Genomic DNA, 71243 nt, shown 5'->3' with positions numbered 1-71243 from the left:
TTCGTGTCTTAATACAACACTTGCCCAACATGCATCAGGAACAACAGATTAATTGATAAGACATGATTATCAAAGTGTCTCCGTGGAGAAAAGCTTTGAGCGGAAGATGAGGTGTTGGAGAGAGAGGCTGTCCTTTAACTGTATGCAATGAAAACACATCACTTGTTTATTAGTTTGCGCTCATCTCAAACTTTGATCTTTGTTAACAGATCTGTCAAGTGTGACACATAAATTAATGGGAATTGGGAGTACCTTAATGCACAAGGTGTATGTTCTTTTTTTAAGGATTTTTAATTCTAACATTAAATCTTTCCCGATCAGCAAAATACACACCATTTTTGTGATTTAAGAGGATTAATAGGCACTTAGTGATTTAAAGCAGACCTCATTTTTCTCAGATGGACCATGTTTATAATGTAGCTGAAAGCTTCCTGGATTGGTGTCGGTGCTTAGTATTTTTTAACATCTCATGGAAATGTGTCTGTTGCACTGAGTATTAAAAACTGTGAGATACCAGAAGCTGGTATCAAATGTCTGGTCAGATTCATAATCCTGTTAATTTCTTCTGTGATCAGATTTACATCAGCCATTGGCCAGAGTTAGTTAGTTAGTTATTTAATTTGAACAAAGTTCTAGAATGGATGCATATGTTTCAACAAAATTTAACATTGGAGAAGTTTTATTTTGGTTAAATGAGAAATAAAATGTAGAAACCCTCAAAGTAAGGTTTAAAAAAGTATTGTATATGTATTGAAACTCAGGTGTAGTATCAGCACTACTATTGAAAAAAAACAGCACCAAACTGAATTCTAGCACTTTCAGAGTTCATGTTCATATTTTGAGTGTCATCCTTTCTTAGCATTCAAAGCTACTTCTGTAATATTTCCAATTCACTTATACCTATGTTATAACATATGTTAGTAGCCTTTCTATGAAAGTAGTCTTTCCTCAAATCACAATTCACCATTTTAAACTTTACCTGCTTGATACCTAACAAGTTTGAAGTTGTGGCTGAAAATCCACACATTTTAATGTTCTCCTGGCTATTGTGTATCGGTTATCTTTTTGTACATCTAATTGTGCTTACAATGTTCCAGTGCATCTACACCCCTGCTGCTTTTAAGACTTGACTGTTCCATTACATTTTATTAGACATAAATTAGTGGGAGACCTAAGAAATCCTCTAGGGAGCTGTGAATATCATGAACATGGTCCATTGTGAGATTTTTTCAGTTGAGTGCAATGGTGACTTGCAGGGATGTATTTTTTATTATTTTCAATTCTTCCCATCTATTATTAATCACTGCACAATATTAAATGGTAAAAAGAGGGCATGCACCTTTTATAATTTGCAATACTGGGTGTTATACTGTACATGAAAATGCACCCAACATTGTATTGGTGCTACGCTGGTGCAAACAACCTGCTCAACTTCCCATTACACACAGAGCCTTCTATCACCTATGTTGTTTGAAAAAAAAAAAATCTGTTATCTTTGTTTTTTTTTCCTGTTTTACTCCTCGACTTGCTGTTTTTCCTCATCCTTCCTGTACCCTGAACCTCCTTCGCAGATTAATTAAGTAAATTGATAATAGTTGAAAGGAAATGTATGTTTTCAGTTACATTTTCAATTCAAACAATGGATTTCTATTCGTCTTTGAATGTAATTTTGAAAGAGTGATCCAATACACATTTGTAACTGTCTTAATACATCCTCATGTTTGTGTCTTGATTCTTTTCATCCCTCCACTGTAAGGGAACTGAAGCTTGTTTCTACACTTGGTTTTAGTAGTAATACAGGTACCAACCACTTGTGAGTATAAAGCATAGGCTGGTAGTTAAACTCTATACCTAGAGACAGGAAGTGTATAGTTATTCCTGCATTCCTCACCCTCAGTTAGGCAGGTTTAATGCTTTGTAACGTTTAGCTCCTATTTGTTGTAACGTGTTACCAGCAGCCAATCTGAGATCACTAAAAGCTGAGCTGATAAACTGGGTGTTGCCTGGCACACATTTAGCCTTGCTGATGCTTTTCTCTGCTGTAACTGTAACTGCAGGCTCAACCACAGCAGAGTGACTACACACAATAGCAGTCCAGATGACTCTCCAAAGCTACTTTGAGGCTAACAGCTGTTACATTCTGAACACAGACTGTTCATGCACACAAAGGAAGAACTTGCTTTTCAGTTTTTGCTTTACCTGATTTGATGCATCGCTGCCAACTATATGCTCAGACTGTAAATGCAGTGATCACAACTTCAAATGCATTAACTTTTACTGAGTTTGGTTCATTTCACGCAGTTCTCATTACTTTTGGCAGAAAATATAGTGTACAGAACATTTCACCCCAGAGTCTTCTGCTGACAATATTCTCAATCTAGTTCCTAATGAGGAGAAATATTTTCTGGTTGTGTGAGCTCATTCACTGTGTGAGAATATGTAGAGGTACAGTACAACACTATTGCCTCAGCTGATCTGCAGACAAATGTAAATCAGGTTGGTTAAATGAAAATGTAAAGGAAAAGCAGCTGTGTTGGAGGGGTGTGTGAACAAAAGGTGGAGGTGAGGAGAGGTGTTTCTGTGACCTATTTTCAAAAAAGATTTTGTTTCCAAAACAGGTCTTCAAAACAAAGAACACTGATGATAAATAAATCAAGTTAAATATCAAGTTTTACAATTAGGAGGGGTAGTAACGTTAAGCATATAGCTAGCTTGATGTCATTAAGTTGATGTTTTAGTGTGTCTTTAAGTTGGTGAATGTTTTCTAAATTCTGCACGTGTTGCCAAGTTGGTGAAGATGTTTCTACACTTGTATGTTTTCTTAATTTGCAGCATGTTTGCCCTCGTCAGCCATGGTAAAAAGACGCAACACGTTTTACAACACAAACTGTGTGTGCTCCACCTTACTGATGGGACGTCAGGTGTGTTTTTGTCGGTGAACTCTGGCTATATCGATCGTGCCTGAGTTTCCGACTTGGTATTCCGTCTTAAATGAACTTTCATTGCACTTTTCCTGTGTCGTTTGTTCCACGTGCAATGCTGGATGCAGCATAATGCCAGGTGTGAACTGATGTGTACACTGTTGTGAAAAAAACAGATCTCAGTCACATATGAGCAGATTTGGGCCCCTTTTGCTTGCAGTCTAATCCTAGCCTTTGTCTCTGTTTATTGGAGACGGTGGAGCTGCTGTGTGCTTCTGCCGAGACACCGCAGCCTCACGGTGCTTTTCAACACTCCCCCAGCAGGGAACATGTGCTGCCCGGGAGCAACCACGCCTCCACCCGCCTGCCTCACACCCACTGTCTCCTACTCTCATGTCCTATAGGAATACAAGGTATTGATCAGCTGTTCACTGCAATAGTGGTGATCACAAAATTGACATTGGTAAAACTACTGATTGTGTTTTTTTGGTAGGACATTTCATCATTAACAGCTGGGCCGTTCCCTTAAATATAGCAGGCTCATTTAGGAATCTTAGGAAGTTGAGATGTATTACCATATCGCTACTGGTGCTGTGGGTGATATCTGGCCTAGTCAGTTTGTTGTGACATGTGAAACCTGCCATAGACTTTGGCACAGGCTATATCAGAATTAGCTTTTGAAGGTCAAGTATGTTTCTTTTATTTCAATTTCTGGCATTTTTTTCAAGATTAATTTTAGTCTGGTTTATTTGCAGAGGTAAATTAATGATTACAATTCATAAATTCCTTGTATGTTATTAATATTATAATATTCGATGAATTGTAATATAATTGCAGTGGCATTATCCATGTTTTGCACAGTGGACCCTGGTGTCCCTGGCCTGGACCCAAACCCTTTGCGGTATTTCATGTAAAATATTTAATATATTTGACTCACCTGAACATCCTCCATGCCATGCAGCAGTCTGTCGCCCATACCGGGATCCAGTGGGTGCGCTATCCCAGCCCATCCAGCCTGGAGTCCCGGTGTTGTCTGCCAAAAAGTGATTGCCATCTGCAGGTGTGCCTTGTGCCCTAGATTATAACCAATTCATCCTTTTTTCCACTTGCCAAAAAGGGATTGCAGCTTCTACCTTGTCACTAAAATGTTGATTATGTCTAAAATGATTTAATTTGAGGCTTATATCTGACAAATTATAGCCCACCCAGTATTTTTACCTGTTGAAATACCTTTTTAAAGGGCAATATAACCCATAAAATGCACTCTTGCACTTGCCAAAAAGGGATTGCAGGTCCCACCTTGTGTTTGGATTACTTGATTTCATTCACAAGGCTTATATTTGATGGATTATAGCCTACCCAGTACTACCTGTTGAAATACCTTTAAAGGGCCAATGCAACCAGTAACACACTTCAAGTGAGCTGCGGACATAAACTGGGCTGTGAGCTTTAACAGGTTGTGCACGCTTCCCATGATGTATTAATGCTCCCAGGCCATGGATGGCAATCAGTTTTCTAGGATTGCATGACCCGCCCTTCTCTGCCACTGATTGGCTAGTACTCTTTGTTTTTATTGGTTGGATTGGTTATTTAGGCACGAGGAGTGAGATTGGTTAGGGTTAGAATACAGGTAAGCCAATCAGAAGCAGAGTAAGACAGTGTAGAGCAAGACATGCCTTCACCATCCTAGGAAACGCCATGCTATATACATGGATGTATTATAAGACCTAAGGCTATATAGGTAATCATTTAATTTGTATGTTTAAGGTCTTTATTAACACAATATTCTATGTTGTAAGATTTTATGCATTTTTTCTTTAATCACAATTTAAAAAAAATTACATTTTTGGCTTTTTATGTACAAAGTATTTGTCTCTGTTGTGGTGTAACAGTGCAACCCAATGTCTAGCTTTACAACAGCAGTTGAACGCACCATAGGCTACTTGAAGGCTACTGAATGCACGCTTCACGTGGACTGTCCGACATCACCACCTAAACACGTGTCTCGGCACGGGATTGGCCCGGATGGGCCAAACAGCTGCTGTTACGTCACCACCGAACTGTTCAGCGCACTGACATTTAAATGGTGGAGGTGGCTACGCAACAAGCAGCATGGATGATTTCAGTAGCTACATACTAATCATCAGACCGACCGTGTCTGAGAACAGGGACAATATTCCGGTAGGCAACAGCTTCACCATGTATGAATTTAACAATTTCTTAGTTTTTTTTTTTCTTTGGTAAAAAATATTGTTCCAGTGGAGAATAATATGTCTATTTATTTATTAGATAGATAGATAGATAAGAGAAAGTAAGGACTGGACGGAGGTATTACCTCTCCGGTTATGGAAATGTTTTCCTGCTGCCACAAGTGATCGTGTTTCTCTGATTCTACTGACAGGTGAGTACCTCAAATTTAAAGTGTCTAACATTTTTGTCTTGTGACCTAATGTCCAGCATGAGTCTATTCTGCATTCACTTAAATAATATGTATGGTCATGGTCAGCTGCTCTGTTGTTCTGGTATTACAGGCTTTAACATATTTATAATGTATTGTTAAAGTCGATGTGATTGATGGAAAAGTGTGTCTTTGGATTAACAGCAAGTTTTTTTTTGTTTTTTTTTTCACTGAGCTGCAGCAGCAGTGTATTACATAAGCTTGTTGGGGGCGGGACTATAGTCTGCCAAGGACCATCTTATCAAACTCAATTCAGCCTAACCCGCATGTACATGCTGTTATGTTTACACAGGAGGCTAGGCGAACACATGACAAACACTATCACTCTCATGAATGGCCAGGCTATCATTACCTACAGCCTTTTGTTGATCTTTTCCATCATAGAGCACATTCAAATACAATGTGTTTCTTATTGAAATGATGTTAAAACACTTGACAGTTTACAAAATATATACGTTCATATTGCTATTACTACAGGGACATATACATGCTACTAAGTAGAGTTCATAGTGATAATACCTTAATGAAAGTTGTATCTGCCAAATATCACTAGAATAAAAATAAACGTAAACAATGTTCACATTATCTTATTGTTTAAGGATTTTTTTAGTTAATTTTCATCAGGATATAAAGTACGCTTGCCAAACGTCAGATGTGTTTGATGTTATTTAAAATAAACTATAACTGATTTGTTATAGCCTTCTTCTTTGGCTAAACTCACATCCAGTTTTTCCAATTACATCCGGCCTTTGTGAGATAGGCTAACGTTTAAAAGAGAGCATCAAAAGAAAGAGCATCAAAGAGCACAGTTCTGTCAGATACACAGGCACTTCTTACATATCTTTTCATATTTACATGATGGGTAATTTTTTCAGTAGCTGTGCTAGAAGGAGCCCTGACATCATTTTGATTATAAATCACATAATAATCCTATTCAGGAAACCCCAAACCCTTTCCCCCTCTGAAGACTTTGCAGTTTCTCACTGCAATCCTCACTGCTAGTACTACTAGTACTAGTTTAATTACTTTTCAAACAATTGCTGTTTCTGAATCAAATAGCTTTTCAGTAGTTCAGCTCTTTTATTGATCAAGTAATGTGGTAGCATCCACACAAGCTAACTTAACGTTACATTTCTTCGAGCATTCTGATACACAGTGGAGCTTTCTGCTGCGGTCTGAAATAAAACTGAAAATGCTGATTATTACTGACGCCACCGCCAAACACGGACGTGCTTCGTTACATGGATGTATAAAAAATTGCTCCGATGTAGTAAAGTACTATTGCCATGTTGATGTAGCTTCGCTTGATTCATTTCTTTGGGGGCTAACATTAGCTTCAGTCTATTGAAGGTTAATTTATTGTAGAATACCGGTAACATTAGCTTAGCTCACTAAACTTTCCAATAGCTTGCCCAACACTGATAATAAGCAATATAATGTGATTAACATAATGTTTGTATATATAAAAGAACAAACTAACAGTGTCTGATGGCAATTTACTGCTGAGCAGTGCTGTGAAGGAGATCACATTTCAGTATCAGTGGGAGAGGCACCGACCAAATGATGCAAAGTTCATGTGTTTTTTTTGGGTGACGAGATGATATATGCCAGTTAGTCTTAAAGAAAACTAAAACTGCTGTATTTGACTTGACTCTAAACCTCACTGCAGGTAAAAAGTAATGGCTTAGCGGCAAATTACCGCCATCATGTAGGTTATCGCGCACGGAGGGAATTAAAATTCAGCTCATCAGACTTTCCTAGAAATAAAGATTGTTGTGGCCGGGTTGGCTCGGTGGTAGAGCAGGCGCACATATACTGAGTTTATGCCTCGATGCAGAGGTCCAGGGTTCGAATCCGACCTGCATGTCTTCCCCTCTCTCTCCCCTTTCTCACCTAGGTGTCCTGTCAAAAATGAAGTCTTTAAAAAAATAAAAATAAAGATTGTTCACGAGTCCCACATCTCGAGTCTGAAGTCACTGTGTTTGCGACTTAAGTGCAACTTGAGTCTAAGTCTCAAAGTCGAGTCCCCATCTCTACCATGAGGTCACGGTCATTTCAGCGGGACTAAAGGTAAACTGCGGCCACTATAGGGCGCCGCCACTATAAACGGAAATATAGGTCGTAATTGCTTGTTTTTCGGGTGAGGACAGTCTCATGGCCACACCTCAAAATGGGCCTTTGCTCACTTGAGTATCCTGAGTCTTTTTCGGAGTCCTTCTCAGAGTCATAGCGCAGTGCAGTTCTGTTGTTTTAATTGTGTTATGATAACGATTCTGATGTTTTGTGCTTGTACAAAAATCCTTAGCCTCAACCTGGTAAACCCAGCAGTTTATAAATAAAACAAAAAAGCTAACAATCTACATGTCTTTGACATCCAATGCTGTAAACAGTTGTTTCTTTACTTTCATTTTTAGAGGTCTGGAATGCCAAAAAAACAGGGTCACTTTGGGGAGCGGGCTGCCCGGAGCACCTCAAAGACTGCCAAGGATAAGAGTAACAGTGCCACCCTGCGGGCATCCCAGGGTGACATGAGCAACCGCATGCTGCGCTATGACTCAAAGGACTCCGAAAAAGACTCAGGATACTCAGGTGAGCAAAGGCCCATTTTGATGTGTGGCCATGAGACTGTCCTCACCCATGTTTTTTGTTTAAGCAGCAATTATGACCTATATTTCCGTTTATAGTGGGGGTGCCCTATAGTGGCCGCAGTAGTTATGACGGGAGCAAAGCAGGAAGAAAGGTGAAGAAGTATTGCTAAGCTTGCATACACCACACCAAAATTGGAAAAATTAGCTAAGTCATTGAAACTGACAAGAAAGCCCTTAAATTAATTTATTTACTTGAGACACTTAAGTTAATTTGAGATTGCCCTTTTTATTTCTTTTATCAATTTTTATTTACAATTTTAATGTATATGCTGAAGCATATACATTAAAATTGTATATGTCCTTGACCTAAGGCAAAAGCTCTGTTTTTGAAGTGAATTTGTTAATGTGCCTTGTTTGTTTTTATATCTGTATTCTCAATTAAGAAGTGAAAAAAACAACAATTCGCTTCTAGTTCATGTGTTAATCTTATTTCCTTCTTCCAAAACAGCCAGGAGTTGAGTTTTCATTCAAACTAAAGATAAGATAAGATAGACTTTATTAAGCCCACAAAAAAATATGGCAAAAAGAAAAAAATATCCAAAAAGTATTACAAGAAATAAAGGAAAAAAAAATAGAATTAGTTATAATAATAATGTTGTGTCTGTGTGGTCTGGACCCAAAAGCGGACACCGACTAGAGGTTGAAGGAGTAACAAGCCACCAAGAATTGGAAACCCCGACCTGACGGCGAACATCCATGACCGACTGAACCAGTGAATGCCGGATGGCCATCCACGAGCCGGGGGGGGGGGGGGGGGGGGCGGCCGGAGGGCTCAGAGGGCATGCAGAAACTGGCTTGAGAAGGGACACATGAAACACAGGGTGCACATTCATGGACGCCGGCAACCAAATTTTCATCACAAAGGGATTGATTACTTTATCAACAACAAAAGGGCCCACATACGGTGCAAGTATGTTTCTGAAACTCCACCTGCAGCAGGAGATCACGAGACGACAACCATACCTCTTGACCCGGTGCATAGGTGGGTGCAGGGACGCGACGACGGGCCGCCAGACGCTGATTATGAGCAGCTGTCCGCACCAAGGCAGCCCGAACCTCCCTCCACACGTGCCGGCACCGACGGATGTTCTCCTGCACAGATGGGACAGCCACCTCCCGCTCCTGCTCAGGGAAAAGGGGAGGTTGGCAACCCAGCATCGCCATGAATGGCGATATACCTGTAGCAGCGCTGGACAGAGAGTTGTGCGCATATTCCACCCAGGCTAGTTGCGCCGACCAGGATGCTGGATTACGTGCTGTAACACATTGAAGAGCCGACTCCAAATCTTGATTAGCTCGCTCTGTCTGGCCGTTGGTCTGAGGATGATATCCAGAAGAGAGGCTAGCAGAGGCACCCAAAGCTGTACAGAAAGCCCTCCAAACCTGGGTTGGGAACTGTGGGCCCCGATCCGAAACAATGTCCTGAGGAATGCCATGCAATCTGAAAACATGTTGAACTAACAGTTCAGCAGTCTCTAGGGCAGAAGGTAGCTTAGCCAGGGGGATGAAGTGTACAGCCTTAGAAAATCTGTCCACAACAGTCAAAATGACAGTGTTACCTTCTGAAGGTGGTAGGCCGGTGACAAAATCCAACACGATGTGGGACCATGGTCTACTGCGAACAGGTAGGGGTCGCAACAGGCCCGCCGGAGGCCGGTGAGAGGCTTTTCTACGGGAACAGATATGCCATCACCAAGGCTCAGATGTCTGCAGACATCGTGGGCCATCTGAAACGCCGACGCAGGAAGGAGAGGGTGCGGTGGAAACCAGGATGACAGGTGAGTCTAGATGAATGACCCCATTGGAGGACCTGGGACCTGACGGGATTGGGCACAAACAACAACTTAGGTGGAGCAGTTACTGGGGCAGGGTGAGTCCACTGGGACTCCCTCACCATTGCCTCAATGTCCCAGGAAGCTGCGGCCACCACACAGGCGTGGGGCAAGATGGTCTCTGGCTCGATGATATGTCAGAGTGAAATTAAATCTTCCAATGAACAGGGCCCACCAAGCCTGGCGGGAATTCAGTCGTTTAACTGAACAGAGATAAGCCAAGTTCCGGTGATCAGTCCATACCAGGAATGGCTGCTCCACTCCATCCATCTTCATCCGCTTATTAATGTGGCTTTCCCGAGCCACATTAACCAGCTCCGACTGGGGGATCCCGAGGCATTCCCAGGCCAGGTTGAAGATATAATCCCTCCACCTAGTCCTGGGTCTTCCCCGAGGCCTCCTCCCAGCTGGACGTGCCTGGAACACCTCCCTAGGGAGGTGCCCAGGGGGCATCCTTGCCAGATGCCCGAACCACCTCAACTGGCTCCTTTCGACACGAAGGAGCAGCGGCTCTACTCCGAGCTCCTCACGGATGACTGAGCTTCTCACCCTATCTCTAAGGGAGACGCCAGCCACCCTCCTGAGGAAACCCATTTCGGCCGCTTGTACCCTGGATCTTATTCTTTCGGTCATGACCCAGCCTTCATGACCATAGGTGAGGGTAGGAACGAAAACTGACCGGTAGATTGAGAGCTTTGCTTTCTGGCTCAGCTCTCTTTTCGTCACAACGGTGCGATAAATTGAATGTAATACCGCACCCGATGCGCCGATTCTCCGACCAATCTCCCGCTCCATTGTTCCCTCACTCGCGAACAAGACCCCAAGGTACTTGAACTCCTTCACTTGGGGTAGCGTAGCATTGAGTCTGTGAGCTTTGGTCGCACAGAGATTGGATGGCCCTGAGAAGGGACCCCCTCACCCCATACTCCCGCAGCACCTCCCACAGTATCTCCCGGAAGACCCGGTCATACGCCTTCTCCAGATCCACAAAGCACATGTATACTTCCAGGCTCCCTCCAGGATCCTTGCGAGAGTAAAGATCTGGTCCGCCGAACCCTCCTTTCCAGCACCTTGGAGTAGACTTTACCGGGGAGGCTGAGAAGTGTGATACCCCTGTAATTGGCACACACCCTCTTGTCCCCCTTTTTAAACAGGGGAACCACCACCCCGGTCTGCCACTCCTTAGGCCCCGTCCCAGACTTCCACGCAATGTTGAAGAGGCGTGTCAACCAAGACAACCCCTCCACACCCAGAGCTTTAAGTATTTCTGGACGGATCTCATCAATCCCTGGGGCTTTGCCACTGTGGAGTTGTTTAACTACCTCAGCGACTTCCACCAGGGAAATTGACGACAATCCCACATCATCCTCCAGCTCTGCCTCTACCATAGAGGGCGTATTAGTCGGATTTAGGAGTTCCTCAAAGTGCTCCTTCCACCGCCCTATTACCTCCTCAGTTGAGGTCAGTTGAGGGATAACATATCCCGGAAAGACTCCTTCTTCAGTCGGACGGCTTCCGTGACCACCGGTGTCCACCACGGTGTTCGAGGGTTACCGCCCCTTGAGGCACCTAAGACCCTAAGACCACAGCTCCCCACCGCAGCTTCAGCAATGGAAACTTTGAACATTGTCCACTCAGGTTCAATGCCCCCAGCCTCCACAGGGATGCACGAAAAGCTCCGCCAGAGGTGTGAGTTGAAAGTCTGTCGGACAGGGGCCTCTTCCAGACGTTCCCAATTTACCCGCACTACCCGTTTGGGCTTACCAGGTCTGTCCAGAGTCTTCCCCCAACCCCTGACCCAACTCACCACCAGATGGTGATCGGTTGACAGCTCCGCCCCTCTCTTCACCCGAGTGTCTAAAACATATGGCCTCAGATCAGATGAAATGATTATAAAATCAATCATTGACCTTCGGCCTAGGGTGCTCTGGTACCAAGTACACTTAGGTCTGTTTGCAATACATATTTGTATACACACTGCATGGTGTGTTGTATATCTGTTTCAGTTATCACTGTTTTGAATGTCATTGATGTTCAGAAACACTTTGTTAACAAAAAGCTGTCTTTATTGCCCAATAAAGTAAACAGTACAGGCAAAATTATTAGTACCATAACTTACATGTCACACACATAAAGAAGGCACTCAAATGTATAAAACTCAAAAAAGACACACAAGACCACAAACAAACAAAAAACTACAGCTATTCTGAAATTCCAGACCCCAGTCTGATGCCTGTTGGCCAGTAACCTTTCCCTCCAGACCCCATTTCTTTCATTAGTGTCCTGTATCATAACCAACAACAATGTACAGGTGCATGAACAGGAATGAATTACACATGTTTACAATAACACAGTACCAATACAATAATGAATGGCTACAACATGAACGCAGAAACTTCTGCTCGTTTTCAGAAAGTGGATCAGCTGCTGGGTTTCCTCCGGCGTCCCTGTGTGATACAGGATGGTGTTATACACTGATATCAAACGAAATTTGCTGCTAATGGAGTTTAGTTAACACTGTAGACATGCATGGAGTCCATTCAAGGCAGAGAAATGCGGGACTGTTGTGCAAATAATCAATGTAGCTAATGTTAACGTTAACCAGGATCCCTCCTCTCACTGGTGAGCCAGGCCGTTTAACTGAGGGCAGCTAGCACGTTTGTGACCTGCCTCACCACAACAGAGACACAATCCATCACGAAGACGCCGCTGCATGGGTTCCCAGAGTCAACTGCTTGGGCCTGTTGGGCAGGAAAATTAACAGGGAAGTGACTGGTTAGCGTTAGCATAGCAAGCTAGCGATTTTTTAAAAACGTTTCAATTACAACTATGGTTGCAAATATATATGTACAGGGCTGTGTAGAGCACAAAACAAGACCGTCGTAATTTTTAAATCAATTCTTTAAGCCGAAAATACTTCTCTCTCTGGTCGACCTGGCAGCCATGTTTCCTGTTGCGCAATGAATCAGGATAGCCCTTGCTGTTCCAAGTAAGCTTGCGTTCTTACTTGGCGTCAAGGGGTATATAGCCCTTCCCCCTAGCCCTACCCCTCGACCAAAATGAGTATTTGGACAGCACTTACTCTCACGGGAGCGCGCAAACCAAGGGCCAAGGGCTAAGGGGTAGGGTAAATAGAGAAATGAGACGCAGCCTTGTTGTCCTGAGGAAACCAGCTCCTACTCTAGTGTCCGAGGCATCCACCTCCACGACAAACTGAAGAGACGAATCTGGGTGGATTAACACAGGGGCAGAAGAAAACAATTGCTTGAGCGTGGTGAATGCTGTGTGCACTTTGGAATCCCAGGTGAAGGGGACAGAGGGGGAGGTGACTGGGGCAGCAACCTTACTGTAATCACGGATGAACCGACAATAAATGTTGGCAAACCCAAGGAAACACTGGAGCTGCTTCCGGGTAGCAGGGGTCGGCCACTCAGTCAACGCCTTGATCTTGTCAGGCTCCGGTTTCAGCTGTCCCTGCTCCATAATGAAACCCAAGAAACTCACAGATGGGGCATGAAATTCACACTTCTCAGCCACAGAAACACAAAACAGTTTGTTTTCCAGTAGACGTTGTAGCACCAACCTGACATGCTGGACGTGTTCCTCCATGTTCTGGGAGAAAACCAGAATATCATCCAGGTAGATGAAAATGAAACAGTTGAGCATATCTCTGAGAACATCATTGACAAGGGCCTGAAAAACAGCTGGGGCATTAGTGAGACCAAAAGGCACGACCAAATATTCAAAATGGCCGAGCGGGGTGTTAAAGGCTGTCTTCCACTCATCCCCAGCTCGGATGCGAATGAGGTGGTAGGCATTTCTCAGGTCCAGTTTGGTGAAAACCTTAGCTCGGTTCAGGGGCTCAAAAGCAGGATCAATGAGGGGAAGAGAGTACTTATTTTTCACCGTTATCTCATTTAAAGATTATTTTTTGGGGGCTTTTCCCTTTTATTGTAGTGACAGTGGATAGATGTGAAAGGGGGAGAAAGATGGGGGATGACACGCAGCAAAGGGCCGCAGGTCGGATTCGAACCGGGGCCGCTGCAGGACTCAGCCAACATGGGACCCGCCCCAGTTATCTCATTGAGACCGCAATAGTCAATACAGGGCCACAGAGTCGAGTCCTTCTTTTTTACAAAGACAAACCCAGCGCCCACAGGGGAGGAGGAGGGACGGATAAGACCAGCGGCTAGCGGCTATGAGTGATATATTTCTCCATGGATTCCCTCTCAGGCTTAGATAAATTGTGCAACCGACGAGAGGGAAGTGGGGCACCAGGAAGGATCTCAATAGCACAATCATAAGGTCGGTGAGGGGGCAGAGATAGTGCTTTCTGTTTGTTGAAGACTTCTCCGAGGTCATGATACATGGGAGGCACTCGAGTGAGATCTTGAGATCAGTGAGGTCACTGAGGTCCCCCAGTCTAACAAACTGGGGCCGTTCAGTGAAGTAACTGTGATCCAAGTCACCAGGCTTGGGTCCACTCTCATCTGCAGTAGTTTGTCTATATATATATATATATATATAGTTATATCAAACTGGGGCGTGAGAGTGCTTCACTGGAGCAGTTGGGGGTTAAGCCTTGTTCACCTCATCAGTGGTAATGATGCCTCTCCGCCATACATTAAACTCTTGTAGGGACAGCAAAGAAAACAACTTATGAAGATAAAACATATGCGTCTTATCTTATAAGATTTACAAATGTAAAAAAGGTTTTGTTAAGTAAAAGATACTGTGTACACTTGTTCCTGAATATCTGTGCACAACATTCATATTTGTACATTTCTGTAATTCACAATGCTGGATCTCTCAAGTAAAAAGCTGGTGTGAGAACTGATTAATTTGTGCATTTTCCAGTCTATAGACACAAAACACAGATATTTTTCACACAGTTTTTCCCTGTACGTGTAAATACATATTCTCAATTGCAGATTACTGTTTCAGTGCACAAAACCAACATTTACCGGTTTGGTTTGTGCATTTCTCATTCTCATTGATACCATGAATGTATGAAGAGAACCTCACTGATCTCCCAGTTATGATGTTAACAATTCCTTTCCATGGGAAAACAATGCAAAAATGATCTGTGTATTTGTGTTTGTGTCCTCTCTATCTTCTCTTACTCTTGGTTCTCCCTCTCCCCCAGAGGCTGGTTCAGACTCTGTGCAGACTGATGTAGACGACCAGCGCAGCAGTGTGAGCAAACCTCACAGGGAAAGCAGCAAAAGCTTGAACAACACCAGTGTGAATACTGCAGGCCACAATATGCCTCCTTATGAGGAGCTTACCCCCTGTTACGTCATCAAAAACCTGGTGGTTAAGCCGGTGAGAAATTCAATTATGTAACAACTTGCTTTTTCTACTTTGTTGCATCATGAACAAATATTCAAATACAGTGTATCAAGGAATGGGTAATTCTGTTTGCCAGTATATTCAGTCACCAGCCAGTACTTTTTTAAGTGTATCTTAATAGTGTATTTTATTAATTGTTGACAAATCAACAGTAATTCTTTTTTTAATTGGTATTTTTAACTAATAGGCATTGGAATCTTTTTTGAAAGCCACTATATTTACTATGTATAACTACTTTATAATAACAGTGCACATTTCATTACAAAATATGGAGTTAATAACTGCTTAACTTCACCACCTAACTGCCAAAATATCTCCCAAAACAATAGGCCTCCTACTTCAACAGTATATTACAAATTACAGCCAAATTAAATGACATTTTACAAATAGCTAACTCACTTATTGTCTCTGTTGCAATCTCAATGGGGAAAGTGCTGCTCATGCTCAGATATCAGGGAAGCCATGTCTTTCTTAAGCCATTGATCCATCTTGCGAGTTGACAATATTTGTAAACTTTATTCCTCTGTATTTCCTTCAAATGCCACGCTGATCATTTGTGATACCAATGACACAACACGTCTATGCTCTTCACTATTAGGCTTTGTTGTCGCTGGCAGACAGTGTGAGAAACACCGTTTTGAATTTTAAATTAAAAACATAACATTTTGCCAAATCCAATCCCGGACCACTCTTTGAGAAATAGTGGTGTAGTTCATTGTTGATAATTTAGATGATTAGTCTCTAATTTAAATAATCCTGATCTTAATTAATAAATTGGTCTAATTAATGTCAGAAAAAAATGAGAGCCCAAGGGGACATCTTCAAATGTTTTGTTTGACTAACAAAACCCAAGGAAGAGAGAAGCAGAGAAAGAAAATTATCTTATTTTTATCCTATTTCGTTTTAAAGAAAGACTTAAACAATTACTAGATTATCAAAATAGTTGATCGACTAATCAGTGCATTTGTTTAAGCTGTAATACAATACTTTGTAAATATTTCTAAAGCAGCATTAACTGATATTTTGGTCACTTGGAGCAGAGGAAATAAGCTGTAAACACATTGACATATCACCTTGTGAAGTTGATATAAATTGTCAAATATCACAGTACTTTTTGCACTTAGTTGAATCTTCCGACAGGGGAGTAAAAAACCCCAAAGACAAACTCCAACCATGGCAATAAACATCAGCAAACAAAAAAGCAGTCTTTACAGGAAAACAAGGCATGTTTTGCTTTTGTGCTTAATACAAGATTTACCTCTATTGACTTATTTATTGACTACCTCTATTTACATCATCTGGTTACTATATTTAATATATTTCTCTATTTCTCTATCTTTTTGCTTCAGTTATTTTTGTGTCCTACTGCCTATCTCTTTGTGACTTTAACCTCCTCCCCATCTTTTGTTCTTTTTTTACTCTGGTCTTTGCTGCTCACATAAAACCCCACTCACAACCCCCTGGTGGTACAGTCTAGACTGGAGGAGCTTCTGCATGGCCCCCTGGCGTGGGGTGGAGGTTGGCACAGCCTTACCAATGCTAAAGCGCCCAGCCAGCTCTTACTGATCCAACAGCCAACAATACCTGCTACTTTCTCCTCTACCTCGACTCATTCATCCAGTCTAGCTGCACCACAAGTTCAAGTAAAGAGAGGACACAGCCACAGCAACCAGAACCACAGCAGCAAGGACTCATACCTACCCATCCTGAATTCTTACCCTCGCATTGCCCCCCATCCTAGGAAGGAGAGCCATGAGGGCAAGGGTGCCACAGGGGTGGAGGGGGTTAAGAGTGGCAGTGAAGCCCAAAGCCAGAGCAAGAGAGTGTGCATTGAGGAAGAGAACATTGAGGAAGAGAAGAGAGAGGCTGTACCTACCACTAGTCGCCTCCTGAAACCCCAGAAGCATCAGAATGAGGGTAGGGTCCATCCCAACTGCCAGTATAAAGGCAGAGGAGGGCACAGCTCTTTCCCCATCTCATCTCACTGCCTGCTGCCCAGCCACGCCTCCTCAACCACCCAGCACATGGCCCACCAATGCCAACAAAGCTCGGGCTCTGACAGCGCAGGCTCACCCTCTGTCTCACCACCTTCTTCCTCCAACTCCCCCCCAACCTTCTCTCCTCCCTCTTCATCTCTCTCTTCCTCCACGGCTCACAGCCCATATCAACTGGCTCCAGACAGCTCACCCACACACCATCGACGTTTCTTCAACACAGCTGAGATCTTGAACCAGTCAGGCCTGCTGGCCATCACACTACGCACCAAGGAGCTGCTGAAGCAGAATGCTGCCACCGAGAGAGAAATTGCCCAGCTTCATCAGCACACTCATTTCCTGTGCCAGCTAGCCCAGGCCAGCCAGAACGGGTGCAACAAAGGTTCAGATAGCCTTGACAAAGTCCTCCTGGCCATGACTAAGTCAGGCTGCTACCCAAACTTAGACTTAAATCAACTGAAAGTGCTCAGCAGCAACCAACAGACCAATACTAGAGGTGAGAATGACAAAGAGACAGATAACAACATTGAAATCATCAAGACATACAACAACCCACCGCAGGCGGGGTCTTTACACAACATAGCTGATGGAACATCACCACCCTCTCCGCTGTTTGCCCCCTCGCCAGACACAGAAGACAGAGATGCGCATGCTTCTGGATCCAATGTCCACCTCCCTGTCTGTTTCTTTTCCCAGGTCTGTCCCTAAACAGTGATGCAGAAAAGTAGTCATGGACCAGAACTTAAGTGATCTCACTATGTTGCCAGAAAGTTCAGTGCACAATAACTATCTCCTCTAGCTTCCTGGATCTGTAATGACTGGTAGGGTAACATGTGGACCTAGCAATACAGGAGAGCATGAGTTTTGTTTGAATTGTGCAAAATGCCAGAGTAAAACAGAATATGGCTAGTAGAAAGGGTACATGATGATTTTCGTATTTACACACATAGTTTAAAGTTGAACATGATTGATATGTTTTCATACTTTTAGTTTTTTGGATTAGATTTAGGATTTGCTGATTCCTGGGGTCTCATTTATAAAACTGTGCGTAGGATCCTTACTAAAAGTGTACGTACGACCAAAAGCCAAAAATGGCACACGGCAAAAAAAAAGATTTATAACATTATAAATCTGTAAGCAATGTTCCCTTTATAAATCACAGATTACCCACAAGTGTGCATACGTGAATCAGCCTCTTATCCCACCCTGTACCTGCCCATGTTTAACCATAAATAGTCAATGCAAAGCACCTCATGAATGCTGATCAGTATGTTAATGACCCTGGCAGTTGTTCTTTACGCCGAATCATGATGATTGGCGGGGAAAAAGCAAAAAACTTCTCAGACTCTCGGGAATTGCTGCAAATTGAATTATAATTTCGGCCCGTTCTCGCACAGTGTAGGGAAACCTGATCTATAGACTACCTTTATTAATAATACCGTCCAAAATGGCAGGCATTACGGCACTCGGGGACAGCTTCGATATACCAGACCTATACGATAAGATTTAACAGAGCTATATATTATATCCAAACAAGCCTTAGTGATAAAGTTGAAGATTATATATAATATTTATAAAAAAAACACTTAGCTGTCTAACATGTCCCTCTGGAAACAGCCGATTGCCCCCAGAGTGGCGAGGACCTGTTTTTGGACCGGGATGGCATGGTTCCTGCGCGTTGCCCTCTCTACTGGACCCAATTCAGTACAGAGATCCAAGAGCACAGCTTTAGGGAATTTAAATCGGCTTATTAGCCAGTCATCGTCATGGTCCCTGAAGTCTCTTTCTCTCCTGTTTCTTCCATTGGTGTAGTCCTCCTGCAGGGCCAGCAGTGCCATCATGCAGCATTGCGCACGGGTTTCACCGCAGCATTTATATGTTTGCAACAATTTGTGATTACAAAACCTTGCCAAAATCACAGCATCAACTAGTGGTATCCCCCCCACCCCAAGATACAATTTGAAGACGAAAGTGTAATAGGCAAAGAAACACGTTTCTTCATGCAGATTTTGTAACGAACAGTATTAAAGTTCGGACTGATAACTTAGACATAGAGTGTAACAATTGCTCGAGAGCTTGATGGCTGTATTTCCAGACTTTGACATTTGATGATATATGCACAGTATTAAAGACAGATATTTAGTTATCTGCCGTTATCTAATGCTAGGGTATGTAAATGCTATCCTGTATACCATGCAGTCGGGCCATCTCCTCCTCTTGCGCTCCGTAGCAGACAATATGATGGTGAGGCAGCGCCAATTAAATATTAAGAACAAATTTTTATTCAAGAATTTAGTTGGATTTTACAAGGTGTTTATGGAACTCAGTACTCAGTACAAGCGCAAATAACACTGCTGAATTTAATCTTCATGATAACATGAATGATATGGAGTGAAAAAATGTGCGTGAGGCATCAATACTTGAAAATATTACGAGTAATCGTTATTCCCACATTTACTTTCTGCAGTCTGACTTCAGTTGACCACCTCACCATCTGCGTCACCAATTCCCAGTGTCTCCAAAATGTGTGTACGCATGGGTCAGAGTTTGCATGGAGGACCGTACATTCTGCCGTCAAGTTTGTTTTTTAAAAATCACAACCTTTGCGTGGGAAGTGGCGTACGCACATTTATAAATGAGACCCCAGGTGTCTGTTTTTCATCTGTATTTTTGCCTTTTGTGGACAGGCCTGTCATTCAGGTGCTCACATTCACAGTCAGCGATGGATGTCCAATGTGTCCAATATGTGACAAGAAGCAGTCAGACAACGGAAACATGTTTATAGAGAAATATGTATGTTAGTGAGTGTGTGATTTGCCAGTCAGCAGCTATACTTGTGATTGGAGGAGAGCTATGGGGGAGGGACGTTATGGTTCCGTGCCAGTGTTAGCCAGGTAGAGAGAGCGGAGCGAGAGAGAGAGAGACGCAAGCGAGTCAAGCCTTGTGCACCAGCAATAACACTGGCCTTAGGACTCCTAAAGGACAGGAATTACTGTTACTATAAATACTAGATTATAGAAGACAGATTGACATCACGAATGGGAGACTTAGCTACAATTAGCCACAAGTTAGCTGACGTGTGCTAACCTCTGCCAAAACATAATAATAATAATAATAATAATAATAGATTTGATTTGTAATGCACTTTACATTTGGAGCAAATCTCAAAGTGCTACAGTTAAGATCATGGTAAAAGCATGGTAAAAACATCAATATAAAATACAAATAGATAATGCAACGACTTGCAGGGTTAGTTAAAACTCATAAGTTCTCCTAAAAAGAAATGTTTTTAGTCCTTTTTTAAAAGTCTCAATAGTTTGAGGTGCCCTCAGAAGGTCGGGGAGGGCATTCCAGATCCGAGGAGCGGCAGAACAGAAAGCCCGATCACCCATGGTGCTGAGCTTAGTCTTGGGGAGAAGGAGGCGGTTTGAGTTTGTTGAACGGAGAGATCGAGTTGTAGTTAGAGGGGTGAGAAGTTCTTTTAGATAGGGGGGTGGGGTATTTCCATAGATTCACTGGTGGGTAAGAAGGGAGACCTTACATTCAATCCTGGTGGGAAACAGGACGCCGGTGAAGTGAATGGAGAATGGGTGTGATGTGGTCGTAACAGCACACTAAACCAGCCCGCTTCTAAACGAAAAAAATGATAGTTAGTCTGATGAGATAAACAAACTAACTTGAGATTTGGAGGTTCCAGGTGAACTTGTGGAAGCCATTGCAGATATGCAAATTTCAAAGTAAAATGAAATAGAATGAAAGAGAAGTGAGTCTAACGCTAGCAATGGATAGTTTTTTACTCCCTAAATGTCAAGGTGTGGAGACTTTATCAAAACCTGTAAATGAGACTAAGAGATATGGTGAACTTGTCACCAACCGGGACGAAGAAAAGCGGCCGGAGGAAGATGACCTGACCACGGCTGTGATTGCTGCTGAGGATGCTTAACGTCACCCTGCTGTACATGACATTAGACCAGGGGATCACACAGCCAGGCCACAGTGGGTGAGTCAGCTGATAGGGGTCCATGCAAGAACTTTACTCTTATCTCTGTCTTGTAGAAGAGCATTACAATGAACATGTGTTTTACAGAAATGTGAATAAATTGATCACCGAATCTAAAGTTATACAGCGCACTGGTTTATTTTTAGCCCAGAAAACGTGATCGCCCTCAGTGGCTTATTTAGATATATTAAGTCACTACAGATATGACTACATTATTTTGACCATATGTGCAAGTGTGAAAACTGTGTGAGGATACATGCGCGTGTGTGTTTATGTGTGTGCTTAGCTATGTGTGGTGTATTTGGCCTGCTGCATTAATCTTCTGAGCCAGAGCTGCAGTAATGATTGTTTGAACCCGGCTTGTTGGCTGGTTTTTGAAATATGTTTGGTGGGCTAATCAGAGTTCTATGGTGCTGTTGTATCGGCAACTTTAAATCAATCTCTCTCGTTCGCTTGCTTAGTAAACCGCGACGGAGGTGGGTGGGCATCTGTGCGAGTGTGTGTAATGTTAGGCTATTAGTGTCAAGGGAAACTCAAAATTTCAGAGCACCCTCACTGAAACGTCCAGCAACCCCAAAGCACCAGCAAAAGAACATCTCTGGCGACGCCACTGCTTTGTCCAGTCAGGTGTTGCCACTCCCAGATTCCCATGCAAGAAAGCAGAGGTGTGGACTCAAGTCAGACTCGAGCACAGATCAACGGCACCTCTGCAAAATAGCCTCAGGAAGGAACTTGTTTGGGTGTGTGTTCAAAGGTTGTTTTAGTCGTGCAACTGAAAACTCAGATTGGACAGATAGTCTAGCTCGCTGTCTGGATTTACCCTGCAGAGATCTGAGGAGCAGTTAACCATAGTCCTCATAAATCCACCAGAGTTTAGAGCGCCAACACAAAGAAAGAGGAAGGTAATGGAAATCTTGCCAAAATTAAAAACATCCGGCGAAATTTCCGTCAGCACCTGAACAATCCCGGAAGTGGAACTTCGTGGATATAGACGACACTTTAGACTCTGCTCAAGAAAATCAGAAAAGACTTGCAACTCCACTTGTTTTGGACTTTAAAAAGCTCATATTATGCTTTTTGGCTTTTTCCTTTTCCTTTGTTGTGTTATATATCTTTTTTGTGCATGTACTAGGTTTACAAAGTGGAAAAGCCCAAAGTCCACCCCAAAGGGAGTTACCATCTCCCACAGAAACTGTTCACAAACTGATCGAAACAGCTCTATTGTAGTCCAGCCTTTACTTCTGTGACAAACGGACGTTATAATGCTAGCCTAGCTGCTAGTGTGGCACGCCCTCAAACCAAGCTAGTTAGAGTGGAGGCCTGAAGATACTAGGTACTGCGCAGTGCGACTCCCAACAAAGATGGAATAGAAGTGAGATGCCTCAGTAGGTAGCTAAAACGGATCTTGCACCTGGCGTAGCGCAGCGCAAAGCAAAGCACGCCCATCTTTGCGCCCATGGGAGTGCTGGTCTTACAGGGAGGTGTGTTCAGGTGAATTCTTGGCGTGTTGCTATCTTGAGGCAGTGAATCTAGAATCTGAGTATGACGATGTCAGGCTAAGTAACCTTCCTATTTAGTAAGAAATCGTGAACACTGATGATGGCTTCTAGCTGAAACGCGTTTGTGTTTTGCCCACATTAAATAAGAAGATAACTTATCTGTGAGTCACTGCCGTGGACTCCATACACTGTCTAAGATTTGGAGCTTTGCTGGCCACTTTTCATGATATCTTTCATAAGTCAAACAATGCTTGGCTGGAATTTTTCATTCTTTGATTTTCTTTTACTGGTTGTAGTGCATTTGCTGCTCATGATCTGACAATAGTCCTGATGCAACAATGCTGTTATGAATGCACAAAGGATATGTTACATGTGCGATTTCTGTCTGATGTAGGCTATTCTGTGTCATGCAGTATGTAAACGCCTTCTCTGCTGTTTGGGTTCATGTTTAGTGGCCACTTTGTGCAGTAAAATGGTTAATTTTATAACAGTGCTGTGCAGAGCCGGTTCTGCCGGTGCAAATATATTTTAGCCTGAATAGGTTAAAATCGACAGGTTTTTGTCTATATTGTTGTGTACAAACTTTTTAGACTGAGCTTTGTTGGTCGAGCATGTTGTAGACAGTACTGCTATTGCCGTTGTAATGCAGTTTATATTGGAAGGTAAAATTGTTGCTGTATTTTTCAGCTTGTCCTTTTTGCTACTTCTACGTATTTTTGAAAATGGCCCACTCACTTTTGTACTGGCCAAAATACTATTTCTGCCTACACCACTGAGTACAACCCTTTATATACTTTTGTTTGTGTATAAAGACTATGTGGTCAACAAAAAAAAAAATTACAATATGCGAAGCATGCGGGTCGACAAATTACAGATGGAGAGGCAACAACTTCCAACTTCGTTCGACATTTGAAACTACACGAAGAATGGTAAGTTGAGGCTAAATCATTTAATTAGAGGTGCCATGTCAGACATTAACATCAAGTGTTGTGGGTTCAGTGGGTTCCCTCCCTAACTCGTACTAATAAAACTTTAAAACATAAGACACATTATGAAAGTGCAGTGTCAGTGTAGTAGCACTTGGTAAAACAACAAAAATAAATACATAATTGAAAATGCATTCATGATTTGTATAAATTGAATTAATTACATTTTTATTTTTACTTAAACGCAAAGTTTAGGACTTGGGAGTCTTGTTAGTCTTGACTTGGGCTTTGACTCAGACTGTTACCATACTGTTCTATCTTTACTATGTTTGCCTTTACCCATGTAGTTATTATATCCATAAATTCCTGTTACTAATGATTATCAAAAATTTCATTGTGTAAATATTTTGTGAAACCACCAATTATCAACCCTATCGCCACAATATCAATATTGAGGTATTTGGTCAAAAATGTCGTTATATTTGTTTTTCTCCATATCGCCCAGCTTTTAACTCATGGAGCCAGCCCTTACCCAAAAGCAGACAAGAGACAAGTCAGTTTGCAGTCTGTGAGCTGAAAGGCAGCTATCACAGGACTTAAAGGATTCAAGAAATGTATTGCCATATAAATTAAAATGCCACCAGTGCATTTCTATATATGAAAAACCATCCAAACAACATTTACAAATGATACAGTCCTTATCACACAGAGGTACACACACAGTAGAATCTAGATGTATACACATTGTATTTCTTAAGTGAGTTTCTGTGATCTGTGACTTCGACATACATACTGTACACTCATAAATCAACCGCAGTTTAAAATTAGGCACCGGAGCAGTCCCGGAAGTGGAACGTCGTGAATATAGACTAACAAGTAGCTAATGCTTGGTAGGTAACATTATAAGGTTACAACAAAAGTTAATTTTAGTATGATTGTTTTGACCACGGTCAACAGCACTGGGCTAACCCACGATTAAGTTCGCTATGTAACATTGTATCGGTAGACGACTAATGCTAATTTAGGTAGCACACCCATCTGTCTGCCTGGCAGGATGACAAATACCTTGGGACACATAGTTAACATTAGCCCCCAGCCAACTAGCAGCCAACAACTATCATTACAGCAATCGGAACCTGGCCAACACAAACTCCAGCGGCAGGTGCTAACGACGCTAACAGCAGTTTAATAATCCGTCGGGAAACAGACCATATCAGACCCCAGGCACCTGAGTCGGAACAGCGGCCATCCTTACGTCTCCTAACGTTACCGGTGTGGTGCCAAAAATCTCTCCCCCTCCGCATTTAGCTGCCTCTACAGTTAAATTTAGATGATAAAAGGTGACTGTCCTGTGGCGACGATAGCTAAGTTTAAGAACCAAAACAACTAACGTTAGTTAAGATTACAAAAAAGTGAAGGGAGAGATCATTCCGGGCAGCTGGGAGATCTTCTGCACAACAACGGCCATCGGACGTCTCTGCCACCCCAGAGATTCTGCCAGCCATCCCCACCCACACCCACAAAGTAACGTTAAACCTCTCATCGTCGTTGAGTAACGTTACAACTAATCCCTTTCCCCCTGGTGCTGAAAACTTCCAAAAGGTGACACTGACGTGAAATATATTGTGATATTGTGGTTTTAGGACACCACGTCTGACACTGTGGTAAGCAGCACTGGAGCCGCCCAGGGCACAGTGCTGGCTCCTCTTCTCTTCACCCTGTACACCTCGGACTTCTGTTACAACTCGGAGCTGTGTCACATACAGAAGTACGCCGATGACACAGCCATCGTTGGGTGTATCAGGGGTGACAGAGAGGAGGAGTATCGGAGCCTGGTGGGGGATTTTGCTCTCTGGTGTCGCACTAACTGCCTATAGCTCAACACCAAGGAGCTGGTCATTGACTTTGGGAGGTCCAGACCAAGACCGCGACCAGTCCTGCTAGAGGGAGCTGAGGTGGAGGCTGTGCAGTCATACAAATACCTCGGCCTGTGGCTGGACAATAAACTGGACTGGACAACACACACCAGCCACCTGTACAGAAAGACACAAAGCAGGTTGTACTTCCTGAGGAGACTGCAGTCTTTCAACATCTGCAGCAAACTACTGTTGATGTTTTACCAGTCTGTGGTTACCAGCGTCCTTTTCTACACTGTGGTGTGCTGGGGGGCAGCATATCCAAGAAGGATACCTCCAGACTGGATAAACTGATCAGGCGCGCCGGCTCTGTGGTCGGCATGAAGCTGGACTCACTGGTGACGGTGGCAGAGAGGGGGACACTGGACAAACTGCTGGACATTACTGACAATGCCAGCCACCCCCTGCACACCGTCATCAGCAACCAGAGGAGTCTGTTCAGTGGAAGGCTGCTCCTTCCCAAGTGTAGGACCAACAGACTCAAGAACTCCTTTGTCCCTCATGCCATCATACTCTACAACTCCTCACTTGGGGGGAGGAGGAAATAGAATAAACAGGGTAAAGAGGACAGAACAGAACAGGAAGGAAGGGAAGGAGTGGTAGCCACTCACTCATTCACTGTGCAATAAATTAATAATCTACTCACATACATACCTGGACACTCTAACTGCTAATTTATGCTAAATGTCATTTATTTATTAACTGTACAATAACACAATACCATACATAGTCCTATATATCTATATATTTATCTTTTTTTATCTGTAGTTTATTGTTGTTTACTGTTTGTTTACTTTTTGTAAAAAATATTTAGCTAAAAGTTTATTGTCATTGTCTATACTGTATTTTTTTTTTTTTTTTATACCTCTTTAAATAAAGAGTGTTTTGTATGCTGCTAAAATCTGCTGCTGGAAATCTAATTTCCTTGCGGGAGTCATCCCAAAAGGATCAATAAAGAGTGTAAGTTTAAGTCTAACTCTAGCTGCTAGCTAGTGTTAGCTTGCTTGCTCGCTAACTAGTCAGCTAGTAATACAAATTGAATAAAAAAAAAACGTAATTATGTGGGAAACTGCAGCTATTTAATTAGAATGACATGAATTAACATTACTAAACGTAATGTGAATAAAACTTGGATGGATAAACTTGTCCGTGAACTGATACATTTTAATCGGGAATGGTGTGTATACATCCATTCTTTTGATTGAGAGACCCCTAGCCGCAGAAAATTACATATTGTACGTTTAAAAGGAGGAACTTATGATTACAATCATATGTAAGGTTTTCATGTATATGGGAAACAGGGCTGTAGCTGGAAAAATAACAAGTGTGATTTCAAGTGTAAAATTCTAAATAAAATGGCATTCTTCAGCAGTTATTACTTATAATGAAGATAGCAACAACAAGATTGAAGTGTTGCTCATAATTTCTGGTCCATAATTTCTGCTCCATGCTAAGGTCTCCGGCCCTATAGTTCACCAGACTATACTTCAGACATGCAATAATAAAGCCAGTCTGTCATACTCTTTGTCAGGACACAAACCTGCAAGGTAAACAACAGATTCATTAAATTAAACATTGTATAATCTCATCCTATCATATCTAGTTTTAGGATTACATTTGAATGGTTCTAGTTCCTTTGTTTGAAGTTAGTAAATACATGGATTACAATGGTAGTATCAGTCTACTACTGTTATAAGTTATGTGTTATAAGTAATGTTAATATTAATAACAAGCAGCTTTTAATACAAGTAAATAAATACGCCTAACAGAAAAATGTTTTAATGTGGACAGTTTTATTTGACAAAGAAAGGTTTGTTCAAATAAATAATTTATTTAACACATCAACACATTCATTTTTTAAATACATAATAAAGGCAAATTTAGTTGTTTTTTTAGATAATTATAACATAACACGGTAAACCAATGAATAGAAAAAGGAACCAGCAACAACAACAAAACAAAATATTGTTAACTTGGCAAGGTCAGTTAAATAATAAATAACTATTAAATATGTTCTGTAATTAAGTGAAAATTCATTCTTAAGTTTAATACATTATGTTTAAAATTGCAATATGTTTGCAATAGAGCCCTTGGCAGCAGCCATAAGGGGGGAGACTATCTTCCCAGGTGTTACGGTAGGAGGGGTAGGGTACAAACTTATGTTTTATGCTGATGATATACTTTTTGTGTCTGAATCCAGTAGATCAATACCCTAGCTACTCAGGATCATTGACTCTTTCTTTAAAAATGTTAAGGTTATAGGGTAAATTGGTCCAAGTCAGTGTTGCCTTTAACAGCTCAATGCCCCGTAACAGCCTTACAATCAGGTGCATTTCAGTGGCCCAAGCAAGGTATAGTATATCTGGGTATCTTATTCCCTCCCCAGTTTAAATACCTTGTTAAAGTTAATTTGGATCCATTATTGAATAAAATCTCTTGTGATGTTAATAGATGGGAGACTCTCAATCTCTCAATAGAGGTCAATGTTATAAAAATGGTTTGTGTTCTCAAGCTGAATTATCTTATCCAATCTCTTCCTCTGGAGGTTCCTCTGTCATATTTTAAATAGTTAAACAGGACTACAAAGCCTGTATGTCAAACTGTATGGTGAGGCAAAAATACATCCAACTCTTAAAAGTTGTGCAGACTAAAGTGGCCCGGCTGTTTGAATTGGATCCATATCTAAATACTTCATCAAGTATTTGGCAAAATCCAAAGCCTATGTTGGATTGCAGGGACCCAGGTTCCATTTAGCCCAAGATTATTTGTCAATGCTAAACGGGATGGATAAGCACATAAGAAGCTGGGTCCAAACTAGTAATGCCAGACAATAATAGCCAGACAGATTTTTAGGAGGACTGAGGATTGGATGTCTGCACTAGAAAATGGGCAAAGTACCTGAGCTTTCTGGAGGGCTCCTAAGAAGCTTTGTAATAGGGGAGAAACATGTTTAATGGTTTATGGTGTTGTCATTTATACATGTTTATTTGCTTAATAGTTTATTGTTTTTTTTTGTTATTATTTTGTTGTTGTTGTGTATAACTGCATATTGTAGTTACTGTGTCTTCTTTTCTTGATTTTTGTTTGGGTGGGTGGTGATGACAAAAGGGGGGATATGTTCATGTTGTGAAATGTACTTTTTGTAAGTTGTTTAAAAAAAAGCAATATAAAGGACTGAGGTGTTGCAAACTGCAAAACTGCAAATTATGCACTCACTCTTAAAGTTGTTATTGAATCTTATTTTGTTAACCAATAAATGAAGCTTGAAGCTATAGCATAATTTCAGTCAGGCATGTTTAGGTCTGAAGGTTTTATCTTTTGTGCATCCTGTCATTCACCCCTTTCATGCACTCCTCCCATGCATGCACTCCTCCCATGCATGCTTACTCACAACATACCTACATTGTTAGCCTATGATACTGCTGCTGCCTCTGTTTAAATATGATTCTCTCCATGCCTTTAGTACATTTATGCTGCTATTATGAGCGTGGTGTGTTCACAGCTGTTCAATTATTTCAATATGTTCTCTCTGTTGTTGGCAGCTGTCACAGCACTCTTCCACATGATCTTAACAGATTCATCAGCTCCATCAGCCTCTTCAGCCAATCAGCCTCATCAGAATCATCAGCCACAACCTCCACCAGTGTCTGGACTCCATGGGGGGATTTATCTCGCTGCTGCTCAGGACCGACGCCCCTCGATTACAATTGTTCCTGTAGAATATTTCTGCAACTTTCTGCCAAGACATTATTATCACATATCATCCGTTATAATAAACATTCATCATTACTTCATATACTTGTCTCTCCTGATTGAAATATATGACATATGCAAACAAACATGGTGCAATACCCAGTAAAGGCAAGGCACTTTCAAGACACACAAGCTTCACAAATTTTGCACTGATCTGCAGAAATACCTTGACATTTTGAGTTACTGTATTACTTTTTGTTAGTGCTCATCATGGTTTAACAAAGGGTCAAAAAGGTAGTTTGAATTCACATAAGCAACTCTACTATATAAGAAAACATCTGGCTGGTAAATTTCAATTGTTCAGCGATCTGGACTTCCAGAAAGAAACCATTTGCAGACAATGAAATACATACTTCCTAAACTAAAAAAATAAAATAAGTTCTTATCTTTGGATTACAAGTGATTAAGACAAATACTTGTTTAAGAAAAGTAGAAATACTGTATTGTATTTGTATGCCAGCAACATTCATATTTGTAATGACAGTGACACAGACCTGTCTCTCAGTTCTCCTCCTGGCAGACTTGCTTGCAGCAGGGACAGCAAGGGCAGCAGCATCGATAGCAATAATGCCGGAGCTGACAAAGGAGTCCGCTGGTTGTCTCTGGACCTGCATCAGTTTCTTCTACCTTCATCTTCTCTTGATACGTTTTAGCAGAAGTCTGTTGTTTTACTTGCATTGTTCCATCCCTTGTGGTTATATCGTCCTTGAATGTTTGATTAGCTTTATCGATACTTGTCAGTGTTCTACACAGTTTTTCTTTCTCACTGAGCATCTGAACTTGAAGTTGTTGGATCTCTCTGTATTTTTTATCCAGTGTTGTGCTGTCTCGCTCGCAGTCAATTTGGGATGTCATGTCCTTACTTAGTCCTTTTTTCAGCTTATTCTCCAGTAGTTCCTTTTCTTTCTGTAACCATGTTCTCTTAACAAACTGATTGATCACATTTAGTCTTTTCTCTAGGTTGTTTTTCATCTCATGGCTCATGCACTTCATCTGATTGATCTCCTTCCGCTCCATTTTTGTATCCTTCCAGATCTTTCGCAAATAATCTCTTCTTGACATTTTCTCGTCTGTAAAATCATTTGGCTCTGGAGCCGACTTGAACATCTTCTGTATATTTTTCCCTTCATCTTCTGCCACCATCAGCAGAAGACCTTCCCTCTTAGTTTTCAAGTGTTTAGGTTTTCTTTCAAGATCATGTTTATCTCCCTCTAACTTCCACTGATGTTCAAATTCTTCAGTCTGGATCAGGTCATCTGACTGAAAAACATCCTCACATTCAAACTCTTTAGGTTTATTCAAATACTGTTCATCAACATCTTGCTCCTGAAGCCATTCCTTTACAACCTCACTTTGTACCGCTTTGTCAAACATTATTGTCACCATATGGTTCTTATCTTTTTGCATCAGGTCATAATAACCAGTGATCTTTTTTTTCTGTTTATCAAGTTCATTACACTTGTGTTCCAATATTGAGTTCGATTGGAGCATATCTTTATATTTCTGTCCAAATCTGTCCATAGTCTTTGTAAAGTCCTCATGTCTCCTTTGATTCAACTCTTTGAGTTTTGCTCTGAGACTTACCATGAAGTTCATTAACCTGGTGAGCCGGACCTTTGTAATTTTAAGCTCAGCCAGTTCTCCTTCCATCCTCTTATTTTCATTTAAAAACCTTGCTATCTCACTTTCAGTAGTTGTCTTTATTTGATACAATTGTTGTTTTTCTTGGTTTATCTCATCAAACTGACTGTCAGCATGTTCTTTCTTCTTTTGCAGCTCAGTCTTTGTGATTTCCAGTTTGTCTCTTTCCTCTTTTATATCTTGTATCACTTGTTCTAATACGTCACGTTGTTTCAGGATGTCAGACCTCATCAGCTCCAAGTCCAGTTTCTCTTTGTTCATCATCTCATTCTCTCTATCCAGATCTTCTCTGTCTTGCTTCAGCTCTGACTTCAATTTGTAAAGATCTTGTTTGTCCAACTCAAACTGCAGCTTCCATTGATTGTCCATGTTTCCTCTCTGGATGACCATGTCTGACAGTATGCCTATCAGACTTTTCTTTTCTCTCTCTAACAGCTCACTGTATCCAGCCAGGTTCTCTTTCTGTACATCTAGAGCAGTAAGCTTTTGTTCCAATACAGTGTACAGCATTAGTACGTCTTGATTGTTTTGTTGTAATCTTTCCATTTTGTTTTTCATGTCTTCACTCATCTTTTCATTTAGCTGTTGTATTTTTTCCCTCAGAGTTTTTAGTGATTTAATTTCATTCAAGAGTTGATGTTCTCTTATTTTCAGCTCAGACCTTTCTCCTTCCATTCTGTCCTTTTCATTCTCGAGCAATCGTCTGTCCTTGTCAGTACTACTCTTCATCTGATTGAGATGTTCTCTCTCTCCACTGATGGTGTTCATGGCAGCTTCAATCTCTTCTTTCTTCCTGTTGAGATCCTTCCTCAAAAGTTCCAGTTCATTTCTTTCTACCAGTACACTGTTCTTAGTGGTTTCCAGTTCTTGTGTTTGTCTTTTGAACTCTTCTTCCTTGAGTTGTTGTTCTTCTTGTTTTAAGGTAATCATGTTCATGACATTGTCAAGTTTATCTCTTTCTGTCTGAAGCTGAAGGGTCAGATCTTTAATGTTGATTTTCTCTCTGTTGATCTCATCAAACTGACTGTCTGCATGTTCTTTCTTCTGTTGTAGCTCAGTCTTTGTGATTTCCAGTTTGTCTTTTTCCTCTTTTATATCTTGTATCACTTGTTCTAATATGTCACTTTGTTTCAGGATGTCAGACCTCATCAGCTCATAGTCCAGTTTCTCTTTGTTCATCATCTCACTCTCTCTATCCAGATCCTCTCTTTCTTGCCCTGCCTTTAGTTCTATAAGATGTGTCTTTTCCAACTCAGCCTCTTGTTTCAGTCTATTGGCCATTTCTTGTCTTTGCATGGCAATTTCTGACAACATACTCTTCAACCCTTCTTTTTCTCTCTCTAATATCTCAGTGTAAGATGACATATTTTCCTTCAGTTTATCCAGAGCCCTCATGCTTTTTCTCCAAAACACTCAAGTGTTTCAATAAGTCTTCATTGTTTTGTTTCAGTCTCATGATTTTGTTTTTCACGTCTTCACTCATCCTTTCATTCAGCTGTTGCAGTTTTTCCCTCAGATTTTCTAGTGATTTCATTTCATTCAAGAGTTGATGTTCTCTTATTGTCAGCTCAGACCTTTCTCCTTCCATTCTGTCCTTTTCATTCTCGAGCATTCGTCTGTAGAATCATCAGCCACAACCTCCACCAGTGTCTGGACTCCATGGGGGGATTTATCTCGCTGCTGCTCAGGACCGACGCCCCTCGATTACAATTGTTCCTGTAGAATATTTCTGCAACTTTCTGCCAAGACATTATTATCACATATCATCCGTTATAATAAACATTCATCATTACTTCATATACTTGTCTCTCCTGATTGAAATATATGACATATGCAAACAAACATGGTGCAATACCCAGTAAAGGCAAGGCACTTTCAAGACACACAAGCTTCACAAATTTTGCACTGATCTGCAGAAATACCTTGACATTTTGAGTTACTGTATTACTTTTTGTTAGTGCTCATCATGGTTTAACAAAGGGTCAAAAAGGTAGTTTGAATTCACATAAGCAACTCTACTATATAAGAAAACATCTGGCTGGTAAATTTCAATTGTTCAGCGATCTGGACTTCCAGAAAGAAACCATTTGCAGACAATGAAATACATACTTCCTAAACTAAAAAAATAAAATAAGTTCTTTATCTTTGGATTACAAGTGATTAAGACAAATACTTGTTTAAGAAAAGTAGAAATACTGTATTGTATTTGTATGCCAGCAACATTCATATTTGTAATGACAGTGACACAGACCTGTCTCTCAGTTCTCCTCCTGGCAGACTTGCTTGCAGCAGGGACAGCAAGGGCAGCAGCATCGATAGCAATAATGCCGGAGCTGACAAAGGAGTCCGCTGGTTGTCTCTGGACCTGCATCAGTTTCTTCTACCTTCATCTTCTCTTGATACGTTTTAGCAGAAGTCTGTTGTTTTACTTGCATTGTTCCATCCCTTGTGGTTATATCGTCCTTGAATGTTTGATTAGCTTTATCGATACTTGTCAGTGTTCTACACAGTTTTTCTTTCTCACTGAGGCATCTGAACTTGAAGTTGTTGGATCTCTCTGTATTTTTTATCCAGTGTTGTGTGCTGTCTCGCTCGCAGTCAATTTGGGATGTCATGTCCTTACTTAGTCCTTTTTTCAGCTTATTCTCCAGTAGTTCCTTTTCTTTCTGTAACCATGTTCTCTTAACAAACTGATTGATCACATTTAGTCTTTTCTCTAGGTTGTTTTTCATCTCATGGCTCATGCACTTCATCTGACTGATCTCCTTCCGCTCCATTTTTGTATCCTTCCAGATCTTTCGCAAATAATCTCTTCTTGACATTTTCTCGTCAGTAAAATCATTTGGCTCCTGGAGCCGACTTGAACATCTTCTGTATATTTTTCCCTTCATCTTCTGCCACCATCAGCAGAAGACCTTCCCTCTTAGTTTTCAAGTGTTTAGGTTTTCTTTCAAGATCATGTTTATCTCCCTCTAACTTCCACTGATGTTCAAATTCTTCAGTCTGGATCAGGTCATCTGACTGAAAAACATCCTCACATTCAAACTCTTTAGGTTTATTCAAATACTGTTCATCAACATCTTGCTCCTGAAGCCATTCCTTTACAACCTCACTTTGTACCGCTTTGTCAAACATTATTGTCACCATATGGTTCTTATCTTTTTGCATCAGGTCATAATAACCAGTGATCTTTTTTTTCTCTGTTTATCAAGTTCATTACACTTGTGTTCCAATATTGAGTTCGATTGGAGCATATCTTTATATTTCTGTCCAAATCTGTCCATAGTCTTTGTAAAGTCCTCATGTCTCCTTTGATTCAACTCTTTGAGTTTTGCTATGAGACTTACCATGAAGTTCATTAACCTGGTGAGCCGGACCTTTGTAATTTTAAGCTCAGCCAGTTCTCCTTCCATCCTCTTATTTTCATTTAAAAACCTTGCTATCTCACTTTCAGTAGTTGTCTTTATTTGATACAATTGTTGTTTTTCTTGGTTTATCTCATCAAACTGACTGTCAGCATGTTCTTTCTTCTTTTGCAGCTCAGTCTTTGTGATTTCCAGTTTGTCTCTTTCCTCTTTTATATCTTGTATCACTTGTTCTAATACGTCACGTTGTTTCAGGATGTCAGACCTCATCAGCTCCAAGTCCAGTTTCTCTTTGTTCATCATCTCACTCTCTCTATCCAGATCTTCTCTGTCTTGCTCCTGCTCTACTTCAGTTCTATAAAGATGTGTCTTTTCCAACTCAGCCTCTTGTTTCCAGTCTGATTGGCCATGTTTCTTGTCTTTGCATGGCAATTTCTGACAACATACTCTTCAACCCTTCTTTTTTCTCTCTCTAATATCTCAGTGTAAGATGACATATTTTCCTTCAGTTTATCCAGAGCCTCATGCTTTTTCTCCAAAACACTCAACTGTTTCAGTAAGTCTTCATTGTTTTGTTCCAGTCTCATGATTTTGTTTTTCACGTCTTCACTCATCCTTTCATTCAGCTGTTGCAGTTTTTTCCCTCAGATTTTCTAGTGATTTCATTTCATTCAAGAGTTGATGTTCTCTTATTGTCAGCTCAGACCTTTCTCCTTCCATTCTGTCCTTTTCATTCTCGAGCCTTCGTCTGTCCATGTCAGTACTACTCTTCATCTGATTGAGTTGTTCTCTCTCTCCACTGATGGTGTTCATGGCAGCTTCAATCTCTTCTTTCTTCCTGTTGAGATCCTTCCTCAAAAGTTCCAGTTCATTTCTTTCTACCAGTACACTGTTCTTAGTGGTTTCCAGTTGTTGCGTTTGTCTTTTGAACTCTTCTTCCTTGAGTTGTTGTTCTTCTTGTTTTAAGGTAATCATGTTCATGACATTGTCAAGTTTATCTCTTTCTGTCTGAAGCTGAAGGGTCAGATCTTTAATGTTGATTTTCTCTCTGTTGATCTCATCAAACTGACTGTCTGCATGTTCTTTCTTCTGTTGTAGCTCAGTCTTTGTGATTTCCAGTTTGTCTTTTTTCCTCTTTTATATCTTGTATCACTTGTTCTAATATGTCACTTTGTTTCAGGATGTCAGACCTCAGCAGCTCCAAGTCCAGTTTCTCTTTGTTCATCATCTCAGTCTCTCTATCCAGATCTTCTCTGTCTTGCTTCAGCTCTGACTTCAATTTGTAAAGATCTTGTTTGTCCAACTCAAACTGCAGCTTCCATTGATTGTCCATGTTTCCTCTCTGGATGACCATGTCTGACAGTATGCCTATCAGACTTTTCTTTTCTCTCTCTAACAGCTCACTGTATCCAGCCAGGTTCTCTTTCTGTACATCTAGAGCAGTAAGCTTTTGTTCCAATACAGTGTACAGCATTAGTACGTCTTGATTGTTTTGTTGTAATCTTTCCATTTTGTTTTTCACGTCTTCACTCATCTTTTCATTTAGCTGTTGTATTTTTTCCCTCAGAGTTTTTAGTGATTTAATTTCATTCAAGAGTTGATCTTCTCTTATTTTCAGCTCAGACCTTTCTCCTTCCATTCTGTCCTTTTCATTCTCGAGCATTCGTCTGTCCTTGTCAGTACTACTCTTCATCTGATTGAGTTGTTCTCTCTCTCCACTGATGGTGTTCATGGCAGCTTCAATCTCTTCTTTCTTCCTGTTGAGATCCTTCCTCAAAAGTTCCAGTTCCTTTCTTTCTACCAGTACACTGTTCTTACTGGTTTCCAGTTCTTGTGTTTGTCTTTTGAACTCTTCTTCCTTGAGTTGTTGTTCTTCTTGTTTTAAGGTAATCATGTTCATGACATTGTCAAGTTTATCTCTTTCTGTCTGAAGCTGAAGGGTCAGATCTTTAATGTTGATTTTCTCTCTGTTGATCTCATCAAACTGACTGTCTGCATGTTCTTTCTTCTGTTGTAGCTCAGTCTTTGTGATTTCCAGTTTGTCTTTTTCCTCTTTTATATCTTGTATCACTTGTTCTAATATGTCACTTTGTTTCAGGATGTCAGACCTCATCAGCTCATAGTCCAGTTTCTCTTTGTTCATCATCTCACTCTCTCTAGCCAGATCCTCTCTGTCTTGCCCTGCCTTTAGTTCTATAAGATGTGTCTTTTCCAACTCAGCCTCTTGTTTCAGTCTATTGGCCATTTCTTGTCTTTGCATGGCAATTTCTGACAACATACTCTTCAACCCTTCTTTTTCTCTCTCTAATATCTCAGTGTAAGATGACATATTTTCCTTCAGTTTATCCAGAGCCTCATGCTTTTTCTCCAAAACACTCAACTGTTTCAATAAGTCTTCATTGTTTTGTTCCAGTCTCATGATTTTGTTTTTCACGTCTTCACTCATCCTTTCATTCAGCTGTTGCAGTTTTTCCCTCAGATTTTCTAGTGATTTCATTTCATTCAAGAGTTGATGTTCTCTTATTGTCAGCTCAGACCTTTCTCCTTCCATTCTGTCCTTTTCATTCTCGAGCCTTCGTCTGTCCATGTCAGTACTACTCTTCATCTGATTGAGTTGTTCTCTTTCTCCACTGATGGTGTTCATGGCAGCTTCAATCTCTTCTTTCTTCCTGTTGAGATCCTTCCTCAAAAGTTCCAGTTCATTTCTTTCTACCAGTACACTGTTCTTACTGGTTTCCAGTTCTTGTGTTTGTCTTTTGAACTCTTCTTCCTTGAGTTGTTGTTCTTCTTGTTTTAAGGTAATCATGTTCATGACATTGTCAAGTTTATCTCTTTCTGTCTGAAGCTGAAGGGTCAGATCTTTAATGTTGATTTTCTCTCTGTTGATCTCATCAAACTGACTGTCTGCATGTTCTTTCTTCTGTTGTAGCTACTGCTCTAGATGTACAGAAAGAGAACCTGGCTGGATACAGTGAGCTGTTAGAGAGAGAAAAGAAAAGTCTGATAGGCATACTGTCAGACATGGTCATCCAGAGAGGAAACATGGACAATCAATGGAAGCTGCAATTTGAGTTGGACAAACAAGATCTTTACAAATTGAAGTCAGAGCTGAAGCAAGACAGAGAAGATCTGGATAGAGAGAATGAGATGATGAACAAAGAGAAACTGGACTTGGAGCTGCTGAGGTCTGACATCCTGAAACAAAGTGACATATTAGAACAAGTGATACAAGATATAAAAGAGGAAAAAGACAAACTGGAAATCACAAAGACTGAGCTACAACAGAAGAAAGAACATGCAGACAGTCAGTTTGATGAGATCAACAGAGAGAAAATCAACATTAAAGATCTGACCCTTCAGCTTCAGACAGAAAGAGATAAACTTGACAATGTCATGGACATGATTACCTTAAAACAAGAAGAACAACAACTCAAGGAAGAAGAGTTCAAAAGACAAACACAAGAACTGGAAACCAGTAAGAACAGTGTACTGGTAGAAAGAAAGGAACTGGAACTTTTGAGGAAGGATCTCAACAGGAAGAAAGAAGAGATTGAAGCTGCCATGAACACCATCAGTGGAGAGAGAGAACAACTCAATCAGATGAAGTGTAGTACTGACATGGACAGACGAATGCTCGAGAATGAAAAGGACAGAATGGAAGGAGAAAGGTCTGAGCTGACAATAAGAGAACATCAACTCTTGAATGAAATGAAATCACTAGAAAATCTGAGGGAAAAACTGCAACAGCTGAATGAAAGGATGAGTGAAGACGTGATAAACAAAATCATGAGACTGGAACAAAACAATGAAGACTTACTGAAACACTTGAGTGTTTTGGAGCAAAAAGCATGAGGCTCTGGATAAACTGAAGGAAAATATGTCATCTTACACTGAGATATTAGAGAGAGAAAAAGAAGGGTTGAAGAGTATGTTGTCAGAAATTGCCATGCAAAGACAAGAAATGGCCAATAGACTGAAACAAGAGGCTGAGTTGGAAAAAGACACATCTTATAGAACTAAAGGCAGGGCAAGACAGAGAGGATCTGGATAGAGAGAGTGAGATGATGAACAAAGAGAAACTGGACTTGGAGCTGATGAGGTCTGACATCCTGAAACAAAGTGACATATTAGAACAAGTGATACAAGATATAAAAGAGGAAAAAGACAAACTGGAAATCACAAAGACTGAGCTACAACAGAAGAAAGAACATGCAGACAGTCAGTTTGATGAGATCAACAGAGAGAAAATCAACATTAAAGATCTGACCCTTCAGCTTCAGACAGAAAGAGATAAACTTGACAATGTCATGGACATGATTACCTTAAAACAAGAAGAACAACAACTCAAGGAAGAAGAGTTCAAAAGACAAACACAAGAACTGGAAACCAGTAAGAACAGTGTACTGGTAGAAAGAAAGGAACTGGAACTTTTGAGGAAGGATCTCAACAGGAAGAAAGAAGAGATTGAAGCTGCCATGAACACCATCAGTGGAGAGAGAGAACATCTCAATCAGATGAAGAGTAGTACTGACAAGGACAGACGAATGCTCGAGAATGAAAAGGACAGAATGGAAGGAGAAAGGTCTGAGCTGAAAATAAGAGAAGATCAACTCTTGAATGAAATGAAATCACTAAAAACTCTGAGGGAAAAAAATACAACAGCTAAATGAAAAGATGAGTGAAGACGTGAAAAACAAAATGGAAAGATTACAACAAAACAATCAAGACGTACTAATGCTGTACACTGTTCTTAGTGGTTTCCAGTTCTTGTGTTTGTCTTTTGAACTCTTCTTCCTTGAGTTGTTGTTCTTCTTGTTTTAAGGTAATCATGTCCATGACATTGTCAAGTTTATCTCTTTCTGTCTGAAGCTGAAGGGTCAGATCTTTAATGTTGATTTTCTCTCTGTTGATCTCATCAAACTGACTGTCTGCATGTTCTTTCTTCTGTTGTAGCTCAGTCTTTGTGATTTCCAGTTTGTCTTTTTCCTCTTTTATATCTTGTATCACTTGTTCTAATATGTCACTTTGTTTCAGGATGTCAGACCTCATCAGCTCCAAGTCCAGTTTCTCTTTGTTCATCATCTCATTCTCTCTATCCTGATCTTCTCTGTCTTGCTTCAGCTCTGACTTCAATTTGTAAAGATATTGTTTGTCCAACTCAAACTGCAGCTTCCATTGATTGTCCATGTTTCCTCTCTGGATGACCATGTCTGACAGTATGCCTATCAGACTTTTCTTTTCTCTCAATAACAGCTCACTGTATCCAGCCAGGTTCTCTTTCTGTACATCTAGAGCAGTAAGCTTTTGTTCCAATACAGTGTACAGCATTAGTACGTCTTGATTGTTTTGTTGTAATCTTTCCATTTTGTTTTTCATGTCTTCACTCATCTTTTCATTTAGCTGTTGTATTTTTTCCTTCAGATTTTCTAGTGATTTAATTTCATTCAAGAGTTGATGTTCTCTTATTGTCAGCTCAGACCTTTCTCCTTCCATTCTGTCCTTTTCATTCTCGAGCATTCGTCTGTCCTTGTCAGTACTACTCTTCATCTGATTGAGTTGTTCTCTCTCTCCACTGATGGTGTTCATGGCAGCTTCAATCTCTTCTTTCTTCCTGTTGAGATCCTTCCTCAAAAGTTCCAGTTCCTTTCTTTCTACCAGTACACTGTTCTTACTGGTTTCCAGTTCTTGTGTTTGTCTTTTGAACTCTTCTACCTTGAGTTGTTGTTCTTCTTGTTTTAAGGTAATCATGTCCATGACATTGTCAAGTTTATCTCTTTCTGTCTGAAGCTGAAGGGTCAGATCTTTAATGTTGATTTTCTCTCTGTTGATCTCATCAAACTGACTGTCTGCATGTTCTTTCTTCTGTTGTAGCTCAGTCTTTGTGATTTCCAGTTTGTCTTTTTCCTCTTTTATATCTTGTATCACTTGTTCTAATATGTCACTTTGTTTCAGGATGTCAGACCTCATCAGCTCCAAGTCCAGTTTCTCTTTGTTCATCATCTCATTCTCTCTATCCAGATCTTCTCTGTCTTGCTTCAGCTCTGACTTCAATTTGTAAAGATCTTGTTTGTCCAACTCAAACTGCAGCTTCCATTGATTGTCCATGTTTCCTCTCTGGATGACCATGTCTGACAGTATGCCTATCAGACTTTTCTTTTCTCTCACTAACAGCTCACTGTATCCAGCCAGGTTCTCTTTCTGTACATCTAGAGCAGTAAGCTTTTGTTCCAATACAGTGTACAGCATTAGTACGTCTTGATTGTTTTGTTGTAATCTTTCCATTTTGTTTTTCACGTCTTCACTCATCTTTTCATTTAGCTGTTGTATTTTTTCCTTCAGATTTTCTAGTGATTTCATTTCATTCAAGAGTTGATGTTCTCTTATTGTCAGCTCAGACCTTTCTCCTTCCATTCTGTCCTTTTCATTCTCGAGCATTCGTCTGTCCATGTCAGTACTACTCTTCATCTGATTGAGTTGTTCTCTCTCTCCACTGATGGTGTTCATGGCAGCTTCAATCTCTTCTTTCTTCCTGTTGAGATCCTTCCTCAAAAGTTCCAGTTCATTTCTTTCTACCAGTACACTGTTCTTAGTGGTTTCCAGTTCTTGTATTTGTCTTTTGAACTCTTCTTCCTTGAGTTGTTGTTCTTCTCTTTTTAAGGTAATCATGTCCATGACATTGTCAAGTTTATCTCTTTCTGTCTGAAGCTGAAGGGTCAGATCTTTAATGTTGATTTTCTCTCCGTTGATCTCATCAAACTGACTGTCTGCATGTTCTTTCTTCTGTTGTAGCTCAGTCTTTGTGATTTCCAGTTTGTCTTTTTCCTCTTTTATATCTTGTATCACTTGTTCTAATATGTCACTTTGTTTCAGGATGTCAGACCTCATCAGCTCCAAGTCCAGTTTCTCTTTGTTCATCATCTCACTCTCTTTATCCAGATCCTCTCTGTCTTGCCCTGCCTTTAGTTCTATAAGATGTGTCTTTTTCCAACTCAGCCTCTTGTTTCAGTCTATTGGCCATTTCTTGTCTTTGCATGGCAATTTCTGACAACATACTCTTCAACCCTTCTTTTTCTCTCTCTAATATCTCAGTGTGAGATGACATATTTTCCTTCAGTTTATCCAGAGCCTCATGCTTTTTCTCCAAAACACTCAACTGTTTCAGTAAGTCTTCATTGTTTTGTTCCAGTCTCATGATTTTCTTTTTCACGTCTTCACTCATCCTTTCATTCAGCTGTTGCAGTTTTTCCCTCAGATTTTCTAGTGATTTCATTTTATTCAAGAGTTGATGTTCTCTTATTGTCAGCTCAGACCTTTCTCCTTCCATTCTGTCCTTTTCATTCTCGAGCATTCGTCTGTCCTTGTCAGTACTACTCTTCATCTGATTGAGTTGTTCTCTCTCTCCACTGATGGTGTTCATGGCAGCTTCAATCTCTTCTTTCTTCCTGTTGAGATCCTTCCTCAAAAGTTCCAGTTCATTTCTTTCTACCAGTACACTGTTCTTACTGGTTTCCAGTTCTTGTGTTTGTCTTTTGAACTCTTCTTCCTTGAGTTGTTGTTCTTCTTGTTTTAAGGTAATCATGTTCATGACATTGTCAAGTTTATCTCTTTCTGTCTGAAGCTGAAGGGTCAGATCTTTAATGTTGATTTTCTCTCTGTTGATCTCATCAAACTGACTGTCTGCATGTTCTTTCTTCTGTTGTAGCTCAGTCTTTGTGATTTCCAGTTTGTCTTTTTCCTCTTTTATATCTTGTATCACTTGTTCTAATATGTCACTTTGTTTCAGGATGTCAGACCTCAGCAGCTCCAAGTCCAGTTTCTCTTTGTTCATCATCTCATTCTCTCTATCCAGATCTTCTCTGTCTTGCTTCAGCTCTGACTTCAATTTGTAAAGATCTTGTTTGTCCAACTCAAATTGCAGCTTCCATTGATTGTCCATGTTTCCTCTCTGGATGACCATGTCTGACAGTATGCCTATCAGACTTTTCTTTTCTCTCTCTAACAGCTCACTGTATCCAGCCAGGTTCTCTTTCTGTACATCTAGAGCAGTAAGCTTTTGTTCCAATACAGTGTACAGCATTAGTACGTCTTGATTGTTTTGTTGTAATCTTTCCATTTTGTTTTTCACGTCTTCACTCATCTTTTCATTTAGCTGTTGTAGTTTTTTTCCCTCAGAGTTTTTAGTGATTTCATTTCATTCAAGAGTTGATCTTCTCTTATTTTCAGCTCAGACCTTTCTCCTTCCATTCTGTCCTTTTCATTCTCGAGCATTCGTCTGTCCTTGTCAGTACTACTCTTCATCTGATTGAGATGTTCTCTCTCTCCACTGATGGTGTTCATGGCAGCTTCAATCTCTTCTTTCTTCCTGTTGAGATCCTTCCTCAAAAGTTCCAGTTCCTTTCTTTCTACCAGTACACTGTTCTTACTGGTTTCCAGTTCTTGTGTTTGTCTTTTGAACTCTTCTTCCTTGAGTTGTTGTTCTTCTTGTTTTAAGGTAATCATGTCCATGACATTGTCAAGTTTATCTCTTTCTGTCTGAAGCTGAAGGGTCAGATCTTTAATGTTGATTTTCTCTCTGTTGATCTCATCAAACTGACTGTCTGCATGTTCTTTCTTCTGTTGTAGCTCAGTCTTTGTGATTTCCAGTTTGTCTTTTTCCTCTTTTATATCTTGTATCACTTGTTCTAATATGTCACTTTGTTTCAGGATGTCAGACCTCATCAGCTCCAAGTCCAGTTTCTCTTTGTTCATCATCTCACTCTCTCTATCCATATCCTCTCTGTCTTGCCCTGCCTTTAGTTCTATAAGATGTGTCTTTTCCAACTCAGCCTCTTGTTTCAGTCTATTGGCCATTTCTTGTCTTTGCATGGCAATTTCTGACAACATACTCTTCAACCCTTCTTTTTCTCTCTCTAATATCTCAGTGTAAGATGACATATTTTCCTTCAGTTTATCCAGAGCCTCATGCTTTTTCTCCAAAACACTCAACTGTTTCAGTAAGTCTTCATTGTTTTGTTCCAGTCTCATGATTTTGTTTTTCACGTCTTCACTCATCCTTTCATTCAGCTGTTGCAGTTTTTTCCCTCAGATTTTCTAGTGATTTCATTTCATTCAAGAGTTGATGTTCTCTTATTGTCAGCTCAGACCTTTCTCCTTCCATTCTGTCCTTTTCATTCTCGAGCCTTCGTCTGTCCATGTCAGTACTACTCTTCATCTGATTGAGTTGTTCTCTCTCTCCACTGATGGTGTTCATGGCAGCTTCAATCTCTTCTTTCTTCCTGTTGAGATCCTTCCTCAAAAGTTCCAGTTCATTTCTTTCTACCAGTACACTGTTCTTAGTGGTTTCCAGTTCTTGTGTTTGTCTTTTGAACTCTTCTTCCTTGAGTTGTTGTTCTTCTTGTTTTAAGGTAATCATGTTCATGACATTGTCAAGTTTATCTCTTTCTGTCTGAAGCTGAAGGGTCAGATCTTTAATGTTGATTTTCTCTCTGTTGATCTCATCAAACTGACTGTCTGCATGTTCTTTCTTCTGTTGTAGCTCAGTCTTTGTGATTTCCAGTTTGTCTTTTTCCTCTTTTATATCTTGTATCACTTGTTCTAATATGTCACTTTGTTTCAGGATGTCAGACCTCAGCAGCTCCAAGTCCAGTTTCTCTTTGTTCATCATCTCATTCTCTCTATCCAGATCTTCTCTGTCTTGCTTCAGCTCTGACTTCAATTTGTAAAGATCTTGTTTGTCCAACTCAAATTGCAGCTTCCATTGATTGTCCATGTTTCCTCTCTGGATGACCATGTCTGACAGTATGCCTATCAGACTTTTCTTTTCTCTCTCTAACAGCTCACTGTATCCAGCCAGGTTCTCTTTCTGTACATCTAGAGCAGTAAGCTTTTGTTCCAATACAGTGTACAGCATTAGTACGTCTTGATTGTTTTGTTGTAATCTTTCCATTTTGTTTTTCACGTCTTCACTCATCCTTTTCATTCAGCTGTTGCAGTTTTTTTCCCTCAGAGTCTAGTGATTTCATTTCATTCAAGAGTTGATGTTCTCTTATTGTCAGCTCAGACCTTTCTCCTTCCATTCTGTCCTTTTCATTCTCGAGCATTCGTCTGTCCTTGTCAGTACTACTCTTCATCTGATTGAGATGTTCTCTCTCTCCACTGATGGTGTTCATGGCAGCTTCAATCTCTTCTTTCTTCCTGTTGAGATCCTTCCTCAAAAGTTCCAGTTCATTTCTTTCTACCAGTACACTGTTCTTACTGGTTTCCAGTTCTTGTGTTTGTCTTTTGAACTCTTCTTCCTTGAGTTGTTGTTCTTCTTGTTTTATGGTAATCATGTCCATGACATTGTCAAGTTTATCTCTTTCTGTCTGAAGCTGAAGGGTCAGATCTTTAATGTTGATTTTCTCTCTGTTGATCTCATCAAACTGACTGTCTGCATGTTCTTTCTTCTGTTGTAGCTCAGTCTTTGTGATTTCCAGTTTGTCTTTTTCCTCTTTTATATCTTGTATCACTTGTTCTAATATGTCACTTTGTTTCAGGATGTCAGACCTCATCAGCTCCAAGTCCAGTTTCTCTTTGTCCATCATCTCACTCTCTCTATCCAGATCTTCTCTGTCTTGCCCTGCCTTTAGTTCTATAAGATGTGTCTTTTCCAACTCAGCCTCTTGTTTCAGTCTATTGGCCATTTCTTGTCTTTGCATGGCAATTTCTGACAACATACTCTTCAACCCTTCTTTTTCTCTCTCTAATATCTCAGTGTAAGATGACATATTTTCCTTCAGTTTATCCAGAGCCTCATGCTTTTTCTCCAAAACACTCAACTGTTTCAGTAAGTCTTCATTGTTTTGTTCCAGTCTCATGATTTTGTTTTTCACATCTTCACTCATCCTTTCATTCAGCTGTTTCAGTTTTTCCCTCAGTTTTGTTCTAGTGATTTCATTTCATTCAAGAGTTGATGTTCTCTTATTTTCAGCTCAGACCTTTCTCCTTCCATTCTGTCCTTTTCATTCTCGAGCATTCGTCTGTCCTTGTCAGTACTACTCTTCATCTGATTGAGTTGTTCTCTCTCTCCACTGATGGTGTTCATGGCAGCTTCAATCTCTTCTTTCTTCCTGTTGAGATCCTTCCTCAAAAGTTCCAGTTCATTTCTTTCTACCAGTACACTGTTCTTAGTGGTTTCCAGTTGTTGCGTTTGTCTTTTGAACTCTTCTTCCTTGAGTTGTTGTTCTTCTTGTTTTAAGGTAATCATGTCCATGACATTGTCAAGTTTATCTCTTTCTGTCTGAAGCTGAAGGGTCAGATCTTTAATGTTGATTTTCTCTCTGTTGATCTCATCAAACTGACTGTCTGCATGTTCTTTCTTCTGTTGTAGCTCAGTCTTTGTGATTTCCAGTTTGTCTTTTTCCTCTTTTATATCTTGTATCACTTGTTCTAATATGTCACTTTGTTTCAGGATGTCAGACCTCAGCAGCTCCAAGTCCAGTTTCTCTTTGTTCATCATCTCAGTCTCTCTATCCAGATCCTCTCTGTCTTGCCCTGCCTTTAATTCTATAAGATGTGTCTTTTTCCAACTCAGCCTCTTGTTTCAGTCTATTGGCCATTTCTTGTCTTTGCATGACAATTTCTGACAACATACTCTTCAACCCTTCTTTTTCTCTCTCTAATATCTCAGTGTAAGATGACATATTTTCCTTCAGTTTATCCAGAGCCTCATGCTTTTTCTCCAAAACACTCAACTGTTTCAGTAAGTCTTCATTGTTTTGTTCCAGTCTCATGATTTTGTTTATCACGTCTTCACTCATCCTTTCATTCAGCTGTTTCAGTTTTTTCCCTCATTTGTTCTATTGATTTCATTTCATTCAAGAGTTGATGTTCTCTTATTGTCAGCTCAGACCTTTCTCCTTCCATTCTGTCCTTTTCATTCTCGAGCATTCGTCTGTCCATGTCAGTACTACACTTCATCTGATTGAGTTGTTCTCTCTCTCCACTGATGGTGTTCATGGCAGCTTCAATCTCTTCTTTCTTCCTGTTGAGATCCTTCCTCAAAAGTTCCAGTTCATTTCTTTCTACCAGTACTCTGTTCTTAGTGGTTTCCAGTTCTTGTGTTTGTCTTTTGAACTCTTCTTCCTTGAGTTGTTGTTCTTCTTGTTTTAAGGTAATCATGTCCATGACATTGTCAAGTTTATCTCTTTCTGTCTGAAGCTGAAGGGTCATATCTTTAATGTTGATTTTCTCTCTGTTGATCTCATCAAACTGACTGTCTGCATGTTCTTTCTTCTGTTGTAGCTCAGTCTTTGTGATTTCCAGTTTGTCTTTTTCCTCTTTTATATCTTGTATCACTTGTTCTAATATGTCACTTTGTTTCAGGATGTCAGACCTCATCAGCTCCAAGTCCAGTTTCTCTTTACTCATCATCTCACTGCCTCTCTTTTCATTGACCACATCAGACATTCTTTTTATACCTTCTACTTTTAAGACGATGTTCTTTGCACTTTTTTCTTTATTTGGTTCCAGTTCTTCTCCTTTTGCCTTCTCAATCTGTTTAAAATGCAGCATGACATTGTCTTCTTCTTGTTGTTCGATTTCTTCTATCTCTTGAATTTCTTCATGGGTATCATCTTTCATTTTGACATATTTAAATTCATGTTTGTTTCTCAATTGAATTGGATCTGGAATGTTTGTGACTATTGCCATCCTGGACTCTTTCATTACATCTTTGCTCCTGTCATTTTTTCTTTGCATCTTCAATTTCATGATCTCCAGTTCATCCCTCTCTCTGTTAATTCTCTCAAGTCGCTGGTCGAGCTCTTTCTTTCTCTTTTGTGTCTCCCTCTTGAGGACGTCTTTTTCTCCTTTGACCTCAGCCCACATCTTTTTACCTTCCTGCTCTTTGCGAATGCCTTTTCTGATCAGCTGTTGATTTTCTCTTTTGCTGATCTCCAACTCAGTCTTCAACACTTGCATCTCTCTTCTTTCTCTTTTAACATATTCTAGTTTGATTTCAAGCTCCTGTTTTTGTTTTTGGATATCGTCTCGTATGTGAACCATTTCATCCATCTCTGCTTTTGCTTTTATTGTCATTTTTTCAAAGTCCGTCTTTAGCTGATATTTTATGCGGCTCATGTTGCCTCTTACAGTGCTGTTTTGAGCTTTTAATGCTTTGAGCCCTTCTTTTTGTTTCCCTAAATGAACATTTACATTTTCCAGAATTCCCATTTCCCTCCTAATTATTTCCAAGTGTATATACATCTTTTGTCTCCAGTTTTGAAGGTCAATAATGGAATCTGTGAATTTTGAGCTTTGGTGTATTATTTCAACTTTCTCCTTGATGCTTTTCACCTCTTGCTGTTCCAGGCTGTTTTTTTCATGTTCTCTGTTTACTTGGAGAAGAGTAGTCTGGTCTTTAATTCTCTGCTTTTCCTCAGCCAGCTCCTCCTCCTGCCGTTGCAGTTTTATCCTCAACATGTCTGACTCATCCCTCTCTCTCAAGGTTTCTTCCAGTCTTTGGTCCAATTCTCTTCTTCTCTTTTTAGTCTCTCTCCTCAGTACCTCCTTTTCTCTTTGTATGTCATTCATCTTTATTTCACATTCCTCCTTTTTTCGCCTGCTTTTTCTAAATATCTGTTCACTTTCTTTTTTCTTTATTTCCAGCTCTGACTTCAGCAGCTCCATTTCTCTTATATGTCTTTTGGTCATTTGCACTTTGTTATCAAGCTCCTGTTTCTGTCTTTCTATTCTCTCTCTTAAATGGTTCATCTCATGTATTTCTGCCTCAGCTTTTTGTCTTTCTATTCCCACATTCTCCCTCTCGACTAGAATCTGTTGTTTCAGAATATCAATCTCTTCTCTTTCAATCTTTTGTTTTACTTGCTCACTTAAGGCCTTTTTAAGTTGTTCAGTTTCACAGTTTTTCTGATCCAAACTGTCAATTGTCAGTTTTATATTCTTTTCCAGTGTCTCCTTTTCTGATTTCAGTCTTACAATTTCATTTTCCATTTCCTCCATTTCTTTGCCCATTCTGTTCTTTGTCTTTGTCATGTCCTGTTCTGTATCTGTTTCCGCTCTGTCAGTTTTCTTTCTTAAAGGATGGATGTTTTCCAGTTCTTGTTTTGTATCATGAATCTTATAGTTCAGGTCCTCCAACTGTCTCCGTTTTTCTTCGGCCTCCTTCAAAATAACCTCTATGTCTTTACTTTTCTGTCTAGTTTTAGCAGCAATTTTCTGAGCAGTGCTCTTAACTTTTGCCAATTTGCCAAACGTCTGCTCATTCACTTCAGTTTGTCTCTGCATTTTTATTTTTAAAATATCGAATTCATCTCTCTCTCTCAAAGATTTATCTAACCTCTGATCCAGTTGTCGTCTCTGCTTTTTCGCTGCAGTTCTCATTAATTTCATGTTGCTCATTTCTTCTTTCAGATGCATTTCACGTTTCCTCATTTCAGTTGTTACCAGTTTCAAAAGCTCTTGGAATTGTTTCATGTCTTGTAGCAATCCTTCAGTTTCACTGTCTTTATCCTTATGATCCTTGTTGATATTCATTTCTTCAGCCTGGTTTTCAAGTTGTAGGTTTACTATTTTTATAATTTCTTGTGTTCTATAAATCTCTGCCCTGAGTCTTTGTATATGAGCACTTCCTGTGTCCATTTTATCAGAACCTCCATCTATCTCCTCAGTATGTGTCTGTATATTATCTCCTGACTCCTGACCTTGTTTTTGCTTCTGAACATCATTAAGACTGTCTTGTTTCACCTTATTTCCAATCTCCTGGTTTAGTATTTTCACTTCATATTTAATTACTTCATGTTTAAAAACATTGGTGCTTTCCCAGACTGTAATTTGTAACCCTTTTTCAGTCTCTAGTTTCTGGCTCTGTAGGTCATTTATTTCCATAATGAGCCTTTTAATCTCTTGATTTATTTCCTCCATGTTCCCCATAGCATACTTTATTTGCTCCCATATCTTCTCCTCTCTCTCCTTGAGTTTGGACATCTGCTTTTCCACTTCTTCCACTTCTCTTACATTAATCACTAATTCTGTCTGATCATCATCCATTGATGTTTCTTTATGAATTTCTGTCTGCATCTGTAGGAAAACATTGTGCTCTTCCTTCATGTCCACTGCAAAAACATTGAGTTCTTCTCTTTGTTTATGCTCTAAATGCATATGCTCCTGATCTTTTATTTTTTCCCTTTGATGCTGGTCTTCTAATGTTATAGATTGTTGCAAAGACATGGACTCATTTGTACTTTCATCTCTTACTCCTTCTTTGTCTGTCTGTTTGTCTGTGGTCTGAATTTCAAATATTTGATCTTCGAGAGGGTCTTGGTCAGTTTCTTTCCATGGTTCTTGAAGTTTAGACGTTTTTCCTAAAAAAATCTTTTTGATTGCAGATTCAGTCATTATCCATTTGCTGACCTGAGTTTTCATGGAAGTCATCTTATCCTTCACCAAAAAATATAATAAGTAATTGTAATTAGTTAGTAAAAGTTAGGTCAACAATCCAAATAACTCCCCTTGTCTCAATTTTGTGACATTCTTTTTCATCATTGGTTATAATAATAGTAGAGTACTTCCTTAAATAAAAATTATGGAAAGGCAACTTAACATGTTTCTCTAATGTCCTGGAGGCCTCATGGTTGTGGTTAGGGATCTTTCAGAATCTTATTTTTTTAGTATTAAAATTTACAAATAACACATAAGAAGTCAAAAAGAGACTTATATGTGAATATCTAGTTCAGATGCATGATGTAATGAATTTAAACAATTTTGAGAGCTACTTTTAAGCTGGCTGTGCTCAAAATCCTTTTCACATTATTTTGAAACCAAATGCTCATTGTGTGGGGATTATCCCTGATTGACATATGCTTACTGTAGTCAAAGTTTATTTAACCTTAGAACTAAATTACTGCATTACTTTCAACTTGAAAAGCTGAGCTCTACACACAATCCTAAAATGCTTTGACAGATGCACATACAGGTGCTGGTCATATCATTAGAATATCATGAAAAAGTTGATTTATTTCAGTAATTCCATTCAAAAAGTGAAACTTGTATAATGTATACATTCATTCCACATAGACTGATATATTTCAAGTGTTTATTTCTTTTAATTTTGATGATTATAACTGACAACTGATGAAAACCCCAAATTCAGAAAATTTGAATATTGTGACAAGGTTCAATATTGAAGACACCTGGTGCCACTCTAATCAGCTGATTAACTCAAAACACCTGCAAAGGCCTTTAAATGGTCTCTCAGTCTAGTTCTGTAGGCTACACAATCATGGGGAAGACTGCTGACTTGACAGCTGTCCAAAAGACGACCATTGACACCTTGCACAAGGAGGGCAAGACACAAAAGGTCATTGCTAAAGAGGCTGGCTGTTCACAGAGCTCTGTGTCCAAGCACATTAATAGAGAGGCGAAGGGAAGGAAAAGATGTGGTAGAAAAAAGTGTACAAGCAATAGGGATAACCGCACCCTGGAGAGGATTGTGAAACAAAGCCCATTCAAAAATGTGGGGGAGATTCACAAAGAGTGGACTGCAGCTGGAGTCAGTGCTTCAAGAACCACCACGCACAGACGTAAGCAAGACATGGGTTTCAGCTGTCGCATTCCTTGTGTCAAGCCACTCTTGAACAAGACAGAAGCGTCTCGCCTGGGCTAAAGACAAAAAGGACTGGACTGCTGCTGAGTGGTCCAAAGTTATGTTCTCTGATGAAAGTAAATTTTGCATTTCCTCTGGAAATCAAGGTCCCAGAGTCTGGAGGAAGAGAGAAGAGGCACAGAATCCACGTTGCTTGAAGTCCAGTGTAAAGTTTCCACAGTCAGTGATGGTTTGGGGTGCCATGTCATCTGCTGGTGTTGGTCCACTGTGTTTTCTGAGGTCCAGGGTCAACGTAGCCGTCTACCAGGAAGTTTTAGAGCACTTTATGCTTCTTGCTGCTGACCAACTTTATGGAGATGCAGATTTCATTTTCCAACAGGACTTGGCACCTGCACACAGTGCCAAAGCTACCAGTACCTGGTTTAAGGACCATGGTATCCCTGTTCTTAATTGGCCAGCAAACTCGCCTGACTTTAACCCTATAGAAAATCTATGGGGTATTGTGAAGAGGATGATGCGATGTGCCAGACCCAACAATGCAGAAGAGCTGAAGGCCACTATCAGAGCAACCTGGGCTCTCATAACACCTGAGCAGTGCCACAGACTGATCGACTCCATGCCACGCCGCATTGCTGCAGTAATTCGGGCAAAAGGAGCCCCAACTAAGTATTGAGCGCTGCACATGCTCATACTTTTCATGTTCATACTTTTCAGTTGGCCAACATTTCTAAAAATCCTTTTTTGTATTGGTCTTAAGTAATATTCAAATTTTTGGAGATACTGAATTTGGGATTTTCATTAGTTATAATCATCACAATTAAAAGAAATGAACATTTGAAATATATATCTGTGTGTGATGAATGAATATAATTACAAATTTCACTTATTTTATTCATTACTGAAATAAATCAACTTTTTCATGATATTCTAATTATATGACCAGCACCTGTAACTTTAAAGCTCCATTGTGTAATTTGAGTTGATTCTTAGCAAAAAACCCTTTGTTCTTTCACAAATATGTGCTCATTCATGTGTAATTACTTCCACCAACTAATCAAAGTATTCTCGTATGCATAGAATCTGCCATTTATAATCATTCAGAATACATATGAACAAGTCGCTTGAATGACGGCCGCCATGTTGCGCCTCCATCTTCAAAATACATTAGCCAAAGAGAGACATTCGCGCTTTTCACTCAGTGGCACTGACTGTGACGAATGCCAGGGAGGGAGGGGGAGAAGATTACTTGCGACTAACGGTAGATTTGAAAACCTGTTGAAAATGGAGGATTGTGCCTATTCTTGAGGACATGTGACGGAGTCGCCAAAGAAGTTAAAAAGAGAATTAAAACGACAACGTGACAGGCAAAACAATAAGACCAAAGTTAATATTGGAGTGGCTTTTCCAAGATGGAAAGAGCTCATAAAGAGCAAGGATTTTAAAATGGACACCGAAGTTGCCTGCTTTCTTCTCGACAAGTAATTCTTCCTATTTCTGTAAATTCAAAGTTTTATAGTTGCTACTTGCTTGGCTAACTGTGCCATGGTTGTGCACAACGCTAGAACGACGTCTAGGATACTTTTCCTCTCAACAATGATAAAAAAGGATTGTCTACCTTGTAACATAAACATAATCATATGTGTCGTGATTTCCCTGGCAGCTCACGTCATGTGCAGTTGTAACACAGACAAGCTACAGCTAGAACAGCTGCGTGTAAACGATGGAGATACTAAGAGCTAATTTCGGTTTCATTGACATGATTGTTCATACTGGTCAGAGAAATATATAAAAAAAACAATGTGTTGCTTCTCTCCTACGCTGTAAACATTGCCTTACACTATTAATCTCGTACAATATACAGAATAACAATAGCACTGATACTTTACTAACATTAGCTTGCATATGTTTGGGAACCTGATAGCTGATGTTAGCAATGAAATGGTACCAAAATAACGTAAAACTATTATTACACTGGAAGGAACATTCACGGACGAAGTCGTACTTCTTGGAATAATACGGCCACCGTCTTAGGAGTTAGAATACGCTCAGAATGGGGGGGGCTAGAAAGTAATATTCAGTTGGTTGTCATATACAATTTCACCCCTATATGGGAGAAATTCTTACACAATGTAGCTTTAAAGCCCCCTCCAGTCAAAAATGTGTTTTACTTATTGGCACATAACTTGGATGTTTAAGTTTTATTGTGAAGAACGTATGTGCAGTTTTTTTCCAACCTAAAACCTAGTTTCCCATGTTTTGTACACACAAAGCCATTAGTCACTTGTGTAAGTAACTAAATCTTTGAAACTGGTCCAGTATTAAGCGGGACAGCCGCGAAACAAGCTACAATGTAATTTATCGGGCAATTGTGCACCTTTAATTTACATCCACAAAAAGTGCTTGTTTTGCCACTGACATGCTCAGAGTATTGTGTCTGTATAAGTGTATAAGTGTTTGGTGTCTGTATAAGTGTCTGGCAATATTATGGAAAGGATCCCTACAGAGATAGAACTTTTTGTTAAAGAGTAAGATACTTTTTGTTTTACATGAAACCTCCTTGGAATCGTACTGCCAAACCCACCAGACTCCATTTAGATAAACAGTTTTAGCGTATCTAGAGCCAGCTTATTTCCACATGTAAATGGGTGAATTAGGGGTTTACTGTATTTCAACCAAACCAGAGTGGTGATTGTTGGAACAACAAGACGAACCACGACGGCTTTTATTAGTTTTATTTTTGTCGACTTTGAATTAAGTGTATTTTACAATTATAAAATTACTGTTTTTTTAATTTTTTATAAAATGTATTTTGTTTATTTGGTGATAGCGAATCTGGGGATGTTTTGATGTACTCTTATTCTTTAAAACAGGTTGACCTCTGTAGGAAACCTTTCCATAATGTTGTCAGACATCTATAGTGGTAATAATCTATAGTGGGCGTAAATTGAAGGTGTCCAATTGCCCAATAACTTATATTGTAGATTGTTTTCACCCCTACCATCTTGCTTAATATTGGACCAAAAAAAAAATACAAAGTTACCCTTGAAGACAAAACTGTGACTGGGCTTGGGCTGGTGTAAACATTTCCAAACCGTTTGATATCAAGCAAAAAATCAGAACGAATTGGTATAACAAACTTGTCTCAACCACTCCCAAGTGAGACTGATGAGAGAGCCCACAATGAGTGTAGCGACTCCAGACCACATAGCGGCGGTAATGCACCTCTAAGCCATGACTTTTTACCTGCAGTAAGGTTGAACAACCGCTTTGGTTAGGTGTTTTCACTTTGCCTCGTCTTTTTCAGCTCATTTCTCTTATCGGCTTATAATCCAAAATGTTTCCATAACAGCGCTGCAGTTTTAGTTTTCTTTGAGACTTACTCTGCCCAAGATAATTCTTCTCACCCCAAAAAACTTTCTAACAAACAGAACATGCGCCGTTCCCTCTCCCAACGCTCAGCAGTGAAGTGCTGTCAGACACTAGCGGCTCCGTTAGTTTGTTCATAAACAAACGTAACTTTGTTAATCACGTTGACATATTGCTTATTACCAGTATTAGGCAAGCTGAAGTTACTTGGAAAGTGTAGAGAGCTACAAGGTAACATTACTCCACATGAAATTATGCTATACACTGAAACTAACATTAGCCCCCAAATAAATGTAGCAACCTAAGCTAAAGCAATGTGACAAAAGTAGTTGTGTGGACGCTACTGCACTAACGTTACCTAATAAATAAAAGAGCTAAGCTACTGAAAAGCTATTTGATTTAAAAAAAACTGCAACTCACTGCTTGAAATATAAGTTAGATTTAGCACCTTGACTGCGTTGGCACTGGTTGCTAAAGTAGGCTACTTTTTTATTTGCCAGAAGGTGTCATAGTGAAAAATGCAGGTTCAGCCGGTTAGCATGAAATCAAATCGATTTAGCCTTGTACACTGGACCGGTGAAACCGGAAACTGACCCAACTCTAGTGGTGACAAAATATTAGTCGACTACAATTTAGGAAAAAAAGTGTATCAATGGATACGTCACTGATTGCAGTGCAATCAGTGGAATTACCACTGCAGTGGAATGTTTAATCATGTTGATTTTTATTCTTCTGCTGAGTCAAATATCAACTGTGAATGAATGAGTGGTTTATTATGAATGTGTCAGGATGTGACCAGCCAACGAAATTACGAAATTTGGAACCTGGAACTGACACAGCTAAAAAAAAAAGTGTATTGTAGTGGCTATTCCGTTTCAAAATGATAGCCACTGCCCCAGCAATAGAAGAGCGGTTTTAACGCACCTTTGTTCCTTTGTTGTTGATCCAGGCATGCGGTCATTGTTTGAAAATAATAATTAAACACATATCCTACCTATAGAAATAAATCTTTATGATCCTACCAAAATGTTGTAGGCTAATGTTGCATGTGTGTGAATCAGGGAAAATAAACAATACTGATGGTTTCTTAAATTATATCAAATAAGATGAAACAGGATGACTAGATAACAAAACTGTGTTTAGTCTCAACTAAAACTAGGACTTCCAAAAAACCCTCCACCCATGTTTCCAACTTCCCTTTATGAATTATACCCACAATTACTATGGTGGCCAATCGTGGCCTAGCTGTCAATCAAAATCAGTGGATCAGAACTATAACCAAAATATGGGAAGTCTTAAAATAATAACTATTGTTCTTTAAATAGAAACAAAAACAGTTTTTTTGGCTCCTACACCATTGTTAATTATATTAAATACAACTGTGCTTTGCTGCTACGACTAGCTTAAATGTGTAATTACTTGTCCAAGATTAAAAAGATAAGAAAATGAGAAAAAATATTTACTTACCATGTACTTTTTGACCTCTTCATTGTTCTGATCCATATTCGTTTGGGCTTTGAGCATCTCCTCCCTGGTGTTGTCCATCTTTCGGATTTCTTCTGCTTGCATCACTCTCATGTCAGTGTTCACTTTATTCTTAGTGTTTGAGTCCACGTTGTCTTTCTCAAACAGGGTTTCTTCATGTTGTACCTGTTGAAGTTTTAGCTTCTGCTTATCAAATCTGTCCTCCATGTTCACCTCCAGCCTCTGCTCTGACCTCTGTTCCTCAGTCTTGCCTTGTCTTTCCTTCACATCTGGTTTAGAATGGCCAGTCTCTTCCGTCATCTTGCTGATCTCTTCCTTTTTTCTCTTGCTCATTCTTATCATTTTTACTAGATCCTTTTTCTTTAGTTCAATCTCAGTGTTCATTATTTCCATCTCTCTTATCTCTTTCTTTGTTCTTTGTAACTTGTCATCCAGCTCCTGTATTTGCCTTTCAGTACTTTCCCTCACACACTTTAGTGAATTAATTTCTGCTTTAGCTAACTGCCTGTCTCTCTCTATGTTTTTTCTCTCACTCTGTATTTTAGTTTTAATTTTTTGAATCTCATCTCTTTCAGATTGGACCTCGGCTAACTTTTTCTCAATGTTTTGTTTTTCCCTCTGCATATCAGCATTCACCTCTGTTTCCCACTCTGTTGTCTTCATGCTTACATCTGTGTTTTCTCTTTGATTTTGAGAGTCAGAGCTAATATTTTCCACTCGGCCTCTTTTTGTCTTTAGCTCCTGCTTCCCTCTCACAGTCATTTCCATTTGTTGTTCACTGTCTTCTAGCACATCCCAAAGTTTCTCCATCTCTTCCTGGATTCTACTGAGTTTGATCTTAACAGTGTCAAATGTGTCTTTATCTTCTTTCTGCATTTCTATGCTTTCCATCACTGGGGCAGCAGCTTTCTGCATTTTAACAGCTCTTTGAATATTTACATTCATAATATGTTTGATGTGCTCAATTTGATCTCTATGTTGTGCAATGTCTTTTTTATTTCTCTGTATCTCTTGATTTATGTCTGCCATGTTTTTCTCCATTTGTTCCTTTGCCTGCTTTGCTTCAAATACTATTTTCTTATTTTTGTTAATTAGACTCAACAGACTGTCAGCCTTCAGCCTTTCCGTTATCTCCTGCTTTCTCTTTATTTGGTCCATGGGTTCTTTGGGTTCCTTACTTTCTTGTGATTTTGTCATTTCCATCTTGTGTCGCTCATTGATGAGCTCATTACGTCTTCTTTCCAGAGTTTCCCTCTCTTGGTATATTTCAGTCCGCATTTTCAGAAGTTGCATTTTTTCTTCAGCAGCTTCATTTTTATTCTCCTCGAGTGTCTCAATTACATTTTCTATCTGTGATCTCAGTCTTTTTATTAATAAGCACTGCGCATGTTTTTCAGCTGTGAGTCTATTAATGTCCTCCTGTTTCTGCTCTGTATTTGTCTTCAGATAATCAATTTCATTTCTCTCTCTTTGTGTTCTTTCCCAAAGTTGTTCAATGTCCCCCATTACTTGACATGTCAATTGTCTTTGTCTTTTAATAGTCTCCCTTATGTTGACTTTAATTTGTTTGTCTTGCTTGCTGTTTTCCATGGTCCACTTCTGTTCTGTTTGGGTCATCCTGCTGTTCTGTTGTCTTTGCTCTGTTGGTCAAGAAAATGTACAGAATATCACTTGTCACTCCACATTGCAACGTTCATATTGTGTTAAACCAGGCAAGAAAAATCCATTGTGACCACAAATGAGATAGTGAAAGAAGTACAGAGCCAATTTGAAAAAAAAAAAACACATTTCCAGCATGTTTACCCTCTTTAGTTGAAGTTACCTGGCAGAATTTCATGAAAAGGGCTACTCCTCAACCGTGCCTCTTCTGCCATTACTATAAATACCCACCTAACCCTCTCATAGGCGTAATTTACAGGGGGATAATCAACATATCTTTATATATAAATAAAATAATCAAAACTGGCCAGTTTATCCCCCAAAAATATTATCATGATGATGAATGTAAAATATTAACTGTTATAAAAGATAATAAGTGGTTGGCTTTCTCGATTCAATGTAATTAACAAACAAAGAAATTTTTTTTTTACACACAACCCACCCGCCTCTGTGTGAGACTTAGTTGCGCCCAACCCCTCTGTGTTTTTCAAGCACACAGCACGGTGGGTGTGACCCATAGACAGTATATACACATAGATCCTGTTGCTCTGGACGGAGACCAGTGAAGGATATTCAGTCCCTCCAGAAAAACGCGATTATGCATAAATTGCTGATGCAAAATATGCAGGGCTTGCATGATTTCATAATCCCCACATTTTCGTTGCAAAAAAGTCACATATATCTTAGCAGAAAGTTGAAAAATGTTGTGTTTACTTCACACAAGAGCAGCTATTTTCCCCTGTTGCCATGGGAACGTTATGAAATGACGTAATTACGTGACGTGAACATCATCGACAAGCTGCAAACCCCGCAATGAAGCCATGATGAAACCGCAGTTTTTGCAAGTTCCCGCAATTTAAGCAAGTTCCCTCAATTTCATCGCATAAAATTGCATAAATATCCTGGATATTCCATCGCATTTGTTAAGAAAACGTGCCGCATAATCAAGGATTTTTGCCCGCAACAATCACAAAAAAACTCGACGTAAATGTGACATGAGCAACCTGTCTGAAAGTTGTAAGTCTTCTGGTAGCTTTGCCAAGAGAAATCTCAATCATTCCCAATCTAGCAGAGACGGAGAGCACAGATATATGTAAGGAGATAACATAGACACAGGCTAATTATTGCTAACTAAAATGCTAGTTAACATTAGTAATTAAACTTAAACAGCTAATGTAAGTCGAAACTGCCTGCGAGCTTCTCCTGCACTATACGGTAATTCCTCTACTATGCTGTCGCATAGTAGAGGAATTACCGTATAGTAAGTCTCGTGGTTATGACACAAACATTAGCCTATTTTTACTAAAACGTCTGCTACGGAGCCATAACGTATGGTAGCTTTGCCAAGAGTCTTCCATTACCTTGTATTGAGATACAAGGTAATGGAGCCTTTTATACATTGTCGTGTTTCTTTAGAAATAAACAATACAAACAATAATGTCTTTAAACCCTTCAGATGTAAAGTTATACGCTGTCAAAGTGACGTCAAAATGAATGGTAGTCAATGGAATGCTAACGGCGAGTGAGTGCTTGTTAGCATCAAAATGGCGCCATAGGAACTGTGCACTTTGAGGAGAGGCTTACCCCCTTGGTGCGACCAGGGTGCGACGCGCAAGCTCTCGTGAGTGCATTCAGTAGGCCTACACAGAGAAGTGTAAAAGACCGGTCCAAATTCTGCGCTTTTTTTCCTGGAACTTGTATTTCTTTCAGAGGACTTTGTCCAATAAATCCATACTCTTAGATCCAATATTGACAGTCTTTTGTCCATATTTTATTCATTTTCGGTCATTTTATTGTCGTTAGCTGTGATGCTAAAGCAGTTTTAGCTTTCCCATGATGCTTTTGAAAGTTTTTGACCAATCAGAGAAGTTGCTTTTGAAATAGAGTCGGAAAAATGCTGCAATATTTTTTTTACAGAATAGTATGGAATTAAATAATAGTATGATTATCAAATGGCTGAAGATCAATTTTACTAATACTGGAACAACAGATTTGATTCATTACAAATGTGGTGCAAAATGAATGATTAATGCTATTCAACTGAACTTGTTGTTGTTGCATGTTGTTTTGCTATGGCTCTTAAAATTTATGTGAAACAGCCTATTTGGGCATACATGTTCCGGGACGTCCCTAGATAGTTGGAGTCAACTTCCGTGTTTTTGGTACAGTTGGTTTTTACAACTGATGCAAACCGTATGGGAGAACAAATGAACTGTAATGACCACATTTTCAAGTGGACTTGGGCATGGATGTGTTCATACTTATCAAACGAGCAGGACTTTGGGGTCAACTTTAGGATTCGGGCCCAGGTCCTGATCGTAAAAGCCCCCTTACTGCCTTATATTCCAATATATTTTATACTTTGAATTGTCACTTCTATTTCCTTCACATAAATAAAGCTTCTTTTTAATTTGCCAGAAGGTGACATAGTGACAAATGCCAGTTCAACCGATTAGCATAAAATTCAACCGGTATAGCCTCTACATCTGACTGGACCGGTAAAACCTGAAATCGGCCCAACTCTACCACTGACATGGTTTTAAAGCTATTGTTATCCAGTTTTTGATTTCCAAACATCTTTAAATGCACATATTTAGATCAGGGGGAAAAAGGGGTGCTTGCTGAAACACATCTGAGATACAGACCAAGGGTTTATTAATTTAAATTAATTATGTATCATGTATCATGAGGGGAACAGGTGCCACAGGCACATTTAAACGGTTACTTCCCCAAAAAAAGATGCAAAAGAGGAGGGAAGAGTAAATTATGCCTACATGTACATTAAATGAGAAAAGTTGATATACAGGAGAATAAATATTTGAAAGCAATAAAGAATGCCGGAAAACCTTACTGTATTATATTCCATTATGTTTTTATATTTTCAATTGTCACCTGTGTTTTCCTTTACATAAATACATTTCCACCATAAATTGACGCAGAAAAGGGTAAAACTAGGTGCTTAACAATTAAGTAAATTAAGGGAAATTAAGTGTTTAATGCTCAAGACCCCCCATAACTTATACCTTAAGGTTGCCAGGCCAGCTGTGATTAGGCCAAATGTTTTTGCCATTTCAGGGGGGGTGGAGATAGCAACCATTGGGCTACTTAAGCACTTCTCTAACATCTGTACTACTAACCGCCCAACCGCCCACCTATTTTTATTACCAGCCCACCCTGATGAAGCAGGCTAGAACCTGCCCTAGACAAACAGACCACTTGGGCCATCCGGCTCGTTTTCAAATTTCTTTAAACTTGAGTGGTGTCCTTGAGATTTCGAGACTAATTTGTAAAGTTAATTTTAATGACTTGGTGGTTTATGTGTTTGTTTAAATTGAAGTCAGTGAGCCTGAGGACATTTTAAAATATCCACTATTGAAGTACGCCACCTAACATATACTATGCTACAGACAGGTATAAGGTCTACAATTTGGCGCGTGATTGCCCTTCCACATGATTTAATATCAGTATTCCAATACAGGTGAATAGCTGTGTTGTGAATAGTTGAGCCTACAGTAAATGGTTTGTATTAACTAGTATTTGTTATGGTGGCCCTAAAGTGCAAACCACAGCAGAAAATCTCACAACACGACAGCAAATCCCACAAAGCGGGGAGCAAATGCCACAACGCGGCAGCAAATTGCCACAACACGACAGCATTTCGCCACAACACAACAGCATTTCGCCACAAGACGACATCATTTCGCCACAAGACGACATCATTTTGCCACAAGACACAGCATTTCGACACAACACATTAGTAAGACAGGACATATTGGACATTTACAATGGATACTGTTCCTCGTCCAGATTGGTTGCACTGTCTGTAATTTACAAATGGGTCCGTGTACGTTTTGATAGTTTGTTTTTTTCATTTGAACCAAGAAACGATTTGTTTGTTTTTTCGTTTCAATTCAATGACGAGTAAATGAAAATGCAGAGCCATATTTCCATTTTTGTTTTCTGATTTAAAAAATGAAAAACGAGAAAACCAAACTCAAAAAACGGTCTGATTTGGGTTTTTAGCAAATTCCTTTTTTCTTTTCTCTGTTTTAAGAATGACATTACGAGAGGAGGGTGAGGTGACGCGGAAGTAAAATATTTCAAAATAAAAGCCAAGGGTGTAGAATGGCTATTCTGTAACATCCTCTCGTAATGCCATCAATGGAAAAAAACAAAAAAGGAATTTGCTGAAACAAACTATCAAAAAGTATACTGACCCATTTGTAAATTACAGACAGGGCGAGGACAAGGATCAGTGTCCAATATGTACCTACCTCTGTTTCAGTCTTACTAATGCTGTTGTCTTGTGGTGAAATGCTGTTGTGTTGTGACAAAATGCTGTTGCTTTCTAGCGAAATGCTGTCGTGGGATTTGCTGTCGCGTTATAATAAAGCAATAAAGCACCCGGTTACAGAGTAGCCGCCTCCAAGTAAGACCCCTTAACGTGGCAGGGATCATTTCATTAGTCAACACTACACCTGGCATTATATTGGTTGGGGGACTTTGACAGGGTTGTAACACAAGAAATCCGAGAGCGCATGAGAAATCCAAGAGGAAAAGATTCACAAGCGCACAGAAGCAGTCTGAGTCAACAGAACAGTCAAGCATCCAGCTCCAGATTTTAACAAAACCTACATTATTGTGCCATGCCTGAAATGCACTTCACTAGCATTTGTTTTATACAAAAAATTGCATTTTCTAATAAAAATCTGTGAATGTAAAAACATCTTAAATTTCCAGAGTTGTTTTCCCCGAAAAGTCCATACCCTTTTATCCAAACATTTGGTTGTTGTCATGAATCCCGCTTCCTGAGTCTGTTTTCTGCCTGAGTTGCCTATATTCTGTCTTGGAGTCTGTTTTGCCTGTGTTTCCTGAACGCACCCTGTCTGGTTGCCTGGCGACGAAGCAAGGCGGGAGATCTCAACTACCCACACCTGCATCTAATTAGATATCTGCACACCTGGTCCTGATCATCACCGCTTCACTTCATAAGCTCTGACCTGACATCCATTCCCTGCCGGATCGTTAGCCATGAAAAGTATGTTGTGCCTGCGTATCAGCCTCAGTTTGCTAAAAGTTAGTTTTGCTGCTCAGTTATATTTGCCTGCTGTTAACTTACCTTTGTGTCCTCTGTCTGCAGTTACTCTCCCGGGATATTTACTCCACCTCTGCTTGGTCGTCAGTTTCATCAGAAACAACGTTGAATCTGCTCATTCCCCCCCACCTACTCACCTCCACTGCCTGCTCCGTCACCTGGATTCTCCTGCTTCCACATTCGAATCATTAAATAAATACTCACCTTTATTCTACTCACCTTGTCCTGGTCTGCTTCTGGGTTTCGCCCTAGTAAATCGTGACAGAACGATCCGGCCAAAGATGAACCCAGCGGACCTGGACTCTGTTCGCCATGCCATTTCGACCATCCCAACAAGGGAATATGTTGGGACAACACAGCACGGCGCTACAGGAGATAGTGTCTTATGTTCGGAACTTTTCTGCCAGTCTGACAAGTATCCAGGCTCAGCTCAGAATACCAGCTGAGATTCCACCACCTGTTTCACCCCCATGCCTGCCACTTCTGAATACCGTTCATTTCTCATGCAGTGTGGATTAGTTTTTGAATTGCAGCCCAACTCTTACGCCACAGACAAGGCCAGGATAGCCTTTGTAATTGAACTGCTGCGTGGAAGGGCTCTGGAGTGGGCTTCAGCCCTATGGGAACGACAGGACACCTGTATGGCGTGATACCAGGAGTTCACGGCAGAGATGAGGAAGCTTTTTGACCATCCAGTCCGATTTTTATCAGGGGTTGACGGAGCAACTTAAAGATGAACTGATTTCTTATCCTGAGCCTAGTTGGACAGTTTGGTAGCGTTATCTATTCGGGTGGATAACAGATGTTGAGAGAGAAGGAGGGAGAAGCGATGGGAGTCTTCCAACCAGTCATCTACTCTGTTACCATCCAAGTCTGGGAATAGACCAGAACAAGCTGATCATTCTTCACCAACGAGATTAAAGGAGAGTTTCTGCCTTCAGATCCAGAACCCATGCAGGTGGGGCGACACGGGTTAACCAAGGAGGAGCACCAACGTAGACGTGAGACCAACAGCTGACTCTACTGCGGTAACCCGGGGCATTAAATCTCCGCTTGTCCCCAGCGCCCGTTAAACTGCCTGGCTCGCTAAGTTTGGGAGGACTTTTAGCGAGCCAGTTTCAGTCTCCCAATAACCCTGTCAGACCCAGTTTTCCTGCTACCCTCATGAACAATAGTCAAACTTTGGAGATAAACGCTTTAGTCAATTCAGGGGCTGATGACAGTTTTATGGATGCCGACTTGGTGGCTTTCCAAGGAGCGGTTACCGGAAGCCATTGAAGCTACCACTCTGAACGGCAGACTTCTGGCACTCATCACTATGAGGACTGAACCTGTTAAAATGCTGCTGTCAGGAAATCATTTGGAGCTCATCTCCTTCTTCATTCTGCCATCTCCCCGTGCCCCCTGGTTCTTGGATACCCCTGGCTGAGGGAATATAATCCCACGTTCGATTGGGTGACTGGCAAGGTAACTAGTTGGAGTATGGAATGTCATGCTAACTGCCTTAAGACTGCCTGTTCTCATTCTGTTCCCAGTCAGGTCATTGATTCTACCTCCCCAGATTTGTCCCTGGTTCCTGAAACCTATCACGATTTGGGTGAAGTGTTCAGCAAGCAAAAGGCTCTGTCACTTCCTCTTCACCGACCATGACTGTGCTATAAATCTGATCCCTGGAGCTGCCTATCCCAAAGGACGCTTATACAGTATCTCGATGACCTGAACGCGAAGCCATGGAGACCTACATAAAGGAGTCTCTAGCTGCCAGTCTCATTCATCCCTCATCACACCTGGGAGCAGGATTCTTTTTTGTGAGTAAAAAGGATGGCTCTCTTCGGCCTTGTATTGATTATCGGGGTTTGAATGATATCACGTTAAGAACAAGTACCCCTGCCCTTGATGAACTCTGCTTTCAACTCCCTACAGGGTGCTACTGTGTTCACTAAGCTTGATTTACGCAATGCTTATTATCTGGTCCGTATCAGAGAGGGGGACGAGTGGTTGACTGGGTTCAATACACCTATGGGACATTTCGACTACCAAGTGATGCCGTTTGGACTGACCAATGCGCCTGCTGTGTTCCAGAGTATAGTTAATGACGTTCTGAGAGATATAATCGGTTATTTTAAAAGTTTGTTTACCTGGATGACATTCTCATTTTTTCTAAGGATCTGTCTAGCCACATCCAGCATGTCAAGCAGGTCCTGCAGCGATTATTGGAGAACCACCTGTTTTTGAAAGCAGAGAAGTGTGACTTTCACGCCCACACACCATCCTTCCTCGGATACATCATCTCCAAGGGCGAGATTAAGATGGACCAAGAGAAGGTTACGGCGGTTCTTGATTGGCCCCAGCCAAAGATGGCAGTACGAGATTGCAGCTCCAGAGGTTCCTGGGGTTTGCAAATTTCTATCGAAGATTCATCCGTGATTACAGCCGTGTGGCCGCTCCATTAACTGCCTTGACTTCTAGCACCAGAGCCTTCTGTTGGAATCCTGAGGCGGACCGAGCATTCTTGGAATTGAAGAGCCGGTTCACTAACGTTCCTATTCTCTCTCAACCTGACACTTCCCGTCAGTTTGTCATGGAAGTGGACGCGTCTGATGTGGGGGTTGGCGCCATCTTTTCCCAGCAAAGCTCCCTCTGACAGTAAGCTCCATCCATGTGCCTTCTCGTCGTCTTTCGCCTGCGGAGAGGAATTACGATGTGGGAAACCGGGAACTTCTCGCTGTTAAACTTACCTTGGAGGAGTGGCGCCACTGGCTGGAGGGGGCGGAGAAGCCGTTTATTGTCTGTACTGACCACAAGAATCTTGCTTACGTGCAGTCTGCTAGACGTCTCAACTCCCGTCAAGCCAGGTGGGCTATGTTTTTTTTGGACATTTAAATTTTTCTCTTACCTTCCGACCTGGCTCTAAGAATGGCAAGGCTGACGCTCTGTCCCGGATGTTCACGGAGGGGAGTGGGGTCAAGACAGAGACGATTCTTTCCCGGGACATCGTCGTTGGATCTGTTACTTGGAGGATTGAGGAGGAGGTTATGGCGGCCCTTCGGACTCAGCCTGGTCCCGGTAATGGTCCACCCGGTCAGTTGTTTGTGCCAGAGTCTGCCGGTTCTGCTGTTCTCCAGTGGGCCCACACCAACAAGCTTGTCACCCTGGCGTGCGTTACTACGCAGACGGTTTTGGTGGCCTGCCATGGGAGAAGATACCCGGAGTGTTGTTGCTGCCTGTCCAGTTTGTGCGCAGAATAAGGGTACCAATCGGCCCAGCTCTGGACTGCTTCATCCCCTATCCATTCCCCGGTGACCATGGTCACATCTGGCCCTGGACTTTGTCACTGGGTTGCCCCCTTCTGAGGGGAACACTGTTATTCTGACTATTGTGGACAGATTCAGCAAGTTCGCCTACTTTGTGCCCATCTCCAAACTTCCCTCTGCCACTGAGACGGCCGATATCCTTGTTAGGGAAGTTTTTAGGGTCCACGGTCTGCCCGGTGACATAGTTTCCAACCATGGTCCTCAGTTTACCTCAGCTGTCTGGAAATCCTTTTGTTTGGCCATTGGAGCAACGGTCAGCCTCACGTCTGGATTTCACCCCCAATCTAATGGTCAGGCTGAGAGAGCCAACCAGAAAATGGAGTCCACGCTTCGCTGCCTTGTCTCCTCCAATCCCACCTCTTGCCATGGTTGAGTACGCCCATAATACTCTCCCTACATCTGCCACTGGGATGTCTCCCTTCCTTTACGGCAACCAGCACCCCTTGTTTCCATCTCAGGAAACGGATCTCTCGGTTCCCTCTGTCCAAGCTCACATACGCCATTGCCACCGGACCTGGCATTGGGCCAGAAAGGCCCTCCTTAGAGTTTCTGACCGGTATCAGCTCCAGGCTAATCGTTGCCGTGTCCCAGCTGTCGGAGATAGTCTGGTTGGCTACCCGGGATCTTCCTTGTTCAACTCATTCAAGTTCATTGGTCCGTTTGTGGTGGAGAAGGCCATTAATCCTGCTGTGGTTCGACTCAAATTGCCCAAGACGCTCAGAGTCCATCCCGCCTTTCATGTCTCCTGCCTCAGTCCTCTCTTGCCCCCTCCTCCTCGTCATCCTCCTCCTCGGATGGTCCTGTCTACACGGTGCACCGTATCATGGATTCCAGACGGCAGGGTCGGGGTTTCCAGTATCTTGTGGACTGGGAGGGTTAGCACCCTGTCTGGTTGCCTGGCGACGAAGCAAGGCGGGAAATCTCAACTACCCACATCTGCATCTAATCAGATATCTGCACACCTGGTCCTGATCATCACCTCTTCACATCATAAGCTCTGACCTGACATCCATTCCCTGCCGGATTGTTAGCCATGAAAAGTATGTTGTGCCTGTGTATCAGCCTCAGTTTGCTAAAAGTTAGTTTTGCTGCTCAGTTATATTTGCCTGCTGTTAACCTACCTTCGTTTCCTCTGTCTGCAGTTACTCTCCCGAGATATTCACTCCACCTCTGCTTCTGCTTGGTCATCAGTTTCATCAGAAACAACGTTGGATCTGCTCATTCCCTCCCACCTACTCACCTCCACTGCCTGCTCCGTCACCTGGATTCTCCTGCTTTCACATTCGAATCATTAAATAAATACTCACCTTTATTCTACTCACCTTGTCCTGGTCTGCTTCTGGGTTCCGCCCTAGTAAATCATGACAGTTGTGCCATCGCCAATACATTTCCTGTCTGTTATTAGATATCCAGAGCCCAAATCACACTCATTTACAGTGCCAGGGCTGCCTGAATGGTCTGCTTGCAATACAATCACTCTACATACAAGGTACTGCTTGTATCAGGTTAGGGTTATGTATTAGCTGATTGGCAGATGACTTCTTTGGAAAAGCCCAGCTGTAAGCATTCATGCTAAACAATCGGGATGACGCTACTTCGAAGCGATGCAGAGATATTTATCATTATATAACATTATTTAAGAATTCATAATTATGGATTTATTGTCCAAAGACACTGTAGTTCCAGGCTGGATTACAAAGCTTCTGGAAGGTCTACAATCGCACAGGAGATCTCGTTGACCTCCCATTCTGTTTCTTACTTCCTCTTCTTCATTGCCGTAAGGTCATAAGGGGATCTGTCATGCCCTGGTGCTAAGGCGGATTTTCCAAAAACCCAGTCAGAAAATGGAAGAACTACAAGCAACATCTTATACGCTAATAAATTGTTCAAACGTATTTGGTTAATGGCGAATGAGTGGCAAGAAAAGACTATCCCGGTAACACTATAATAATTAATAAATGATATATTTAAAGTTAATTAAACTTTAGTTAATAGTTATTTACTGTTAAACAATGACATTATGATCTAAAATGTGTACTAATCAGTTATAATTTATTTTATCATTAGTTTATTGTAATTTAAAATACGTTTATAAATTTAGATAGTTATCACTTTGTCAGTGGATAATTGTTTTGTAAACCATCTATAAACTTAATTTGGATGGCTATAAAGTTGCAACTAATGTTTATAGTAATTAAGTAATTAGTCAATGATTAATTAGTCGTTTTTAAAGCCTCAAGTAACATTAATTTGGCCCCATTTAATCTTTTTTTGGTGTTCTATAAAAGTGATTTTTGTGCACTGATATTTATCTGAATAATGTGTATAGATGCTTTACAAAGTATTAACCATTAACAAGGTATTTTAATCATCAGTTGCAACTTCATAATAGCCATCCAAATAAAGTTTATTGACAGTTTACAAATCATTTGGTAATCATTAACAAATACTTAATATAATGTATAAAATGCTATGTGTGCAACAATAAACTGTTAAAACAGCATAAATTATAGCATTACTAATAATTAGTTAATATTAATTTGGTAATTAATATTAACTAATTATTAGTAATGCTATAATTTATGTTGTTTAAACAGTTTCATTGTTTCAGTAGCTGCTAACTTAAGTTACTATTTATTAGTGATGGTTAAAAAAGTGTTAACCATACATTTTTTTACAAGGTAGTGACAACATTTTACATAAAGAAAAGCAAGTACAACAACATGTCATTTATTGTCCACCAAGCCCCCTTGGCCAGTTCCTTGAGAAAATAGACACACTCCTCTGACACTGGCCAGATGACTGCTCTTCACTATTATTCAACATACAGTCAGATATGTTTTTATTTCTTCTTTCTCTGCATCTTTAAAAAAAAAATCTCTCTTATCCCTTTCTATTCTGATTCACAGTGTTGACAACCAGCTGGACCTTGTCTTCATCTGACACTGCTCAAACTGCAGACCTCACTCTTATCCCACCTCATGTTTCTGATCACTACTTTGTGTTCTTCTCTAACCCCCGCCCTCTGTCCACTCACAACTCACCCCAACCCACACTATCTTTACTCGCTGCAGCTCTGTCCTAGCTGACCTCTTCTCAGTTCTCTCATCTTTCCCTTTTTGAGTCTTTCGCTCTCTCCCACTCCCCTTTCTCTGTCTCTGCACACCATGTATCTCCATACGCACCTTGGCTGTTTGACTCATTGCGTACTGAGAGATGTAGCGAGTGGAGGAAAATTGCATTGATCACTCTCACCTACCATCCACCCCTCCCTCAACCTCTATTTGTTATATCTTAACACATTTAATTTTATGTATGCTGATCTTTACAACATATAAATGTATCCCCTGTACCATTTGTTACAGGTTTGTCTTACCTAAATCAGCTATAAGCTTGGGTTCCTCCTGTGAAAGTATCTGGTAGAAGCTAACTTTGAATTGTGGTGTTCCTTGTTCCACAACATGAAACAGCACCCTGATTTGTTCTTCTGGCGTCAGAGCTTCAGAGATGGTTGTCAGCTGCTGTGAGTTCCAGGCTTCTATGATGGCTCGGGTTGATCTAACCCCAGCAATGATCTGCTCCCTGAACTCCTCCAGGAAGGTTTCCACTACATAATGAATTAGGTGGTTATTTATTAGAGAATTTAACAAGCAGAAATGTGTGCCATGATTAGTAGTAATTTGACATTAGTGGAAGGAAAAAACTCAATTTTGAGGTTTTGGGCTGTTTTGCTTCCATAATATGTAATCTTTCAGATTAGTGGAAAACCTATATCCAAAATATGCATTTAGGTGTTTATTTTACTACACTTTGTCTATTTCCGTCTGTAGACTTCTCCTACATTCGTTAAAAGTTGCCATTAGATAATGCATCATTTGCATATATTTGCAAAAGATTTCAGAAAACTTGTAATACAAAAAAATAATAGTCTTAATGTCAGTAATCAACTAAGGAAGTTGAGTGTTTTACCCCACACACATGTAGTGTCTTGCAGAATGTAGGGAATTTCACAATGCTGAATTTAAAAGACATTTTTTTGTCAGACACTGAGCCAGAAATCTCAACTTAAGTAGCACCTACATAGCACCAAACTTTGCTTCATTTCGTTTAATTCCTTTCTGTATTTTGAAGGATTTTACAGAGAAGTTTGTTAATTTGTTGATAGATTTTTTTATGGCTGTTGACAGTAGCCTACTTTCTGATTTATGGAGTGATAAAAAGAGATCCAAATTTCCCTCTGTAAAAACTTTGACTCTAATATATCAACAACATGAAACAAGCCCGGCTTTATCCAACATTCACATTTCTGTTCTGGATGTATATAAATTAGCGCATAGCCTATTTAGTAAGATAATGCATCATTTGCATATTTAAACATAGAATTTCAGAAAACTTGTACTACAAAATAATATTTGTCAATCAACTGGGGAAGTTTCATGGTGATATCTGTTAATTCAAATATTTTATCGTATTCACCTGTGGTGTCTTCCCTTAACTGTGTTCTTTCTGTTTTTAACGGTAGGTTTTTTGCTTAAAAATACATACAAAAGGCTAAGACCTAATCTTTCAAACATGCAAAAGCTGATGCATCACCCAAAGGCAACATGTTTTGCAGAACAATACTTGCAGTATATTTAAACACAGTGGCAGAAAATTGAACAGCATGTTTACAATGTAATAATGCATGGTATAAGAATACATTTATGGTTATTTGCTGAGAAGCAAACAAAATCATTTTGAGGAATAAAATAAACTTACCATGGTCTGTTGATTGATATGTATCCATATTACAAATTCAGAACTGGCCATGAGATCAGGCTAGGAATGATATAAAATTAGCAGAAAAAAAGAGGAAAACTCAATGTATTGAACCATTTCAGATTTATATTAGTCGTATTATTGTGTTCTTACCTCATCTTCCTTTTGTCTCGAGTTGTGTACAAAAACACAAAGTAAATCATATTAGGCTTAAAGTCCTAGAAGTCATTTGAATGCTGCGCTTGTCTGCTTAGGTGTTAAACTCTAAGACATCTGTGGGGATGAGGCAGGCTTGCACTATTATCTTCAAAACATAGTATATCTCTTCCCTCCACCTGTTCGTTGACTGAGTGTCAGATAGATGTGACACCCAGTAAGTTGTGTATGACTGGATGGTAGGTGATATTTGGGTGGTGAAACATCTTGCTCTATGAGACTGGTCTCAGCTGATAAGGGTGGTATGACGTCTACGTTTGGCTTGGTAGGTTTCCCTCAGCTCTCCTGATGTTCTTAAGCATTGAATAATCACATATGAACAGGCAGTGGCTCCATATTTAACATGTATTAAATATTCATACACACAGAAAGGATGTGCAACGTTTTGCTTTCCTGGAGGCATTATTTCTTCAACTTATAGCATGTGTAAATATGGTAGAAG

The 71243-nt window shown here is 40.3% G+C and overlaps 5 protein-coding genes and 1 long non-coding RNA gene across 11 annotated transcripts in view; 2 read left to right on the top strand and 4 right to left on the bottom strand.

The window, feature by feature from the left end:
- The window catches only part of LOC144527403 (RAC-beta serine/threonine-protein kinase-like), a 31034-nt gene extending 30736 nt beyond the window's left edge, over positions 1–298 (top strand). For all 6 annotated transcript variants that reach the window (XM_078265375.1, XM_078265379.1, XM_078265380.1 and 3 more), the window contains one exon: positions 1–298. This exon is cut by the window's left edge and continues 666 nt beyond it. The gene's annotated coding sequence lies outside the window, so the exon portion shown is untranslated.
- A 4691-nt stretch (positions 299–4989) lies between these two features.
- Positions 4990–18329, top strand: LOC144528139 (CLOCK-interacting pacemaker-like). Its single transcript, XM_078266607.1, has 4 exons — positions 4990–5322; positions 7794–7968; positions 15006–15184; positions 16684–18329. The coding sequence occupies exons 2-4, from the start codon at positions 7803–7805 to the stop codon at positions 17911–17913; spliced, it is 1575 nt and encodes a 524-aa protein (XP_078122733.1). The 5' UTR covers positions 4990–5322; positions 7794–7802; the 3' UTR covers positions 17914–18329.
- Positions 18330–27320: 8991 nt separating this feature from the next.
- LOC144528138 (uncharacterized) lies at positions 27321–32556 on the bottom strand. The gene is made up of 2 exons (XM_078266606.1): positions 29794–32556; positions 27321–29282 (listed from the first exon to the last, which is right to left on the bottom strand). Exon 1 carries the CDS (start codon positions 32333–32335, stop codon positions 29801–29803), a length of 2535 nt encoding a protein of 844 aa, XP_078122732.1. The 5' UTR covers positions 32336–32556; the 3' UTR covers positions 27321–29282; positions 29794–29800.
- An 8677-nt stretch (positions 32557–41233) lies between these two features.
- LOC144528012 (uncharacterized) lies at positions 41234–44296 on the bottom strand. Its single transcript, XM_078266407.1, has one exon. The coding sequence runs from the start codon at positions 42440–42442 to the stop codon at positions 41234–41236; it is 1209 nt and encodes a 402-aa protein (XP_078122533.1). The 5' UTR covers positions 42443–44296.
- Positions 44297–45568: 1272 nt separating this feature from the next.
- LOC144528010 (uncharacterized) lies at positions 45569–56920 on the bottom strand. The gene is made up of 2 exons (XM_078266406.1): positions 55742–56920; positions 45569–49743 (listed from the first exon to the last, which is right to left on the bottom strand). The coding sequence occupies exons 1-2, from the start codon at positions 56090–56092 to the stop codon at positions 46108–46110; spliced, it is 3987 nt and encodes a 1328-aa protein (XP_078122532.1). The 5' UTR covers positions 56093–56920; the 3' UTR covers positions 45569–46107.
- A 3-nt stretch (positions 56921–56923) lies between these two features.
- Positions 56924–70948, bottom strand: LOC144528011 (uncharacterized). The gene is made up of 4 exons (XR_013502866.1): positions 70739–70948; positions 70586–70645; positions 69204–69434; positions 56924–57399 (listed from the first exon to the last, which is right to left on the bottom strand). It is a non-coding gene; the product is annotated as an uncharacterized LOC144528011 (long non-coding RNA).
- Between the last annotated feature and the right edge of the window lie 295 nt (positions 70949–71243).

This window comes from Sander vitreus, chromosome 13 (assembly GCF_031162955.1).
Source record: "Sander vitreus isolate 19-12246 chromosome 13, sanVit1, whole genome shotgun sequence".
Taxonomy (NCBI): Eukaryota; Metazoa; Chordata; class Actinopteri; order Perciformes; family Percidae; genus Sander; species Sander vitreus.
The sequence above is the reverse complement of the archived record's forward strand: the minus strand, read 5'-3'. Positions and strand labels throughout refer to the sequence as shown.

Bases quoted from the DNA above. Each gene is read 5' to 3' on its own strand.
- LOC144528139 (XM_078266607.1), top strand. From the start codon at position 7,803: ATGCCAAAAAAACAGGGTCACTTTGGGGAGCGGGCTGCCCGGAGCACC. The intron at 7,969-15,005 runs GTGAGCAAAGGC...CCTCTCCCCCAG, and splicing joins AAAAGACTCAGGATACTCAG to AGGCTGGTTCAGACTCTGTG. The intron at 15,185-16,683 runs GTGAGAAATTCA...CTGGTGGTACAG, and splicing joins AAAACCTGGTGGTTAAGCCG to TCTAGACTGGAGGAGCTTCT.
- LOC144528138 (XM_078266606.1), bottom strand. From the start codon at position 32,335: ATGAGGGCTCTGGATAAACTGAAGGAAAATATGTCATCTTACACTGAG.
- LOC144528012 (XM_078266407.1), bottom strand. From the start codon at position 42,442: ATGAGTGAAGACGTGAAAAACAAAATGGAAAGATTACAACAAAACAAT.
- LOC144528010 (XM_078266406.1), bottom strand. From the start codon at position 56,092: ATGAGCAAGAGAAAAAAGGAAGAGATCAGCAAGATGACGGAAGAGACT. The intron at 49,744-55,741 runs GTAAGTAAATAT...TTTTTGGTGAAG, and splicing joins AAGAGGTCAAAAAGTACATG to GATAAGATGACTTCCATGAA.